Below are 72,089 nucleotides of genomic sequence, written 5' to 3'. Positions count from 1 at the left end.
ATAGTGTGATTTGGATTTTAGAAGATTTTTGGGTAATTTGTTGTTTAAGTATAATAAGTAGGTTTCATTTCCTCTCTTGTCACGTTTTAGCATTTGAATTTGATAAATCCCATCTTAAGCCATTAATTTTAGTATTTCATTTTTAAACTTTCAAAATCTTTAAATTATCTTAATTAGGTCTTCGTTTGCTTTAATTCCTTACACCTGAATGGTTTATTGATGTAAAATACCTTAAGTGATTCCCTTTTGTGTTTAATTTTCATTTTTCGTGTTTAATTGTCATTTTTGTGTTTAATTTTTTTTTGTTTTTTGTTTTTTTGTTTCATGTAATTAATTGTTAATTAAGGTGATGCCTTGACCTTTTTTTTTGTCCTTGGAGGGTAAATAAGTAATTCACTCCATTAGGGCTCCATCTCCAGGGAGGTACACTCTATCCCTTATTTCTTACTTTATTTGACCCTACGTGCTCTATGTGATTTTACGTGTTTACTTGCATGCCTCTTAAATGTTTTTATTATTATTTATTTATTTATTTCATTTATTTTCTTTGTTGGCTTTAGTTTGTATATTTATTTTTAGTTCAATTTTGATCATTTGGAAGGCACTTGAATGCCAAAGTTGTAATAGCTAGGTTATTATTTTATTTATTTTATTTTATTTCGTTTCCCCCTTTTTAGATTGTAGTAGGGCCTCCCCTTTTGTAATAGATAGGGCTTGTGTGCTATGTGTTTGTGTGTGCCTATATGCGTATGTGTTTAATCGCTTTCCCTAGGATTCTGCATTTAGACAAGCATGCTTATGTGTTACGTGCTATGTGAAACTATGTGTTTTGCATGCCTATTTGCTTTTAGTATTATATCTGATTATGTGGATGGAATGTACGTTGCCGTGGCTAGTCCAATGCTAGTCATGGTCTTCCCTTCGAGCTCTTACAAGTCCAATGCTTGTGAGAGAGCGTTAGTTAAGGGTTAGTCCAACGCTAGACCCTTAGGAACCATCCGCACGTTAGATCATGATTGTGTGATAAAACCATTTCATCTCATGCATATTTTCACTTTTGAGGGTCTTTTATCATTTTTTGCATGACATCCCTCCTTATATGTATATCCCTTATCCCATATTTTCCCTTATATGTATATTCCTTACCCCTATGTGCGATACATAACATTAGATTTGCATTTCATTTAAGAATTGGAATTAGGATAGTACATTTGCTTGATTAGATTAGGGATAACCCTTTGAACATAGGATATGGACGAGTTTGGCTTTCTAGCTTTAGCACGCTCGTATTCCCTCTATTAAAGGGAAAATTGAGTCACGAACATTAGTCCCACGTACCCGACATGATGCACTCCTTTAAGACATGTATATTTGCATAATTATTTTATTCCTTTTTCTTTTTTTAGAGTCTCATATGTTTGCATTATTCATGACTTCTTCGAAGAGTCTTCATTGGGCATCACAATTAATGTGATTGGTACCAAATAAGCTTTGAAGAAACATTTCGACCCCTCGACACTCTCCTAGGTCTAGGGTTTGCATTCATATAGTACATCCAAATGTGATAAATCTTTAGGTTAAAATAAGAAACTCTTTGACTAAATGACGCAACTAGCCTTGGCTAGGTTGAAAGGTTGCCTTGGACTTTTGTCCGTGCCTTCCCTTTCTTCAAATATGACTCCCGAATCTTTTTGTCTGATTTTCGTAGACTAGGAGTCGTTTAAAAAGGGTCTTCTATCTTTTATTTAAAAATTCATTTTTAGGTGACTTGGTACACCTTACTCAATACCAAGTGGCGACTCTGATTTTTATTTCAAAAACCCTTTTTAAACTATAATTTGGGCCCAAATCGTCGCACTTTCAAACCCCATTTAGGCCCTTTTCCTTTATTCATTTTCTAGAAACAAAACTTATTCTTTCCAAAAAATCAAAATCCATTTTCTAAACTCTTTATTTATTTTAAAAATGGGGCGCGACAAAATGTGTTTTTTTTACAAAATAAGTGAAAACGGGCCTAAAATCAGTGATATAATTCTTGACACGCCTAGATGAATCAAGAACGTGAACCACAAGTTGGACCTAAATTAAGGATCAACATTTGGGGATGGAATTCATAATCAATTGGTCAAGACACAATGTGACATCCCTAGCTTGATGCAAATGAACTTGATAAACTTTAAAACCAACTAGATTCTGTATCATTCCCCTCCTCTTGAAAGCGATGTGACCACAAATCGATGTACGAAGGGACACAAGAAGAGTTACATGCCTTCAAGACAACCTCATGATGATCACATTCAAGAATTACATCCAACACAAGGGCCACCACGTGCAGTACTGGAAATGACCGATTGCAACACCTTGAAGTTCACAAACTAGCTTCAATGCTTGTGTATCAATGAGATATGGATCCTCAAATTGGTGCATAGCACCTTCTATGAAACCGATCTCTTCAAGTTCAATGAAGCTCACAAATTGTAAAATTGATGTGGTGCTATTGATGCTTCACGGAGACTATCTATTTGTACCAGATCAGCCCTATTGTCTACAAAAATGAGACAACAAAGATTAGAAATCAACTCACAAAAATAAGGTAAAGGTATATAAGAAGCTGGAAAACGATATGAAGAAAGAAACGAAGGCAATAAGATGTGAAATTCTGGAATTGATTCATCTCTACCCTCACAAAAAAGGAATGGCAACAAGGGAAGTTGAATTTGGACAGCAATCTTGTACTTCCATGCCCGTTTGCTTATCCTGCCAAAAAGAGAGAAAAGTTGTAGCAAGCAAGTTAGTAAAGTTACAAGAAAGAATCTCACCACGGTTAACTCTTACTAACAAGCTATGTTTCCTATCTTTATACACCCCTGTGCCCAAACTCACTAAAGCCTTTCTCTCTTCACCACTCTTGACCTCACTCTTTTTCTTTCTCTCCAACTCACTCTAACTCATATTCCTCATGTAACCTCACTTGATCCTCTTGAACTTGTTTAGGGGTAAGGGGAACAAGAGTAATCTTCCTACTATAATGCATATAGGAATATTTGTTGGTGTGACCATCAAAGTAGACCACTTTGTCTTATTGCCAAGGATGACCTAAGATTAAGTGACTTGCTTGCATTAGTGCCATATCTGTGACGGCCCCACCTCTCCCTAGGGCGTACCCCAGGGTTCAGCGGGTCGCCTGCCCGGCTCTCGCCGGGACTCAGTCGTTCCTTAATTCAATCCAGAATAAAACACAAGAATAAATAGGGCAGCAATCCAAACTTAAAGCGGAACTTATATACATTGCTATCTCAAAAGGAAGTACAACCATCAAATGTACAAAGGTTCTCACTTCACCATATAACCAACCCGTGCCAAGCACTAGGGCGAGAACCATTACAAAAGAAACAAAAGACCTAGACTAGGCTAGTCTATGCTCTCATCCTGCTCGCCGTCCCCTGTTAAGGAAAACAAAACTAAAGGGGTGAGCTAAAAACTCAGTGAGGTTCCGAACAGATAATCAAACAATCAATTCAATACATTAAACATGGAGTATCAATAATTCAAGAAACATTTACAATGGAAAGCAATAGTAACATTCATTAAAAGGATACGGGCTCACATGGAGTTATTTGTTCTTTCGTTCGTTCCCCTGACATTTCCCCTTATTCCTCCAATTATTTGAAATTTCCTTTTTGAGAAATAAAACCCTCGTGCCTTCGTTCGTTCATTCATCCCTTTCCGGACATTGACCGGACTCCACCCATCCAGACGTAGCCGGACTACAAGGTAATACTCGAGTATACCAAATTCACCCAGGGTCACCATATCGCCCGACCGAGTCCGCTTCTGGCTCGAGTCGATCGGTAACGAAGGGCAGGGCCCAATTCAGCCAAACGGCTTACATTCATGCGCAACTAGCATTTAATCATTAATCATTGAAAATTTCACATTTATTTAGGTCGAGTGCGATAAAGTACACACTCGCCTAGAAAACTCGTTTTAACAATTATTGAAAGCACTTAACACATTATCAATCAATAATAACAAGCCAATAAGTCAAGGAATATAGCAAACAAGGAACACTCACCTAGTTATGCAAAATAACGTGCAAAATATCCTTCCGGATATTACCCTTAGTCACCAATGAAACCTAAGGTTGAACAAGAGAACATATTACAGTTTATCGAGCAAAACATTTAAGGGAAACAAAGAAACCCGACTAATTAGGAGTAAAACGTGTAAAGATGACTTTCAAGTAAGAAGAGGGTTGTTTGAACCCAAGGATGAAAATCAGGTTTTAAAATGGAAAGCCGGTCATGGTATTGGCCGAACAAAAGTATTCAAGTTCAAATAGAAACCTAGCCCTCGAGCGAAAATTTGGGCAGCACGCCCTTTGTGTTTACCTAATTTTCCAGCCATTTTGGCTTCATTATTTTTCTCAACAACCCAAAGGTATACACACATCAATTCAAGTTCGAAATCCGTTCAATAGGCTCAAGATCACACAAGGACAACAATAAAGCTAGGAATAAGTGCGGAAATGAAAGTAACAAAAGGCAGATTTGACCGAATTTTACGTAACGGGCACAACCGAAGTTACGTTTATCATATTAGTATGTAACTTATACCATTTCGAAGCTAGGACGAAGGCCTATAACTTTCATGAAGGTCACTTAGTCAGATTTCCAGGGTAACCTGGTCAAATTCCCAATTTACAGAACCAACTTCCAACTTGACGGCTAATTAACCGCACTGTACTAGAATGATCATATCTCCGGCTACCACGGTCCATTTAGGGTGTTCTTGTAGGCGTTGGAAAACTTAAACAGAGTAATAAAACTTTAATGTTTTGGGAAAAAGCTAAATCAGCATGGATCCTAGTGAACAAACATGATAAACTGGATGAACTGACGAAAACGGAACACTGGAAATTTCCTAAAACAGTGAGGGTATTTTGGTCTTTTCATGGGATACGTTGCTCCGATTGAGTTGAAATTTTGTAGGAACCTATAAAATACCATTATCTACAACTTTCATGTTTTATTCCAAGCCCAATTAGGCCTCAAACATAGGGCAATAAAAACGGGCAGAACCTAGTGACAATTTCCAGAAATCTGAAATCTTTTGGTTTCAATGATAACTTTCTTAATTTCTTACTCCACTTGCTACCAAAACCCCCTATATAACCTTGGATACAACATATATTCATCATACATCAAGTTTAGGCAGAAATTTATTAAACCCTAACTCATGTAACAAAAGGAAAAATTACCCAAAACATGATAACAACCGTAATTCATCACAATCTTGAGATGCTAAGCTAATTTAAACAAGATTAAGAGTAAAAATTGGGGAAATCATCATCCTTACCTTGCTTAGTGTCTACCAAGAGCAACCCTAGCCTTCCCCTTCAAAATTTCACCAATAGCTCACTCAATAAACACTCAAGGGTGCCTTTAATCGGTTTAGTTTCTTTGTTTCCTCACTTTGTGACTTGATTCAAGAAGAAATGGAGAAGCTTTTCTCTTGTTTTTGCTCTCTCTCTCTCTCGGCTCTTCAGCAGAAATAATGAGGAAGAATGGTGCAATTTTGGGGATAAGAAGGTTGGACAATGTCTTGGTCAATGGCCTCTAATGGTGTGACACTTGTCACAACCCTTACCAAGTAAAATTTCCTTTTCTTTTCTTGTATTTTCAGCCTCTAATTTCGGTCAAGCTTAGCTGGAATTTAGGAGATATTTTGCTCAAATATTAATGAGCTTGTATGGTAAGAAAATGGTGATCAAGTGGTGTGTTCCATCGGTAGTGCACGGTATACGTCGGTTTGCGCCGTTTTTCCTTAAATCGCACGTACTAGGGTTTTTTTCTTTCCATTCACTAACTTTTTATCATTGCTCCTAATCACATATTATCTCTCACTTAAAAGTCACTTTTAATCACCAAATTTAATCCTTACTCTGTACCGAAAATTCATCCGGCGAAAAATCGGGAAAACCCTAATTTTGCTCTAATCTTGAAATCAAAAGTGAAACCCTACTTTCTAGGTTTATTTGCACTTATTGTGGAATGATTGGGTAGTAGGGCTATAATAAATGAATAATTTCTAAATAAAAATGCATTTTTGAGAAAAATATAAGAAATTTGCGAGTCCTCACAATATCACATACCACTTCATCTTCATACTTATCAATGCAAAAGGGTACCTTCACTTGCCTATAAACTCGTTGACCACCACCATCATTATTTAGCCATTGGAGTCGATATGGCTTAGGGTGCTTGGTGGTTGGAAGAGACAATTTCATAACCATGAACAAGCTTGCCACATTCGTGCAACTTCCACCATCAATTATTAAACTAAACAACTTGTCCTTGATATGGCAACGAGTGTAGAATAAGTTCTCTCTTTGCACATTTTCCTCCTGTATAGCATGGGTGGCAAGCAATTTCTGGACAACTAAGAAACCAACTTTATCATCAATGGGCAATTCTTCCTCCGAGTTATGGCTTTCCTCCATTAAAGGTGGCATACCTTCACAGTCATCCTCATTATCCGACACAACTTCTCTATTAGGTAGGACGAGCATGGTTTTGAGATGCTATGTGTCCAAAACCTTGACATTTGAAGTATTTAGTCTCTCTATTTCACAGTTTTGGACTGCGTGTACCAATCCCAACCTCGGTTTTAGTTGTTGGTTTTACATCATGTGGCTTCAGTTTTAGTGATTGAGAAGGAACCAAGCTCTTTTCATCACTTCTTGAAGGAGAATTTCGTTAACTTCCAACTTGATAGTTGGAATTAGCGCAAATGTTGCCCCTTCTCTTGAGGCACCTTTCCACCTTCATGGCTTTGTCCAACAACTTATTCATATCTAGATAGTGTTGGAGCTCAACTATCTCAGCAATTTCAGGCCTCAAACCATTTAAAAATTTGGACATTGTAGCTTCTAAATTTTCTTGAACATCAGCCCTTTTCATCGCCATCTCTATCTCCTTGTAATAATCTTCCATGGACATGCTATCTTGGGCGAGTGTTTACAGCTTATGGTGCAAATCACGATGGTAGTAATTTGGTATAAACCTTTTCCTCATCAACCCTCGCAATTCATCCCGAGTCTCTACTGCACGTTCACTGTTTCTCCTCCTACTTGTTTGCAATTGATCCCACCAAATCATGGCGTAATCAGTAAATTCAATTGCTGCAAGTTTAACTTTTTTTTTCCTCTGTGTAGTTATTACACTCAAAAATCATCTCTATCTTTCTTTCCCATCCAAGTAAGCCTCGGGGTTGGATTTTCCTCGAAAAGAGGGAATTTTCAGCTTTATACCCTTGATTTGATCATCACCTCTATTATTGATGTTTCGGATAGCACTCGTTCAACCTTCATCCTCCTCATATTCATCATTAGAAGCTTCATTTTGTGCTTTATTACTCCTTCCTTGGCTTGTTCCACTTCGGTTTTGGGAATTTTCAAGATGATCCATCCGCTAATGTAATGAGTCAAATTCCAATCTCATCTTATGTTGGAATTCGCTCATCATAGCCTCCATGGTATGCTTAGAGTCAACAATGCATGAGTCCTCTCCATTTGACATGTTAAGATAACCTGCAAAAAGAGTAAGTAAGAAACAAGTGTATACTGCCTCACATACTCCCTTACGTGTGTACTCTCAATGCTCGTGTTCGCACTTAATCACTCCAATGAACTCACAATCAAGCTGTAATGAATGTTACTTGCTGGTCTTGACTAACTTAGAGCTATCCTTAAGATGAAACTCTACTTATCAAGTAATATTCACAAGATTGTAGCATGGTCAGAATTTTTCAAGCAAAAAAAAAAGAGTTGAACACAGACAAAAGGTGCTAGAAATTTTTCAAAAATTAAACCTTAAGCATGACGGCAAAACAGTACTAAAAAAATTGAAAATTTGCAGATTTTATTTGTGACGCCGCCACTTCTCCATAAGACGAACCAAAGGGTATCGGCGGGACGCTTGCCCAACTCTCGTCAGGACTCGATACAAATCCATTTCAAACTTAAGGGTAAATAACCAAATAATAAAAGTCGAAGTGAAGAAAAGTTGCTTCCTTAATGGAACATTCAAATCTTACGTCATAAGTCACCAAAAGTACATCAACTTTCCAAAATACAATTACTAGAAGTCGACTAATCAATTACAATCAAAAGTCCATCAAGTTGACTTCTCCAAAATTCTTTCCATTTCGGCTCCTGTTAAGGAAAACAAAACTAATGGGATGAGCTAATGCTCAGTGAAGCCAAGAAAACATGCAAACACATAGTTCAAGTAGCAATAGCACTTATACGAGAAATAAAGTTATAACGTTCAAGTAATTCACATTTTTAAATAAAACACACTCAATAAGGATACAGGAGATCTTAGGAGCTAGATTCTACTTGCTTTGCCGAATCTTGATCATATACCTCCGCGTGATGATATTCCGTCAACCGAGTAGGTATATTTAGTCCATAGAACACCGCTTTACTTCACAAATCCCGTTCACCGTTACACCCCTTGTTCCGGGCCTGCTCATCATTTTAAAAGGCGATACTACTCGAGTATGCCAGGCAAGATCTCCCAAATAGATTAAGCTTTATGAATTTCTCATGGTTCACCAAGCTTCTCGACCAAACCATGCCGACTCGAGTCACAAGGTTAGCCTATGAGTTTCGGCGTCCCCCGAATATACGTATAAGTCGACAAGACAACGATCCAATCGACGATCACAAATACGATGCACAACCACATCATTTCACACAAGTCGAATATCTATTCACGTAGCAAAATTCGATCATAATTTCACTTAAAAGAGAACGAGTGCAATAAAGTACACACTCGTCTCGACAATTCTAATTCACATGATTTACAAGAAGCAATTCACGTATTCCACAACAAATCATGTACTTGACACTCACCAAGTCAAAAAGTGAGTAATTGAGCAAATAATCTTTTAGGCGTCCGCTCCGAGATTCTTTTAAAGATCCTCTTGAGCGCCTGAAGAAATAACGATTAACTATCACTTACAACCATGCATCAATCAAGAAAGAATATACACTCGTTTAGAATCAAGATAAAGTCCTAAAAGAGAACTTTATTCTCTAAGAATAAATATTTAAAAGTGAGGATTTAAAGTCCCAAGAGAGACTTTCCTCTTCATGAAATCGAGTTTAAAACGGTCTATCGATACCGAGTGAGAGTAACAAGCTCTCAAAAACTCATTTCTTAAGAATTCAGAAAATTTCCGTCTTGCGCGATGATCTTTGAAAAATCAAATCTTGAGTTTGGCATGTCCCAAAATGGAAAACTTTAAACCGTTGGAATCTAGGTTCAGAGTACTAAAATTTCCTAGAAGATACTTTTCCAAGATTCTAAACGAAAAGCATTCATTTTTCAGCTCAAAGTTTTAGTTCCAAGAAGACAGGTTTGAACCAGTCTTGGTTTTCCAGCACTCTTTGGAAATTTGGCATAATTCACAGAAAGTGAATAAGCCCTTGAAATTTGTAAAACAATAAGCGTTCCAAACAAGGTTTTAAACACAACAAACGGAACTAAATTCGGAGTTTTGAGCATCAAGATATAACAGTTTAAAGTTAGCTGAATCTTGCAAACGGATCGGTAAATTTCCAGGTTTGAAGAGCAATCTTTGGGGTATCATTTGGATATTGAAATGATATTGTAATTACACAAAATTTAGTACACTTAAACTTCCATATGTGGACTACTTCTCTATCAATTTACAAGTAAAAAATCACATGGGAAGGCAGTTAATAAAATGACTAAAGTTCATGAAATTTTCAAAGCAAATCTGCCAACCCACTCTTTCTTTCTTTCCAAGGTTTTGGTCCAATGAAATCAATCCCAATTCACTCCATTTTTTAAACCAAGGTTCCAGAAACATTTAATAAGTAATTTATGGGTAATTGACATCAAAATTTTTGAAACAGAACATCCCAAAATAAACCTGACCATTTGGCTAGCAAGAAGGGAAAAACTTTCCAGTTTCTAGCTTTGTTGCACTTTCGAAATCAGACCACATCTCACTCAATACAAGTTCAAATTAAGAATGGTTTATGGCATTGTAAACTAGGTTCAAAATGCTACATTTCATCAGAAAGAGTCATTTCCAAAATCAGTTCACAAGTGAGAGAAAATCAAGCCACAAAATGCAGCTTCTCCATTCCTCTCGGACAGACAGTCACAACAGGACAGTCAACTATGCTGAATCACTACGATTCATTCAATTCGAACTAGCAGGTGATTTTTATACCGTTAGAAAGATAAGAATGTCTAGTTTTGAATGCCACAAATAGCACTCAATTTTGACTTTTGTACAGAGAGTTACGTTCAAACAAAGAAGCACAGTCCCAGACCTCTGGTATACGTTTTCCAGATTTGATTCTTGCCAAAACTCAAGTTTTATGCAACCATATGAAACGATTTTTGAAAGGCACATTCTACACACAATATACAACATATATCCATCAATTTCACAGCCAACCAAGTATCAAAATTTTGAATTAAAACAGAGCAACATGGACAGAATTTTCGGCCAGCTCTAATCTCACACATTTCTCAACTTTCTCTCCCCTTTCTAACCGTGATCCTCTTATATAACACATAAATACAATAATCAACCATTTAATCCCCAAGTCAACTACCTATAATCCACCTCAAGACTGCTAGCCTAGAGATTAAGGCGAGAAATGAAACTCCTCAAGTCCCCTAGCCTATTTCTTGCTTAGGGTTGTAAACCCATGAAAGTTAACCTTCATTCTTGAAGAAATTGGAAAGATCAAAGGAGATGAAAGGTTACCTACTAAACCCTTGATGAAATCAGATTTTTCCCACCAAAAACTCTCCAAGAAACACCACAAGATATTGCCTTTCTTCAAGCTAAGATGAATCTCCAAGAACTAGAAGGTTGGATGAAGATTTGGAACAAGATTGGAGCCAAAGAAATGGAGTTTTTTCTTCCTTCTTTTCCCTTGAGGTTCGGCCGAGCAAGGTGACTGAGAGAGGAGGGTTTTGTGTGTTTAGCCTGTGAGGGAAGATTGATGGAAAGTTGCTTTAAGTTATGTGCAAAAAGGTCAACTTTGAATAGTTGTTGAATAGTGTTTCGTAACACCACTTTTCTTTCTTGTTTGTTGCACTAGTGCACTAATCCTCTAATGTAATTCCTTTAACACTATAATTACTCACTCTTACAAGTCTAGTGTTGATTTCTCAAATATCCACTTAGTCGTTTTGACGCGAAATATGCGAACTTTCGACTCGCGCGCAATAAAGCGAAATTTAAAAGCAATTCATGTAACGATAATATGATTAACTAACTCTAGGGTAAATAATTATAAAAATAGCTATTCTACCTCCCAAGTTGCTTTCTCTAATCCGTGGTTCCTCCATAGAACTTTCACCAACGGAATTCGTTTTGTGAGAACCCGTAATTTTCTTAACTTCTAGGTTTTATTTTCTTTTAATTGCACGCTTTTCCACATTTTCTTTATTCGAAAAATTTTAACAATAATTTTATGAGTAAATATGGGTTTTAAATCATTTTTCTAGTACAAGTTAGTTTATAAGGTTTTAAGAGTGTATACCGGATGTGGGACCCACTAGTGTGGTAAGTTCAATAAAATTCGGCCAATTAGGTTAAGTTGTGTATAGCGGGTTTAATTTATCAGGTGTTAAGAGATAATTAGAAGTTACCTAGATAGATTATCATTGGAGAGACAAAAGGATAGAGTTGCATTAAATAAGGGTGACAAGTGTCACCTTGTGATTTAATCTTGACTTTGACTACTATTCATTTACTTTACCAATTGACCAACAATTCATCACTTTCTTCATCCTCTTGGCCGAACATCTTGGAGAGAAAAGAAAGAAAAACCTTCAACATATTCCTTCCAAAACTTGCTCCAATCTTCAAATCTAACCGATAAAACTTCAAATTACTCCATAAAAACCCTTAGCTAGGTGGTATTGAAGTAGTTGGTGAAGTGGGTTGGAAGAAAGTGATGCTAAGTAGCTTCCTTTCTTGAGGTTGCAAGGTGAGTAGCTAAGGAATTCCATCTTTGGTCTTGATAATGTTAAATTAATGACTTGTGTTGGTTAAAGATGTGATTTTGTGGAAGATTTCTTGACTTTTGGTAGAGATTGGTGAATTTTTATATTTATTCTTGATGTTTCTATTTTTATATGTTTAATATTGTGTGGCCATGGATGATGGCTTCGGATAGTCTAGAATGAAGCTATAGTGCGTAAATTGTAGCTAATTGCAGAAAATTTTCACTTTGTGCGGAAAATTCCAGATTAGGGTTTCAATTAACCCTGTTCTGCCCGGTACTGTTTGGATTGGAAGAAGGCCGAATTAGCCTTAGGTTAAAACATTAAAGTTGTAGGAAATAATGTTTTATAGTTGCCTGCAAAATTTCACCCCAATCTGAGCTCGGTAACTTGTGAAAAGAAGGAAATATCCAGACTGCCCTAGGTAGGAGTTCGGCGGTCAGGGCTGGTAGTTCACCCAAACTGACCGCGACCGTTCACCCGGATGCGTTCTGAGTTTGATTTTGGCCAAAACACGAAAGTTGTAGTGCTGTGTCTTAACTTTCTAACGGCCCTACAAACGTCCCAATTGGAGTTCGGTAGCCTGAGTTATGGTCGTTTAACCAGAATGCAATTAGCTAACCTGTTTGTACGATTCTGGTTTGGTACATTGAAATTTTGACCTAGCTACACCATGAACTGGACTGAGTAGTCTTCAGTAAAGTTGTAACCCTTTATCTTAGCTTCAAAACAGTATAAATTGTACCCTAATCCGATAATCGTAACTCCGGTTGTGTCCAATACGCTAAATAACATCAAATCTGCCTTTCGGGTTTAGGGCTTAAACTTCATTTCCGGACTCTCCCTAGTTTGATTTTGCACTTATACGTTCTATTTGATTTTACTCTAGTAGTATGTGGATTTGGTTTATGACTCGTATTCAATTCTCATTGTATTTATTTGAATGTTTTAGGGCGTGCCGGTGACCCAAGGCGCTCATTGGACGGAAATTTGTGAAATTCATTTTGTTTGATTGGTGAATGTATTACTCACATACTTGTTACTTCATGGCTTAGCTATACTTGAAATCTATGGCTTGAATGCTTGTGTGTACTGATGAGCTTGGTTAAGTTAAGGGTGTACTTTATCACTCTTACACTCAATGGCTTATGTGACTGGCTTATGTGACTATTACTGTATCAATTGAATGTCTTTGAATATACTTGAATTGGTGTCATTTGGACATGTATCCAACGACTCTTACTGTTTACTTTGAGCTCAACCCCATTGGCGGTCGATTGACTCGAGCCAGCAAGGGCATGGTCGAGGAGATTGATAAGCCGTGGGGACTATTTCTATGGAATCATTAGCGATGAGACCCTTGATTCCGGTATACTCGAGTATTACCATTGTAAACTGAATGGAGTTCAGGCCCGGTAGGGGTATGTGAGGTGGATGGAAATTGGAGAAAGTGGGGTCTACGGTATTGGTTACTTCTTTAAGCATTGACGGAGGGTCAACGGGGCGAGATCAAGTACGGCAAGCGAGGAAAAAGGCTCTTGAGAGCCGTTCGTATCCTTTTATTGAATTTAAATGTAATGTTTGTTCGGATTACTTGTTGAACGTTTGGACTGAGCAATTTTGTGCTTATGTGAACTTTACTGATCTGCATGAGTGTACCTCATTGGGCGAAAGCTCACTCCATTGCCTTTGTTTTCCTTACAGGGATGTGAATACCTTTTGGAAACTGTGAATTGGAAGTTGAGTTGAGCTAGTTTAATATACTTTTGCATAGCTCCTTGATGGTTGGAAAATCTAAATGTATTTTGTTTTAACACTATCTTTTGAGTTATAAGTTGGGAACCTTACATGTATAAATGTGGTTGGCACTGTTCATGTGCGGCTCCGATATTCTGTTTTCATTTCATGGTTTTGTTTCGTTTGAGGGCGCTATTACCATCCGGAACATTTTAGACTGTACATAATCGCGCTAGTAGTCCTGGCGAGAGTTTGGCAGGCAGTCTGCTAACCCCTTTGGTACGCCTTAGGGGAAGGTGGGGCAGTCACATGTGGTATCAGAGCCTAGGTTAGAAATGACCTAGGCAAGTTTGACTTTTGTTCCTTAGGACCTGTGTGAGGGAAGTGTTAAGATACAGTTAAGTGTGACTATGCTTACGTTGTCTAAGTTATGAATCTTTTTGCTATCCTTGTAGGCCATGGCTGGAGCAAGCGGAGAGGGTGGAGGTGAGCCTCCTCAGAGGCAGCCACGAGTCATTGATTACCAGGAGAGGTCGGGAGGCCCGATCCGACTTTGGTATACCGCTAGTCGGGCTCGCCGTTGTGACCGTTGCCGAAACCACTCCTACGTCGATCATGTGGTCGTGGCGGTGTTAGGCGAAAGGAGGAGATTTAGGTGTGCCACCACCAGGGATCACGCGGAGCTACTTAGGCTGAGGGGCATCACGAGAATGCAAGCCGACCGAATAGGGAAGCTCCGGGAGGACATAGCTATGGAGCAGGAACGCACTAACGCTCTTAGAGAGCAGTTGCAGGGGGTTAACCATCGTCTTACCAATGTCGTCCGGGAGGTTAGAGACCGCTCCGGCGGCATTATTAATGAGTGTGAGGCGCTGATCCAAGGTATGATTGGCGCCAATGCGCAGGTGGAGGCTCCTAGTGATGGAACCTCTGATGAGGGGAGCATTCCTAGTTCTAGCCATGGGGGAGAGTCGGTGGCCTTGTGACGCCCCGAAAAGTATGAGTGTGAGAACCCGAAAATTTTTTAATTTTCTAGGGTTTATTTAATTTAATCGCCCGTCTTTTCTACAGTTTCTTTATTAGAAAAATTCCCCAAATAAAGTTTATGAGCAAAAATAGTTTTAAAATGATTTTTCTAGTATCGGTTAGTTTTTGAGAAATTAAAAGCGTATTTTGGATGTGGGACCCACTAGTGCGAAAAATTCGGAAAAATTCGGCCAATAAGGTTAAGTTTCGGATACTGTGTAAAATTTATCGGGTGTTAAGAGATAAGTAGAGGAGGTGAAGTGATTGATGTGAGAGGTGACCAAAGGATAGAAATGCATTTAAAGAGGTGCCAAGTGTCACAATATCATTGGGTGGACTTTATGGAACACTATTCATGTTTTTGACTTTTGACCCATTGGTTAAATATCTCACAAATTAACCAAAAATTCATTCTTTTCTTACCTCCTTGTGGCCGACTCTCTCCCTAGCAAAGAAGGAAGAAAAACCTCTTCAAAGTTTGGCAATTCTCTAGCTCAAATCAACCAAACCACTTGCCTAAACTAGTTTCTACTCCATAAAAGCTTTCCATTAGGTGCTAGTGAGTTGTTTGGTGAAGTTTTTGGAGAAGCTAAGGTGTTCTACAACTTCCTCTCTCTTGTTTACTTGGTAAGTAGTGATTGACTATCCTCTTACACCTAATGATGTTTCATTTATGCCTAATGGTGGCTATAGTGTTGGAAATTGTGGTTTATTTCTTGGTTTGGAATGATTTGGTGAAGTTTTTATTTTTTTGAGGAATTTTCTGGTTTAATGTGATCATGGTCTTGTGGATGTTTATGATGGTTGGTAATAAGGGGTTATGCCTCTAGTGGATGTATATGATAGGAAATTGCAATCAATTTTGGGTTTGGATTGAATTGTGAAAAGTTAGGGTTTCATAACCCCCTTTTCTGTCCGGTTTTGGATCATGTGGTTAGAGGCCGAATTGGCCTTTGGTTAAAACATGAAATTTTTAGGTATTGATATTTTTGAGGTGTCTGTAAAATTTCAGGTCATTTGGAGTAGTGTAGAGTGAGATATGTCGATTTTACTGTTGCTGTTGTGGGTGATCAGAATGTGCGAACTGCGATTGTAATCATCTGTTTTGACTGGAATTTCTTTGGATTTGGATGTTAGTGTCTTCTGATGAAATGTAGCTTGATGTCTTAGCTACCGCATGCCTTTGGAATCACTGCATTTGGACCTGTATAGACTGAGTTGTACTGATTACAGTATAGTGTGATTTGTAAACCTGCAATTACGGTTCTGGTTTGGTATTCTGCATTTTTGACTTGGTTGTGCTGGGATTTGGAATGAGTGACCTTCTACATTGTTATAGCCCTGGTTCTTAGCTTCGAAATGGTGGGTCTTACACCCTAATCCGATAATCGTAGTGTAAGTTGTGCCATTACCGTAAAGTGACGTCCAAAACTGTTTTTCTGGTTTGAGCTAAACCTTCATTTTCGGACTTTTCCCTAGCTTGACTTGTACTAGTACTACTTGGAGCTTGCTGAATGGCTATGGGATGAACTTGTTGTTGTTGTGTGTGTACCTTTGGGACTGGCTGAGGATATAATGAAGCCGTGATGGCTGGAAAAGTAAGGAAATTCAGGGGAAGTGCTGTCCGAACTTTTGAAGGAAGTTATTTGCATTGAGTTTGTGATTTAGGACTTGGATTTGAGCAAGGCAATGATACATGATGGATAGTTTCGGAGCCGTGGAGGTGAGTGACCTCAAACTGTTTCCAAATTTACTTTTGAATCGCTTTACTGCATTATCTACTTTTGAACCGTTTTCAAAGTTACTTTTGGAACTGTTTCTTACATATCATGCGTGCTTGCATTAGTGTCTTGTTATTATTGATTTTGCTTTCAATGATTGTTAAAACGAGTTTTCTAGGCGAGTGTGTACTTTATCGCACTCGACCTAAATATATATGAAATTTTCAATGATTAGTGATTAAATGCTACTTGCGCATGAATGTAAGCCTCTTGGGCTGAACTGGCCATTGCCCCTTGTTACCGGTCGTCTCGAGCCAGAAGCGGACTCGGTCGGGCGACTAGGAACTTGGGTGAACGTTTCGGTATACTCGAGTATTACCTTGAAGGTTGGTGGAGCCTGGCCAAAAGCCAGGGACGGGGTGAATGAATGCACGAATGAAAATGATGAAATGCAATGAAATGACAGGAGAACGAATGTATCCTTTGCACGAATGTTACTATCGCTTTCCATTGTACATGTTCCTTGAAATATTGATACTCCATATTTAATGTTTTGTAAATGTTGAAATTGCTTCTGGACTTATCATTTGAATTGAATTGAACATCATTGAAATACACCATTGTTAAACAGATTTGATAACTGATTTTATTGGTTACTCGCTGAGCTTCTAGCTCACCCCAAAACTGTTTTATTCCCCTCCACAGGGCTCAAGGCGAAGGAAGGGCTTGTAGTGTTTATTCATGGATTCTCTCATGTATGGATTGAACTTGGATTTCCTTTTGTGTAATCATTCATATGGGGATTGTATTGATCGTTCAAGAACGTTTAGAATTGATTGGATGTGTAATAGTCTAGTTTTGGACTTCCTACTGTATACCAATTGTGATCAAGGATCAGAGTGGCGCTGCGGAAGCGTGGACGCTTCGCTTTTGATATGTAAAGTTTTGGAATATTTGATTTATATTTGAGATTTTATCTTGTATTCGTTTGAGGACTGTAGTGATCGACTGAGTCCCGGCGAGAGCCGGGCAGGCGGCCCGCCGAACCCTCTGGTTCGCCTTAGGGGGAGGTGGGGCCGTGACAGGCCTCGGTAGGGAATTAGGCTAGACCGCTTTTGAACCACTTTTGATTCCATGGGAACTGTAGCTCAGGGAAAGAACCCTTAGCTAGCCGTTTTTGTATGTTTGGACTAGTTTTGTATATATAACTTTTGGTGACGCCGTTTTCTCATGGACTTCCTTGTTTGTACTTGACTGATAGTTAATATGTGACTTGTTTCACACTGATGTGTGATATGTAAATATGTTTTGAATGTGCACACCTTTTTGGTTCCTTATTTAAATTTACCATTTCCTTTAATGTTATATCTACGTTTTACCCTAGATCGACTAGACTTTATGGAAGGCACTCATAGTGATCGAGGCCGTGGACGCGGGAGTAGGCAACCCACGTCTGAAAGGGGTGCTGGGGAAATCTCATCCGGACCAGACCCTAAACCTAGGATTGACCCTAATGTCCAAATAGCTGCTGCTATGCAGCAAATGACTAATTTACTAGCCCAAGTGGTGCAGCAACATGGTCAAAATTATAACCCCAATCCTGGGAACCCTGGCAATCACGTGGAGAGCGAGGACAGGACTCTCGAGAAATTTCAGAAGTTTGCCCCACCAAAGTTCATTGGGGGGCCCGATCCAGATGTAGCCGAAAGGTGGCTAGAAAAGATGATGGATATCTTTGCTGCCCTGCACTACACCGAGGAGAGGCAAGTGACCTTCGCCGTTTTTCAGTTAGAAGGGGCGACCCGTTCCTGGTGGAATGTTATTCGGAAAAAGTGGGAACGGGAGCAAACGCCCAAGACCTGGGTGAACTTTATGCGAGAATTCAATGCAAAATTCTTCCCTCCTCTAGTTCAGGAACGGAAGGAAGATGAATTTATTCGGCTTCGTCAGGGGGCCCAATCCGTAGCAGAGTACGAGAGTCAGTTCACCCGCCTATTCAAATTTACCCCCGAGCTAATCATGACCGAGCAACGGCGGATAAGGCGCTTTATCCAGGGCCTGAACGTGGAAATACAAAAGGACCTCATGGTAGCCCAGATTAACGCTTTTAGTGAGGCCGTACAGAAAGCTCAACGGGTGGAAAGCGCTAGGCTACAGGTAAGAAACTTCCAGGCAAAAAAGCGAGGCTTTCCTGGAAGCAATTCAGGGCAGGGAGATAAGAGTGCCCCTCCCAAGTTCGGACGGGGAGCCGGAGGAGGAAGGCAGTCGGGTGTAGGTAGAGGGGCCTAGTCAAGGGGTGGCTCAGCTGGGAGAAGCCAAGGAGGAGGCTTCCAAAGAGGTTCGGGTTCGGCATCACGTGGACCCTGTGAGTATTGCGGAAAGCCAAACCACTCGGAGGATAACTGCTGGAAGAAGGAAGGAAAGTGTCTGCGTTGCGGAAGCGCAGACCATTACCTTGCCACATGCCCAATTTTAAAACTAGATGGAAAGGGAAGTCAACAACCACCGAGGACCAACGCTGGACCAGCTAAGGGAGACGGGATGAAACCCAAGATCGCGGCTCGAGTGTACTCGTTAGAGCCACAGCAGGTCCCGGAATCTTCCGAGGTCGTAGAAGGTACGACCCCTGTATTCCACCGCTTTGCAAAGGTCTTCGTAGATCCCGGTGCCACCCATTCCTTCGTTAACCCTAATTTCATGTGTGGCATTGATATAAAACCTGCTAGTTTACCATACGACCTAGAAGTTAGTACGCCTACGGGGGATCATTGTTTGATTACTAGCCTGGTTTATAAAGACTGTGAGGTTTGGGTAGGAGAAAGGAGATTATTGGGGAATTTGATAAGCTTGTCCATTAAGGGGTATGACGTGATCTTGGGCATGGACTGGTTAGCTAGGTATAATGCCCAACTAGATTGTAAGAAGAAAGTGGTAGAGTTTCGCATTCCTGGTGAGGCAACCTTAAGGTTAGATATAAGGGGCAGGTTAGCCTCATCCATCTTGATCTCGGGCATCCGGGCTAGGAAACTGCTAAGTAGAGGGGCACAAGGGTTCTTAGCCTTTCTAATCAATACCCCCACCAATAAAGTAAAGGTAAAGGACATACTCATAGTAAAGGAATATCCGGACGTATTCCCTGATGAGTTAGTAGCTCTGCCTCCGGAAAGAGAGATCGAATTCAAAATCGACCTGTTACCGGGAACGTCGCCCATCTCGAAAACCCCATATCGGATGGCCCCTGCGGAACTTAAGGAGCTGAAATTGCAGTTACAAGACCTTTTGGAGCTGGGGTTCATCCAATAGAGTGGGTCTCCCCTGTACTGTTTATGAAGAAGATGGACGGGAGTCTGCGGATGTGTATAGACTATCGGGGGCTAAACAATGTAACGATTAAAAATAAGTATCCACTGCCCCATATTGATGAGTTGTTCGACCAGTTGCAAGGAGTAGTGGTCTTCTCGAAATTAGATCTTCGACAGGGGTATTACCAGTTGTTGATTAGGAAAAAGGATATTCCGAAAACTGCTTTCAATTCGAGATATGGGCACTACAAATTCGCAGTTATGCCCTTTGGACTGACCAATGCCTCTGCCGTCTTCATGGATCTAATGCATAGAGTTTTTAAGCCCTACTTGGATCGATTTTTTGTTGTTTTCATTGATGACATCTTGGTCTACTCCAAGACTCGCGAGGAGCATGAACAACACCTAAGAATTGTTCTGCAAACCCTAAGAAAGCATCGGTTATACGCCAAGTTTAGTAAGTGCAAGTTTTGGTTGGAGAAAATTTCTTTCTTAGGGCACGTAATTTCCCAAGAGGGGATCTCGGTTGACCCAGCAAAAGCAGAGGCCGTGACGGATTGGAAGAGGTCGAAAAATCCCACGGAGGTCCGTAGTTTCCTAGGATTGGCTGGGTACTATAGGCGTTTCATTAAAAAATTTTCCAGACTAGCCGGTCCATTAACCGATCTGACGAAGAAATATGGTCGTTTTATGTGGGATGCCAAGTGTGAAGCGAGCTTTCGAGAGCTAAAGAAAAGATTAACCATGGCACCGATTCTAGTTTTGCCAAACGGAACAGACGGTTTTACCGTTTATACCGACGCGTCGCAGGAAGGTCTGGGCTGTGTACTGATGCAAAATCGGAATGTGATATCTTTTGCCTCTAGAAAATTGAAACCCCACGAGCAGAACTACCCAACCCACGATCTTGAGTTAGCCGCAGTTGTTTTCGCTCTGAAAAAGTGGAGACACTACCTATACGGGGTGACCTTCGAGGTTTACTCAGACCATAAGAGCCTTAGGTACCTCTTTTCAGAAAAGGAATTGAATATGAGGCAGCGACGGTGGATGGAATTTCTGAAGGATTACGACTGCACTGTCAACTACCATCCGAGGAAGGTGAACGTGGTAGCTGATGCTTTAAGTCGGAAAGCTCAAGTAGCAGGGTTAATGATCAAAGAGTGGGATTTGTTAGAATCCGTTTGCGAGTGGAAACCCTGCCTTGGGAGTCATAAGGTGGTTTTTGGTAATATTAAGGTAACATCCACCCTACTGGAGCGAATTAAAGAAGCACAAAAGGAGGATTCGATGGTGCGAAAGTGGGGAGAGAAGGTGGAAAAAGAGGAATCAACCGACTTCAACTTTAGTCCCGAGGGTATTCTAAAATATCGAAATCGAGTGGTGGTGCCTAAAGATGAAGTGGTAAGGACGGAAATCTTAGAGGAAGCTCATCAGTCCAGATACACAATCCATCCGGGTAGTAGCAAGATGTATCAAGACCTAAAAGGAACATATTGGTGGGATAACATGAAGAAGGAAATCGCTCTGTATTTGCAGAAATGTCTCATTTGCCAGCAGATTAAGGCGGAGCATCAAAAACTATCGAGCTTGTTACAACCTCTTGAGATACCCAAATGGAAGTGGGACAACATCACAATGGATTTCGTTTCAGGTTTGCCGCGAACGCAACGAGGACACGATGCCGTTTGGGTGATCGTTGATCGATTAACCAAATCGGCCCATTTCTTGCCGGTAAACATGAAATACTCCATGGAGAAATTGGCTCAGGTGTACATGAACGAGATCGTAAGGCTACATGGTGTTCCTGTGAGCATCATTTCAGACAGAGATCCCCGCTTCGTATCTAGGTTTTGGCAGAAATTCTAAGAGACTCTGGGGACCAAACTCAACTTAAACACCACCTATCACCCTCAGACGGATGGACAATCGGAGTGAACAATTCAAACTCTGGAGGATATGTTAAGGACCTGCATTCTGGATTTTGGGGGTAACTGGGGTTAACATATAACCTTAGTAAAGTTTGCCTACAATAACAGCTACTATTCGTCAATTCAAATGGCTCCATACGAAGCACTTTATGGGAGGAGATGTCGGTCACCGATCTACTGGGATGAAGTCGGCGAGAGGAAAGCCCTAGATCCAACGATTATTCCATGGATGGAGAAGGCACGAGAAAAATTTAAGTTGATACGACAAAGGCTCCAAACAGCGTACGATTATTCCATGTTTGTTCGGATTACTTGTTGAACGTTTGGACTGAGCAACTTTTTGCTTATGTGAACTTTACTGATCTGCATGAGTGTACCTCATTGGGCGAAAGCTCACTCCATTGCCTTTGTTTTCCTTACAGGGATGTGAATACCTTTTGGAAACTGTGAATTGGAAGCCGAGTTGAGCTAGTTTAATATACTTTTGTATAGCTCCTTGATGGTTGGAAAACCTAAATGTATTTTGTTTTAACACTATCTTTTGAGTTGTAAGTTGGGAACCTTACATGTATAGATGTGATTGGCACTGTTCATGTGCGGCTCCGATATTCCGTTACCATCCGGAACGTTTTAGACTGTACATAATCGTGCTAGTAGTCCTGGCGAGAGTTGGACAGGTAGTCCGCTAACCCCTTTGGTACGCATTAGGGGAAGGTGGGGCTGTCACACGTTTATTCCTCAGTTCTTTCGCCTTACAATCTAGAAGCTTTATCGGTTTCTCCTCATAGGTCAATGCCTCATCAATCTCAATATTTTCGGTTGTAGTACATGATACGGATCTGGATGATATTTCTTGAGTATCGATACATGAATAACGTTATGGATTCGAGACAAACTTGGTGGCAGTTCCAACTTATAAGCCACATTTCCTACACGTTGAAGAATCTCGTATTAACTTCACATTTTCTCGCACCTCTTCAATCCAAGGCACTACAGTTGGGTCTAAATCTTTCTTTCACACTTCCAGCCATAAAGTGCTTTATACGGAGCCATTTGAATGGATGAATGGAAACTATTATTATAAGCAAATTTCACCAATGTCAAGTACTTACTCCAATTCTCTCCAAAATCCAAAATACAGGTTCTCAACATGTTCTTAAGAGTTTGAATCGTCCTCTCCGATTGTCCATCAGTCTGTGGGTGGTAAGTAGTGCTAAAATTCAATTTAGTCCCCAACACTTCTTGCATTTTCTGCCAGAACCGCGAAACAAACCTAGGGTCTTGATCGGACACAATACTTACAGGTATCCCATGTAGCCTTATAATCTCATCCAAGTACAACTTAGCTAACTTCTCCAACGGGTACTTCATACTAATCGGCAGAAAATGAGCAGATTTGGTCAACCTATCCACTATTACCCAAATAGCATCGTGATCTCTTTGTGTCCTAAGTAATCCAGATACAAAATCCATGGTAATATTTTTTCACTTCCATTCGGGTATCTCTAAAGGTTGCAAAAGACCAGATGGTTTCTGATACTTGGCTTTAACTTGCTGGCAAATCAAACAAGTCTGGACAAACTGAGCAATTTCCTTTTTTATGTTCTCCCACCAGTACAAACTCTTCAAATCCTGGTACATTTTATTCCCTCCAGAATGTATCGTATACTTAGAACGGTGCGTTTCTTCCAAGATTTTCTTCGTAAGCCCTTTGTCCTTTGGCACTACTAGATGATTTCGAAACCTTAGTACACCATTCACTCTCAAATTAAAATCTGACTTTTCTCCTTTATTAACTTTCTCCAACCATTTTTACACTTCAACGTCCTTCTCCTGAACTTCCTTGATATGTTCCGACAAAGTGGATTTCACGACAATATTTTCAAGAATCACTTTTCTCGGTTCAAGTCGAGGATTTCAACAATTAACCTCTTCCAACAAGTGCAATTCTTTAATCATCAATCCTGCCACTTGCACTTGACGACTTAAAACATCAGTCACTACATTGGCTTTTCCTGGGTGATAATTTATCGTGCTATCATAATGCTCCAAAAATTCCACCCATCTACGCTGTCTCAAATTCAACTCTTTTTGGGAAAACAAATACTTAAGATTCTTATGGTCCGTGAAAACCTCAAATGTCACTCTATATAGGTAATGCCTCCACTTCTTTAATACAAACACTACATCCGCTAACTCCAAATCATGAGTTGGGTAGTTTCTCTCGTGCGGCTTCAATTTCCTAGAGACATACGCAATCACCTTATCATTTTACATCAATACACACCCCAAACCTTCTTTGGAAGCATCTGTATATACTACAAAACTATCTTTTCCATTAAGTAAAGGTAATACAGTTGCCCTCGTCAATCGTCTCTTTAACTCCTGAAACTTTCTTCACACTTCGGACTCCATATAAATTTTTCACTTTTCTTAGTCAACTCAGTCATGGGTCCAGCAATTTTAGAAAAATCTTTGATAAACCTCCGATAATACTCTGCTAATCCTATAAAAATTCGAATTTCAGTAGGATTTTCTGGTTGCTTCCACTTAGAAACCGCTTCAATTTTGGCTGTATCCACCTTAATTCCATCCTTGAAAATTATATGACCTAAGAAAGTTACTTCCTTCAACCAAAACTCACATTTGCTAAATTTAGCATACAACCGATGTTCCCTCAAAATCTGTAAAATAACTCTCAAATGTTTCTCATGATCCTCCAGAGTTTTAGAATACACCAGTATATCATCAATGAATACCACTACAAACTGGTCCAGATAAGGCTTAAAGATTTTGTGCATTAAATTCATAAAAGCTGCAAGTGTATTAGTCAATCTGAACGGCATTACTGCAAAATTGAAATGTCCGTACCTTGAGTTAAAGGTAGTTTTAGGTATATTTTTTTTTCAAAATCCTCAACTGATAATAACCTTGCCTGAGGTCCAACTTTGAGAATACTACTGCCCCTTGCAATTGGTCAAATAACTCATCAATGTGGGGTAACGGGTACTTATTCTTAATAGTAACATTGTTCAAGTCTCAGTAGTCTATATACAGTCTTAAACTCCCATCTTTTTTTTTAACGAACAACACCGGGGCTTCCCATGGTGAATCACTTTCTTTTATAAAGTCTCACTCTAGCAAATCCTGCAACTGCAATTTCAACTCTTTCAATTCAACTGGAGCCATTCTATATGGTGTTTTAGAAATAGGTGCCACCCCCGGAGTCACATCAATCTGAAAAGCTATCTCTCTTTTCGGAGGCAAATACTCTAATTCTTCAGGAAAAACATCCAGATATTCCTTCCCTACAGGCATATCCTCCAACCTCACCTTATCACTAGGAATATTTATAAGAAAAGCCAAATATTCTTGAACTCCCTTATTCAACATCTTTCTAGCTCGAATTCCTGAAATAAGAGCAGAAGAGGCTAATCTACCCCTTACATCCAATTTTTGGGTTGCCTCTCCTGGAATGCACAACTCTACCGTTTTCGTCTTACAATTCAACTGAGCATGATAGCGAGTTAACCAATCCATTCCTAGGATGACATCATACCTCTTAATATCTAACCCCATCAAATCGGCTAGTAACTTCCGTTCTCCAACCCATATCTCACAATCTTTATACACCAAGTTAGCAAGTAAACTTTGTTCCCCAGTAGGTGTTCTAACTTCCAAGTCATAAGGTAACTTAATTGGCTTCACATCTATTCCACTCATAAAGTTAGGGTTTACAAAAGAATGCGTCGCACCCAGATCAATTAAAACCTTAGCTAAATGGTGGAAAATAGGGATCGTACCTTCAACCAGCTCAGTAGCATCGAAAATCTGCTGATAGTCTAATGCGTAAATCTTAGCAGGTACCTTGGGTCGACTCCTTCCAGCACCAGCTTGCTTAGAGGTTGACTTTTCAAGCCTTTGAGTACTACCTCCTTCTTTTGGTACGGTTGGGCATTTCGATATTTGGTGCTCGGTACTGCCACAATATAAGCATTTCCCTAATTTCCTCCAACAATCCTTCTCTGCATGGTTGGGCTTGCCACAGTAGTCACAACTAATTTGAGGAGTTATAGCCTAACCACTAGAAGGTATTTCTCTTGCTTGAACTTGCCCACTACGACCTCCTCTTGATAAAGCCCCTCTTGGAGCTCCAGTGGTCCTTACTCCTCCCGTTCCCCTTCCCATTTTGGAAGGTAGGGCACTTTTACTGGCTTGTCCAGAAGCGTAATTAAGAATGTTCCTTTTCTTAGTATGGAAGTCCCTAACTTGCAATCTTGCGCTTTCGACTCTTTGCACTTTCTCCAGGGTTTCAGTGAACGTAGAGATTTGAACTGCTACCAATCCCTCTTAGATCTCCACATTAAATCCTTGCACAAAGTGCCTTATCCTTTTCCGCTCATTAGTCACCAATTCTGGAGCGTATTTAGAAAGTTTAGTGAACTTCCCCTCATACTCGGCCACGCAAGAGGTTCCTTGTCTCAATTTTATGAATTCGTCCTCCCGCTTCTCTTGGATCAGAGGCAGAAGAAACTTCTCATTGAACTCCCTCGTGAATTTTTTCCAAGTCCAAGGGGTCTGTACTCTTTTTCCTTATCATGTCCCACCAAGCACATGCAATGCCCTCAAATTAGAAGGCAGCAAAGCTTACACGCCTCTCTTCGGTATAGGTAAGGCGGCAAAAATATAAGTCATTCGTTCTAGCCAGTTCTCCACTAACTCGGGATCAGGTCCCCCAATAAACTTAGGTGGGGTAAATTTCAAAAACCTTTCCAAGGCTCTATTCTCCCCTCTATCTTGGGTCCGAGGTTGGTTAATTGGCCCTGGACCCTGTTGCTCTGTTAATTGTTCTAGGATATCGGTTATCCGATTAATGGCAGTAGCCACTTGGTTACCGTCTATATTTTCTCGTCCCTGGGTCGGCCCAATTGCCGATCCTTGATCATTCCCTTGAGGTTGGGTTTGCCTAGTCCCACACCTACGACCTCTACCACTCTTTCGTCCGTCCATTATCCTAATTATGCCTAATACAAGAAGTAAAATAATTACGCGAGAAAATACTTAAAATAAGAGCTAACATGAAAATATTGGAAATAACAATAACTAACATATATTAACACTTTAAAGTTCATACAATTAGCAAGTCATGGGGCATTTACAAAAATATAGCACACAGGTGCCACAAAAGTAGGCCACACAATCAAGCAAAATACAATGACCTTTGAACTAGCACCACCCCAGCTAATCCTAACTACAAAGGTCAAAAGATTTATCACTCCTAGTCTAATCCTCAGCAGGACTATCAGGTGGGACCTCCTCCTCTGGGTCCTCCTCCGGATCTTCCTCGAAAGGTTCCTTACAAGAGTGCCCTCAGAAACCGGGCTCTCGACTATCTCCATCACCTCATCTATCAGCATAGTGGTGTCAGCCAATATCCCAGCAGCCCGATCCTTAACGTCCTCGACTACCCTGGCCAGTCGAGCTCTAGTCCTCTGTAGCTCATCACGAGCGGCCTCAGCCCTAGTCAGCTCGTCCACTACCGTCCCCTCTACCTCGGCAATCCTAGTACCCTGAGTGTTCACCATAATGCTCACCTTCTCGACCTCCTGGAGTAAAGCTCTGTTGGTATTCACCAGCTGACGACGCTCATCGTCAATGGACAATACGAGGTCATTAGGGTAAGTGTGTGTTGCCCTACAGGGACATCGAAAAAATCTAGTAGAATGCATGAATCGAATGCGAGCCCCTCCACCAAATGCTCGATAGTAGATAGGTCTAAGAAGTTCCACGTGGCCATTAGCACGACCATTACCATTAGCAGCATGTCCTCCATTACCATTCTCCATCCCTACAAAACAACCACAATTTCCAAGTTAGAAACTTAAAGTCATTATCTCGCTCAAACATTACTTAAGGTATAACTAAGTTATCTCATTCCTATTCTCGAGGGTAAAGTCTCTAATATATCTCCCAAATAGATCTCTAACCTAGTACTCTGATACCAACTGTGACGCCCTCACTTCTCTCTAAGGGAAACCAAAGGGTATCGGCGGGATGCCTGCCCAACTCTCGCCAGGACTTGATACAAATCCAATTCAAACTTAAGGGTAAATAACCAAATAATAAAAGTCGAAGTGAAGAAAAATCGCTTCCTTAATGGAACATTCAAATCTTATATCATAAGTCACCAAAAGTACATCAACTTTCCAAAATACAATCACTAGAAGTCGACTAATCAATTACATTCAAAATCCGAATCAAAAGTTCATCAAGTTGGCTTCTCCAAGTTTCTTTCCATTTCGACTCCTGTTAAGGAAAATAAAACTAATGGGATGAGTTAATACTTAGTGAGGCCAAGAAAACATGCAAACACATAGTTCAAATTGTGAGGACTCGTAAAAACTATTATTTTTTTAGCCTAATTTGTGGCTTAATAAATTATTTAATTGGATATTTGCCTCGAGGAATATTTTCTAGTCTTATTAGACCTAAATGCATGGTAATATAACTTCGTTATATTTTTAAAGTAACTCATTTCACGAATTAATTTCCTGGAGCGCGTTTAGTAAAAACAGTGAATAGTGCTTGAAGATTTTATCCGCTTGAGAGTACAATAAGTTTGGAATATTGGAGACATGTACAATGGACCTAAATTCGGTATTTTAATGTTTAAATACTCAAGTGATAGTTATTAGTACTATCGTTATAAGAATTTCCCGGAAGTTTCGCGTTATAGCGGTAAAATTGGCGGTACGCGTTTTCACACGCGCGACTTTATTTGAGGAACTTTAGACCCTTGTTTCGAGACAATTAAGAGTGAATAATGTTTATATAACATGAGTGCATTAGAGGTTTAGTGCACTAGTGAACCAAACGCGCGAGAAAATCGAGCCTAAAAACGTGCCAAACGAGCCTTACAAGAGTTGACTTTGGAGCAATTTTTCACCACACATTTAATCTTCTTTGAGAAGCCAACTTAGATCAAAATCACACTCTCTCTTCCCTCTCCTCATGGCCGGCCAAAACACTCCCTCTCTCTAACTCATTTGCAACAAAAATTCTGCACACTAATCTCAACCAAAACTACCCCAAATCACCTCCAAATCACACCAAACTTGGAGACCACTTAGCAAACCTCTTGGAGGTTGGATTTAGCTAACAAAAGGCTGCATCTTCACGGGTTCTTGGAGCTTCAAGAGGGCCGAAATTTCTGATCTTGCACACCCAAGGAATAGGTAATGATCAACCCTTGGATTCTTGTCTTTTGGAATTTATATAGCAAGATTAAGCTCATGCATGCACTTAGTTAGCTTGTTTATGGTGAAAATGAAATGAGTGGGCTCTTGGTATTCCCACACTTGGGTTGTTGTTGCTGATTTAAGGATTAATGTTGGATTTAATGGTAGTTTAGTGGTTATAATGATGAGTTTATGGAGTGTTATTGTTGGAAACTCAAAGTAGAGGTCTTGGCAAGAATTTCCGAAAAAGCCCCTGTTTTGTTCGGCCATAAGAAGGCCCATTTTTGGTGATCTATTGGCATGAACCTGATGTATATATGTTATATTATGTGTGTAAAAATTTTCGTTGGAAAACATTAACGTTTGGTGGGTCAAATGAATTTTTCTCCTAGAAGTGGCAATCTGGAAATCTGTTCCGTATTGCACTGTCCAGCGTTGGCATTTTGGCTATAACTCTGTCCTCGGATGTCGAAATCATGTTCCGTCGGTGGCGTTTGAAACTAGACATTCCTAGCTTTAATTTGGTATAAAATTCACGTTCTGATTCCTTGTGAACAAGCCGAACCAAATGTTTTAAGTTCGCTGTCCTGTTGCTCTGTTCGTCTGGAATGAAGTGTTCAGGCAGCAACTTGATGCCCGAATTTGAACCAGATGGGTGCCGAATTTGGGAATGACTTCTTCTGTGATGTTTTAGTACTATGAATGTATTTTCCAACGGCGTAAGCCATGCTCAATTTCGAGCTATATTGACTGAGTTGTGACTGAAACAAGTGGACTGCTCTGTTTTGGAAAACCCTAATGTTGGGACTGGTTTGGAACCAAATCTTGGAATGAACTTGTTAGTTGATGTTTTTGATATTAAACACTTACCAAAGATATTATGGGTGTATCTTAGACCCTTATTTCACAAATGAACCATGGTTGGATAACTTTCTTGGTTAGACGATTGGAAATTGGGAAATGCAAGTCAAAGGCAGTTTGCCTTAGGATTTTTCTTGAACCTTGGTTGGCTAATTAACTACCTTACCGAAAGTATTTTTCCCTGAAATTTGATAGAGTGGTACCTTTCATATGGGAGTAAAATACTGCCAATTTTGGTACCAATCCAAGTTCGTTTCGATACCGAATTAAATTTCTAGTGTTGGAGGTTCAAAACTGGAAATTCTTCTTCAGTCTTGAATCTTCCTCAACTTGGGGCTACTATATCTTGGTGCTCGAAACTCCATTTCTCAATCCGCTTGTATTGTTATACTCTTGGATTGTAACACTATTTGATTTCCAAATTTCAAAGGTTAGTTCAAAACAAGTGAATTTTACTGAATTTCCAAAATTGGCCAAAAACCAACCTTGAAACTGTCTTAGTATTCTACAGCTGTAACTTTGATCCAACTTTTGAATACCTTCCATTTGGAATCATGGGAAAGTGTCTTCTAGAAACTTGTAGTACTCGGAATGTAGTTTCCAATGGTATCAAGCTTTCCAATTTTGGACCTACGTAGTGCAAGATACGATTTTTCTAGAATTGACACCCAAAGCTAAAATTTGACAATTTCTTAGAAATGAGATTTTGGAAACTTGCCTTCTTTTCTCGATACCGATTGAACATTTTTAACTCGATTTCATGAAAAATGTTAGTCTCTTTCTTTAGACTTTAAAACTTTACTCTTGAGCCTCGATTATTAATAATTAAGGCCCAATTCATGAATTCCCTTTAGATTGTACAACCTTCTTTGATAAGTAGGAGTTCTAAGTGATAGTGTATAATAGTTAATGGTTGTTTACTCAGGCACTCGAGGGAATCTCCAAGGGGAACTCGGAGCGGACACCTAAAACGCTTGTTTGAAAACTACTCGCTTGTTTTGACTAGGTGAGTGTTCCATATAGGAATACGTAATTGAATAAGTCTAGGACACGCTTATTTCATGATTATTAAGTGCTATGTGTTAAGTATTTACCATACTCATGCCTATTTAAGGAATGTATACTTGCATTGTATATCTACATGAATTGGTTAAATCATTAACCATATCAAATGACCATATGAACTCGATACATGCTTAACTTGCTAGATTGTTTACTTAGTCTACTTGGTTTTGAAAAATGGAGTCGAGTGTGTACTTTATCGCACTCGTTCTCTTTTGAGATGAATAATTCATGCTTGAAAATACTCGAATAACATGACTTGGTATGCTAAGGTTGCATACGTCGTTGGAGTGAATCTCCTCGACTCTCACGTGGTAAAAATGGGATAACGGCCAATGATGGCCTATGCATATGACCAATGCTTGTCAATTAACCGTCAACCGTGAACAGTTAACCGTTAACCGTGAACCGTTTACCAACCCACATGACTACCTGATTACCTGACTATTTGCTCATATGATTTCTAATCTATATGATTATTCGATATCCGTGAATTATATGCTCCCATGAAATCAACTTGTATTGCTTACGTGCTTACGTGCTAAGTATCCACTTGATCACTTGATTATCATGAATCACATGTTATATGAAGTTGTCCATCATTGTTAGGCGAGTGTGTACTTTATCTCACTCGACCTACTCAAATGATGAATTTTACCTTTTGTCGAATTACTTGATTACTTGTGCATGTTGTAAGCTCTAAGCTGAACTTGGGCCCTGCCTCGGTTACTGACCTACTCGAGCCAGGACTGGGCTCGGTCGGGTAGGTTGGAACCCTGGACAACCGTTTCGGTATACTCGAGTATTACCACTGGAGGGATAAGGTGATGGCCAGTCAAACCGAGGGGATCCGGAAGTCATAAGGTGCAGATGACCGACAGAGTTCCACTGGAACACCGTATCCTACAGTATATGTTTACCTTGTATCATAATAATTGTTTCGTGCTAAAATGCCAACATGAAATCCTGAGCTATGCCTGTAATAAGCTCCAATCACTCGTGAACTATACATGCCAATGTCTCATACCATGATAAATGTCTCAAATTACCTGTACAATGATTATCACCTCATGATAACATGCCATTGTGTAACCTTGAACCATGCATATGATATGCCCAACTTATTTGATTTATTTGAACTGTTAGAGTGTCTTGGAACCTCACTGGGCTGTGTAGCTCATACCACGTTGTGGATTTCTTTTACAGGGTTCGAGACCAAGGGTGCTCGTGAGTAGTACTAGATTGTTTTCTTTTGAAGACTTTAAGTTATATTATAACGGATGGCTATAGTACCCCTTTTCCATTGGGTTGTATTTAAGCTTGAAAGCTGCATAATTGTAAGTGTGAGATATTCGAAGTACTTTAATTATGTATTGAGGTTACTTAAAGTATTTCGAGCTTTTGAATGATCGATTGTAGTGAGTCCCGGCGAGAGCTGGGCAGGCGTCCCGCGGATACCCTTTGGTTCGCCTTAGGGAGAAGTGGGGGCGTCACAGTTGGTATCAGAGCTTAGGCTTCAGATCTTTGTAGTGTATCCTAGGCTTAAATGTTTAGGATGCCGGACTGTGGGACTGGTTTGAAAGTTAAATGATTGCTTGTAGCAATGAAATTTAGAGCCAATTCACGTGGTCTCTACAAAGGAGCAAGATAGGACCAAGTGGTGTTATGGTCCTTACTATGTGATTGAGTAAAGGTTTAAGTGCCCTTCAAAAAAAAATGTAAGCTGTGAATCATGAATGTTATAGGTTGTAAAACCTTTATCTTGATAATTGGAGGGAATTTGATATGTATGTTGGGTAGGAATCTCGAATGTGGTGATTTAGTCTTGGGACCGGCCGGCTCGAGTTGTGAATTACCTTATTTCGGATTCTTGTACCCGAGTACTTGAGAGTTGAGGGCAACCATAAGGACTTTATATCTCCATTTTTGGGGAATAAGAATGAATCGATATTTCATGTGAATGGTTGCAGGAAACCAATAATTGTTTGGTTAAGATGGTACAATAATTAAGAGTGGAAGATGGAAAATATTGTAACTCAAAAGATCCTTGTGTTGGGATTGAAATCGAGCATGTTAGGGAATGAGAATCGTCTAGTTCCAATAATCTAGTGAATCCCTACTTGTGATCTTTTATAGTGAGACGATGGGAGTAGAACTTAGAGTCTGCGCCTTGAAGATGAATGTACTTGTGATGATCACTTGTTTATTTTGCTATTGACTTTGACTTGGCATGAACTTTACTTGGCCATAACTTGTTTTATAATTTAATGAACTCTAGTTTGTGTTTACTTGCATAGTGATAATGTTATTTGTGTAAGTGACTTCATTCTCTTTAAATGTTGCTACTGGTATATGAGTATAGTTCAATTTTAACTAAGTGTGAGGGTTATGCATGTGCGTATAGATTAGTTGTGAACATGGAAACTAGAGGACAACGAAAGGGACGTCAACCTAGACAACCCCGAAATGAAAGAGTAGCTAATGGGTCCGGTATTGATCAAAACGTTGAGTCAAGTGTTGGGAGAGGAAATGACCAAATGGGACAAGTTTTAACTCGCATGACGGATATCCTGGAGCTCTTGGTAGCTCAACAAGGTCAAGGTGTTGGACAAGGAAACCAACGTGGAAACCAAGAGATAGGGGAGGATCGAGCTTTAGAGCGGTTTCAAAAATTTTTCCCGCCCAAGTTTGCTGGAGGACCTGATCCAGAGGTGGCTGAGAATTGGTTAGAGAATATAAGAAATATATTCGATGCCTTGGATTACACAGAGGAGAGACAAGTCACCTTTGCTGTATTTCAACTTGAAGGAGCAGCCCGAGCCTGGTGGAATGTTATAAGAAACAAGTGGGAAAGAGATCAAACCCTAAGGACTTGGATAAACTTTGTACGTGAATTTAATGAGAAATTTCTTCCTCCACTTGTCCAAGAAAAGAGAGAAGATGATTTTATAAAGCTTCGTCAAGGAACTTTGAGCGTAGCTGAGTATGAAACACGCTTTACAAAGTTATCTACATATGCCCCAGAATTGGTGGCTACTGAACGGAAGAGAATAAGAAGGTTTATCCAAGGATTAGATTTGGAAATCCAAGATGCCCTTGCTGCAGCACAGGTTGAAACATTTAGTGACGCTCTCGAAAAAGCGCAAAGGGTAGAAAGCACAAAATCTCAACTGAGAGCTCTCCAAGCAAGGAAAAGAGATGCATCTGATAGTACACTAGGAGGAAATGGACCACCACCCAAAGTTAGAAAAGAAGTGGATGGAGTAGGACTGTTATTTCCTGCACCACTCATGATAAAGGAACCAAAAGGAACTATGTCGCGAGGGACTTCAGTAGAACAGACACGATCAAAGAAAACCTCGCAAGCCAGTCAGGTCACAACACCTCGTCCGACTTATGGATATTGTGGAAGGACGAATCACATTGAAGAAAACTGTTGGCTAAAGGGACGAAAGTGTATGGGGTGTGGGAGTACCAACCATAAAGTTCATGACTGTCCAAGGAGGTATCCACGAGAAACTACTGCTCCACAAGGAAATGGAACTGTCCCTCGACAAGTCAATGGAAGGAGAAACCGACCAATGGCATCAGAAAGAAAGCATAACATGAACACACCACATGGTTCAGAGTTGTCTGAGATTACAGAAGGTATGAATTTCGAGGACGAAATTCTTTTAAGGAGGGGAGGTTGTGAGGACTCGTAAAAACTATTATTTTTTTTAGCCTAATTTGTGGCTTAATAAATTATTTAATTGGATATTTGCCTCGAGGAATATTTTCTAGTCTTATTAGACCTAAATACATGGTAATATAACTTCGTTATATTTTTAAAGTAACTCATTTCACGAATTAATTTCCTGGAGCGCGTTTAGTAAAAACAGTGAATAGTGCTTGAAGATTTTATCCGCTTGAGAGTACAATAAGTTTGGAATATTGGAGACATGTACAATGGACCTAAATTCGGTATTTTAATGTTTAAATACTCAAGTGATAGTTATTAGTACTATCGTTATAAGAATTTCCCGGAAGTTTCGCGTTATAGCGGTAAAATTGGCGGTACGCGTTTTCACACGCGCGACTTTATTTGAGGAACTTTAGACCCTTGTTTCGAGACAATTAAGAGTGAATAATGTTTATATTAACATGAGTGCATTAGAGGTTTAGTGCACTAGTGAACCAAACGCGCGAGAAAATCGAGCCTAAAAACGTGCCAAACGAGCCTTACAAGAGTTGACTTTGGAGCAATTTTTCACCACACATTTAATCTTCTTTGAGAAGCCAACTTAGATCAAAATCACACTCTCTCTTCCCTCTCCTCATGGCCGGCCAAAACACTCCCTCTCTCTAACTCATTTGCAACAAAAATTCTGCACACTAATCTCAACCAAAACTACCCCAAATCACCTCCAAATCACACCAAACTTGGAGACCACTTAGCAAACCTCTTGGAGGTTGGATTTAGCTAACAAAAGGCTGCATCTTCACGGGTTCTTGGAGCTTCAAGAGGGCCGAAATTTCTGATCTTGCACACCCAAGGAATAGGTAATGATCAACCCTTGGATTCTTGTCTTTTGGAATTTATATAGCAAGATTAAGCTCATGCATGCACTTAGTTAGCTTGTTTATGGTGAAAATGAAATGAGTGGGCTCTTGGTATTCCCACACTTGGGTTGTTGTTGCTGATTTAAGGATTAATGTTGGATTTAATGGTAGTTTAGTGGTTATAATGATGAGTTTATGGAGTGTTATTGTTGGAAACTCAAAGTAGAGGTCTTGGCAAGAATTTCCGAAAATGCCCCTGTTTTGTTCGGCCATAAGAAGGCCCATTTTTGGTGATCTATTGGCATGAACCTGATGTATATATGTTATATTATGTGTGTAAAAATTTTCGTTGGAAAACATTAACGTTTGGTGGGTCAAATGAATTTTTCTCCTAGAAGTGGCAATCTGGAAATCTGTTCCGTATTGCACTGTCCAGCGTTGGCATTTTGGCTATAACTCTGTCCTCGGATGTCGAAATCATGTGCCGTCGGTGGCGTTTGAAACTAGACATTCCTAGCTTTAATTTGGTATAAAATTCACGTTCTGATTCCTTGTGAGCAAGCCGAACCAAATGTTTTAAGTTCGCTGTCCTGTTGCTCTGTTCGTCTGGAATGAAGTGTTCAGGCAGCAACTTGATGCCCGAATTTGAACCAGATGGGTGCCGAATTTGGGAATGACTTCTTCTGTGATGTTTTAGTACTATGAATGTATTTTCCAACGGCGTAAGCCATGCTCAATTTCGAGCTATATTGACTGAGTTGTGACTGAAACAAGTGGACTGCTCTGTTTTGGAAAACCCTAATGTTGGGACTGGTTTGGAACCAAATCTTGGAATGAACTTGTTAGTTGATGTTTTTGATATTAAACACTTACCAAAGATATTATGGGTGTATCTTAGACCCTTATTTCACAAATGAACCATGGTTGGATAACTTTCTTGGTTAGACGATTGGAAATTGGGAAATGCAAGTCAAAGGCAGTTTGCCTTAGGATTTTTCTTGAACCTTGGTTGGCTAATTAACTACCTTACCGAAAGTATTTTTCCCTGAAATTTGATAGAGTGGTACCTTTCATATGGGAGTAAAATACTGCCAATTTTGGTACCAATCCAAGTTCGTTTCGATACCGAATTAAATTTCTAGTGTTGGAGGTTCAAAACTGGAAATTCTTCTTCAGTCTTGAATCTTCCTCAACTTGGGGCTACTATATCTTGGTGCTCGAAACTCCATTTCTCAATCCGCTTGTATTGTTATACTCTTGGATTGTAACACTATTTGATTTCCAAATTTCAAAGGTTAGTTCAAAACAAGTGAATTTTACTGAATTTCCAAAATTGGCCAAAAACCAACCTTGAAACTGTCTTAGTATTCTACAGCTGTAACTTTGATCCAACTTTTGAATACCTTCCATTTGGAATCATGGGAAAGTGTCTTCTAGAAACTTGTAGTACTCGGAATGTAGTTTCCAATGGTATCAAGCTTTCCAATTTTGGACCTACGTAGTGCAAGATACGATTTTTCTAGAATTGACACCCAAAGCTAAAATTTGACAATTTCTTAGAAATGAGATTTTGGAAACTTGCCTTCTTTTCTCGATACCGATTGAACATTTTTAACTCGATTTCATGAAAAATGTTAGTCTCTTTCTTTAGACTTTAAAACTTTACTCTTGAGCCTCGATTATTAATAATTAAGGCCCAATTCATGAATTCCCTTTAGATTGTACAACCTTCTTTGATAAGTAGGAGTTCTAAGTGATAGTGTATAATAGTTAATGGTTGTTTACTCAGGCACTCGAGGGAATCTCCAAGGGGAACTCGGAGCGGACACCTAAAACGCTTGTTTGAAAACTACTCGCTTGTTTTGACTAGGTGAGTGTTCCATATAGGAATACGTAATTGAATAAGTCTAGGACACGCTTATTTCATGATTATTAAGTGCTATGTGTTAAGTATTTACCATACTCATGCCTATTTAAGGAATGTATACTTGCATTGTATATCTACATGAATTGGTTAAATCATTAACCATATCAAATGACCATATGAACTCGATACATGCTTAACTTGCTAGATTGTTTACTTAGTCTACTTGGTTTTGAAAAATGGAGTCGAGTGTGTACTTTATCGCACTCGTTCTCTTTTGAGATGAATAATTCATGCTTGAAAATACTCGAATAACATGACTTGGTATGCTAAGGTTGCATACGTCGTTGGAGTGAATCTCCTCGACTCTCACGTGGTAAAAATGGGATAACGGCCAATGATGGCCTATGCATATGACCAATGCTTGTCAATTAACCGTCAACCGTGAACAGTTAACCGTTAACCGTGAACCGTTTACCAACCCACATGACTACCTGATTACCTGACTATTTGCTCATATGATTTCTAATCTATATGATTATTCGATATCCGTGAATTATATGCTCCCATGAAATCAACTTGTATTGCTTACGTGCTTACGTGCTAAGTATCCACTTGATCACTTGATTATCATGAATCACATGTTATATGAAGTTGTCCATCATTGTTAGGCGAGTGTGTACTTTATCTCACTCGACCTACTCAAATGATGAATTTTACCTTTTGTCGAATTACTTGATTACTTGTGCATGTTGTAAGCTCTAAGCTGAACTTGGGCCCTGCCTCGGTTACTGACCTACTCGAGCCAGGACTGGGCTCGGTCGGGTAGGTTGGAACCCTGGACAACCGTTTCGGTATACTCGAGTATTACCACTGGAGGGATAAGGTGATGGCCAGTCAAACCGAGGGGATCCGGAAGTCATAAGGTGCAGATGACCGACAGAGTTCCACTGGAACACCGTATCCTACAGTATATGTTTACCTTGTATCATAATAATTGTTTCGTGCTAAAATGCCAACATGAAATCCTGAGCTATGCCTGTAATAAGCTCCAATCACTCGTGAACTATACATGCCAATGTCTCATACCATGATAAATGTCTCAAATTACCTGTACAATGATTATCACCTCATGATAACATGCCATTGTGTAACCTTGAACCATGCATATGATATGCCCAACTTATTTGATTTATTTGAACTGTTAGAGTGTCTTGGAACCTCACTGGGCTGTGTAGCTCATACCACGTTGTGGATTTCTTTTACAGGGTTCGAGACCAAGGGTGCTCGTGAGTAGTACTAGATTGTTTTCTTTTGAAGACTTTAAGTTATATTATAACGGATGGCTATAGTACCCCTTTTCCATTGGGTTGTATTTAAGCTTGAAAGCTGCATAATTGTAAGTGTGAGATATTCGAAGTACTTTAATTATGTATTGAGGTTACTTAAAGTATTTCGAGCTTTTGAATGATCGATTGTAGTGAGTCCCGGCGAGAGCTGGGCAGGCGTCCCGCGGATACCCTTTGGTTCGCCTTAGGGAGAAGTGGGGGCGTCACAGTTGGTATCAGAGCTTAGGCTTCAGATCTTTGTAGTGTATCCTAGGCTTAAATGTTTAGGATGCCGGACTGTGGGACTGGTTTGAAAGTTAAATGATTGCTTGTAGCAATGAAATTTAGAGCCAATTCACGTGGTCTCTACAAAGGAGCAAGATAGGACCAAGTGGTGTTATGGTCCTTACTATGTGATTGAGTAAAGGTTTAAGTGCCCTTCAAAAAAAAATGTAAGCTGTGAATCATGAATGTTATAGGTTGTAAAACCTTTATCTTGATAATTGGAGGGAATTTGATATGTATGTTGGGTAGGAATCTCGAATGTGGTGATTTAGTCTTGGGACCGGCCGGCTCGAGTTGTGAATTACCTTATTTCGGATTCTTGTACCCGAGTACTTGAGAGTTGAGGGCAACCATAAGGACTTTATATCTCCATTTTTGGGGAATAAGAATGAATCGATATTTCATGTGAATGGTTGCAGGAAACCAATAATTGTTTGGTTAAGATGGTACAATAATTAAGAGTGGAAGATGGAAAATATTGTAACTCAAAAGATCCTTGTGTTGGGATTGAAATCGAGCATGTTAGGGAATGAGAATCGTCTAGTTCCAATAATCTAGTGAATCCCTACTTGTGATCTTTTATAGTGAGACGATGGGAGTAGAACTTAGAGTCTGCGCCTTGAAGATGAATGTACTTGTGATGATCACTTGTTTATTTTGCTATTGACTTTGACTTGGCATGAACTTTACTTGGCCATAACTTGTTTTATAATTTAATGAACTCTAGTTTGTGTTTACTTGCATAGTGATAATGTTATTTGTGTAAGTGACTTCATTCTCTTTAAATGTTGCTACTGGTATATGAGTATAGTTCAATTTTAACTAAGTGTGAGGGTTATGCATGTGCGTATAGATTAGTTGTGAACATGGAAACTAGAGGACAACGAAAGGGACGTCAACCTAGACAACCCCGAAATGAAAGAGTAGCTAATGGGTCCGGTATTGATCAAAACGTTGAGTCAAGTGTTGGGAGAGGAAATGACCAAATGGGACAAGTTTTAACTCGCATGACGGATATCCTGGAGCTCTTGGTAGCTCAACAAGGTCAAGGTGTTGGACAAGGAAACCAACGTGGAAACCAAGAGATAGGGGAGGATCGAGCTTTAGAGCGGTTTCAAAAATTTTTCCCGCCCAAGTTTGCTGGAGGACCTGATCCAGAGGTGGCTGAGAATTGGTTAGAGAATATAAGAAATATATTCGATGCCTTGGATTACACAGAGGAGAGACAAGTCACCTTTGCTGTATTTCAACTTGAAGGAGCAGCCCGAGCCTGGTGGAATGTTATAAGAAACAAGTGGGAAAGAGATCAAACCCTAAGGACTTGGATAAACTTTGTACGTGAATTTAATGAGAAATTTCTTCCTCCACTTGTCCAAGAAAAGAGAGAAGATGATTTTATAAAGCTTCGTCAAGGAACTTTGAGCGTAGCTGAGTATGAAACACGCTTTACAAAGTTATCTACATATGCCCCAGAATTGGTGGCTACTGAACGGAAGAGAATAAGAAGGTTTATCCAAGGATTAGATTTGGAAATCCAAGATGCCCTTGCTGCAGCACAGGTTGAAACATTTAGTGACGCTCTCGAAAAAGCGCAAAGGGTAGAAAGCACAAAATCTCAACTGAGAGCTCTCCAAGCAAGGAAAAGAGATGCATCTGATAGTACACTAGGAGGAAATGGACCACCACCCAAAGTTAGAAAAGAAGTGGATGGAGTAGGACTGTTATTTCCTGCACCACTCATGATAAAGGAACCAAAAGGAACTATGTCGCGAGGGACTTCAGTAGAACAGACACGATCAAAGAAAACCTCGCAAGCCAGTCAGGTCACAACACCTCGTCCGACTTATGGATATTGTGGAAGGACGAATCACATTGAAGAAAACTGTTGGCTAAAGGGACGAAAGTGTATGGGGTGTGGGAGTACCAACCATAAAGTTCATGACTGTCCAAGGAGGTATCCACGAGAAACTACTGCTCCACAAGGAAATGGAACTGTCCCTCGACAAGTCAATGGAAGGAGAAACCGACCAATGGCATCAGAAAGAAAGCATAACATGAACACACCACATGGTTCAGAGTTGTCTGAGATTACAGAAGGTATGAATTTCGAGGACGAAATTCTTTTAAGGAGGGGAGGTTGTGAGGACTCGTAAAAACTATTATTTTTTTTAGCCTAATTTGTGGCTTAATAAATTATTTAATTGGATATTTGCCTCGAGGAATATTTTCTAGTCTTATTAGACCTAAATACATGGTAATATAACTTCGTTATATTTTTAAAGTAACTCATTTCACGAATTAATTTCCTGGAGCGCGTTTAGTAAAAACAGTGAATAGTGCTTGAAGATTTTATCCGCTTGAGAGTACAATAAGTTTGGAATATTGGAGACATGTACAATGGACCTAAATTCGGTATTTTAATGTTTAAATACTCAAGTGATAGTTATTAGTACTATCGTTATAAGAATTTCCCGGAAGTTTCGCGTTATAGCGGTAAAATTGGCGGTACGCGTTTTCACACGCGCGACTTTATTTGAGGAACTTTAGACCCTTGTTTCGAGACAATTAAGAGTGAATAATGTTTATATAACATGAGTGCATTAGAGGTTTAGTGCACTAGTGAACCAAACGCGCGAGAAAATCGAGCCTAAAAACGTGCCAAACGAGCCTTACAAGAGTTGACTTTGGAGCAATTTTTCACCACACATTTAATCTTCTTTGAGAAGCCAACTTAGATCAAAATCACACTCTCTCTTCCCTCTCCTCATGGCCGGCCAAAACACTCCCTCTCTCTAACTCATTTGCAACAAAAATTCTGCACACTAATCTCAACCAAAACTACCCCAAATCACCTCCAAATCACACCAAACTTGGAGACCACTTAGCAAACCTCTTGGAGGTTGGATTTAGCTAACAAAAGGCTGCATCTTCACGGGTTCTTGGAGCTTCAAGAGGGCCGAAATTTCTGATCTTGCACACCCAAGGAATAGGTAATGATCAACCCTTGGATTCTTGTCTTTTGGAATTTATATAGCAAGATTAAGCTCATGCATGCACTTAGTTAGCTTGTTTATGGTGAAAATGAAATGAGTGGGCTCTTGGTATTCCCACACTTGGGTTGTTGTTGCTGATTTAAGGATTAATGTTGGATTTAATGGTAGTTTAGTGGTTATAATGATGAGTTTATGGAGTGTTATTGTTGGAAACTCAAAGTAGAGGTCTTGGCAAGAATTTCCGAAAATGCCCCTGTTTTGTTCGGCCATAAGAAGGCCCATTTTTGGTGATCTATTGGCATGAACCTGATGTATATATGTTATATTATGTGTGTAAAAATTTTCGTTGGAAAACATTAACGTTTGGTGGGTCAAATGAATTTTTCTCCTAGAAGTGGCAATCTGGAAATCTGTTCCGTATTGCACTGTCCAGCGTTGGCATTTTGGCTATAACTCTGTCCTCGGATGTCGAAATCATGTGCCGTCGGTGGCGTTTGAAACTAGACATTCCTAGCTTTAATTTGGTATAAAATTCACGTTCTGATTCCTTGTGAGCAAGCCGAACCAAATGTTTTAAGTTCGCTGTCCTGTTGCTCTGTTCGTCTGGAATGAAGTGTTCAGGCAGCAACTTGATGCCCGAATTTGAACCAGATGGGTGCCGAATTTGGGAATGACTTCTTCTGTGATGTTTTAGTACTATGAATGTATTTTCCAACGGCGTAAGCCATGCTCAATTTCGAGCTATATTGACTGAGTTGTGACTGAAACAAGTGGACTGCTCTGTTTTGGAAAACCCTAATGTTGGGACTGGTTTGGAACCAAATCTTGGAATGAACTTGTTAGTTGATGTTTTTGATATTAAACACTTACCAAAGATATTATGGGTGTATCTTAGACCCTTATTTCACAAATGAACCATGGTTGGATAACTTTCTTGGTTAGACGATTGGAAATTGGGAAATGCAAGTCAAAGGCAGTTTGCCTTAGGATTTTTCTTGAACCTTGGTTGGCTAATTAACTACCTTACCGAAAGTATTTTTCCCTGAAATTTGATAGAGTGGTACCTTTCATATGGGAGTAAAATACTGCCAATTTTGGTACCAATCCAAGTTCGTTTCGATACCGAATTAAATTTCTAGTGTTGGAGGTTCAAAACTGGAAATTCTTCTTCAGTCTTGAATCTTCCTCAACTTGGGGCTACTATATCTTGGTGCTCGAAACTCCATTTCTCAATCCGCTTGTATTGTTATACTCTTGGATTGTAACACTATTTGATTTCCAAATTTCAAAGGTTAGTTCAAAACAAGTGAATTTTACTGAATTTCCAAAATTGGCCAAAAACCAACCTTGAAACTGTCTTAGTATTCTACAGCTGTAACTTTGATCCAACTTTTGAATACCTTCCATTTGGAATCATGGGAAAGTGTCTTCTAGAAACTTGTAGTACTCGGAATGTAGTTTCCAATGGTATCAAGCTTTCCAATTTTGGACCTACGTAGTGCAAGATACGATTTTTCTAGAATTGACACCCAAAGCTAAAATTTGACAATTTCTTAGAAATGAGATTTTGGAAACTTGCCTTCTTTTCTCGATACCGATTGAACATTTTTAACTCGATTTCATGAAAAATGTTAGTCTCTTTCTTTAGACTTTAAAACTTTACTCTTGAGCCTCGATTATTAATAATTAAGGCCCAATTCATGAATTCCCTTTAGATTGTACAACCTTCTTTGATAAGTAGGAGTTCTAAGTGATAGTGTATAATAGTTAATGGTTGTTTACTCAGGCACTCGAGGGAATCTCCAAGGGGAACTCGGAGCGGACACCTAAAACGCTTGTTTGAAAACTACTCGCTTGTTTTGACTAGGTGAGTGTTCCATATAGGAATACGTAATTGAATAAGTCTAGGACACGCTTATTTCATGATTATTAAGTGCTATGTGTTAAGTATTTACCATACTCATGCCTATTTAAGGAATGTATACTTGCATTGTATATCTACATGAATTGGTTAAATCATTAACCATATCAAATGACCATATGAACTCGATACATGCTTAACTTGCTAGATTGTTTACTTAGTCTACTTGGTTTTGAAAAATGGAGTCGAGTGTGTACTTTATCGCACTCGTTCTCTTTTGAGATGAATAATTCATGCTTGAAAATACTCGAATAACATGACTTGGTATGCTAAGGTTGCATACGTCGTTGGAGTGAATCTCCTCGACTCTCACGTGGTAAAAATGGGATAACGGCCAATGATGGCCTATGCATATGACCAATGCTTGTCAATTAACCGTCAACCGTGAACAGTTAACCGTTAACCGTGAACCGTTTACCAACCCACATGACTACCTGATTACCTGACTATTTGCTCATATGATTTCTAATCTATATGATTATTCGATATCCGTGAATTATATGCTCCCATGAAATCAACTTGTATTGCTTACGTGCTTACGTGCTAAGTATCCACTTGATCACTTGATTATCATGAATCACATGTTATATGAAGTTGTCCATCATTGTTAGGCGAGTGTGTACTTTATCTCACTCGACCTACTCAAATGATGAATTTTACCTTTTGTCGAATTACTTGATTACTTGTGCATGTTGTAAGCTCTAAGCTGAACTTGGGCCCTGCCTCGGTTACTGACCTACTCGAGCCAGGACTGGGCTCGGTCGGGTAGGTTGGAACCCTGGACAACCGTTTCGGTATACTCGAGTATTACCACTGGAGGGATAAGGTGATGGCCAGTCAAACCGAGGGGATCCGGAAGTCATAAGGTGCAGATGACCGACAGAGTTCCACTGGAACACCGTATCCTACAGTATATGTTTACCTTGTATCATAATAATTGTTTCGTGCTAAAATGCCAACATGAAATCCTGAGCTATGCCTGTAATAAGCTCCAATCACTCGTGAACTATACATGCCAATGTCTCATACCATGATAAATGTCTCAAATTACCTGTACAATGATTATCACCTCATGATAACATGCCATTGTGTAACCTTGAACCATGCATATGATATGCCCAACTTATTTGATTTATTTGAACTGTTAGAGTGTCTTGGAACCTCACTGGGCTGTGTAGCTCATACCACGTTGTGGATTTCTTTTACAGGGTTCGAGACCAAGGGTGCTCGTGAGTAGTACTAGATTGTTTTCTTTTGAAGACTTTAAGTTATATTATAACGGATGGCTATAGTACCCCTTTTCCATTGGGTTGTATTTAAGCTTGAAAGCTGCATAATTGTAAGTGTGAGATATTCGAAGTACTTTAATTATGTATTGAGGTTACTTAAAGTATTTCGAGCTTTTGAATGATCGATTGTAGTGAGTCCCGGCGAGAGCTGGGCAGGCGTCCCGCGGATTCCCTTTGGTTCGCCTTAGGGAGAAGTGGGGGCGTCACACAACAGAGAGTTACATTCAAACAAAGAAGCACTATCTGAGACCTCTGCTATACGTTTTCCAGATTTGATTCTTGCCAAAACTCAAGTTTTATGCAACCATATGAAACGATTTTTGAAAGGCACATTCTACACATAATATGCAACATTTATCCATCAATTTCACAGCCAACCAAGCATCAAAATTTTGAATTAAAACAAAGCAACATGGATAGAATTTTCGGCCAGCTCTAATCTCACACATTTCTCAACTTTCTCTCCCCTTTCTAACCGTGATCCTTTCATTTAACACATAAACACAATAATCAAGCATTTAATTCTCAAGTCAACTAGCTATAATCCACCTCAAGACTGCTAGCCTAGAGATTAAGGCGAGAAATGAAACTCCTCAAGTCCCCTAGTCTATTTCTTGCTTAGGGTTGTAAACCCATGAAAGTTAACCTTCATTCTTGAAGAAATTGGAAAGATCAAAGGAGATGAAAGGTTACCTCCTAAACCCTTGATGAAGTCAGATTAAACACCATAAGATGTTGCCTTTCTTCAAACTAAGATGAATCTCCAAGAACTAGAAGGTTGGATGAAGATTTCGAACAAGATTGGAGCCAAAAAAATGGAGTTTTTTCTTCTTCCTTCTTTTCCCTTGAGGTTCGGCCGAGCAAGTTGAGAGAGTGAGGAGGGTTTTGTGTGTTTAGCCTGTGAGGGAAGATTGATGGAAAGTTACTTTAAGTTAGGTGCAAAAAGGTCTACTTTGAATAGTTGTCGAATAGTGTTTCGTACCACCACTTTTCTTTTTTGTTTGTTACACTAGTGCACTTATCCTCCAATGTAATTCCTTTAACACTGTAATTACTCACTCTTATGAGTCTAGTATTGATTTCTCAAATCTCCACTTAGTCATTCTGATACGAAATACGCGAACTTTCAACTCACGTGCGATAAAGCAAAATTTAAAAGCAATTCATGCAATGATAATATAATTAACTAACTCTAGGGTAAATAATTATAAAAATGACTATTTTAAGAATAAAAACATGAGTCCTCACATTATTGAGTAAGATGAACTCTAATGGAACTCGATAAATCCCCTTGCAATTAGCCCAAAATTTGACCAGAATTTGGATGCTAATGGTGCGGATTTGGACCAAAAATTGGGACACACTTGACATGAGTTATATTGCTGGAAAATTACACTACAAAACCTGTTTACTTGGACAAAGCTAATGCAAAAATCTGGAAACTATTGGACTTGAACAAGGAATCTAGAATTAGGAAACTATGACTCTTTTTAATCCAAAACTATTTTGGACAACTCAATTAAAAGTGGAATTGAGAACTCAAGGATGGAGATAATTGGCTGGACAAACCAGATTTAAATGTTGGAACAAAGACTCAATGCGGCAAAATTTTGGAACTTAGAAAAGGTTCTACCCAAGTGTGATGGCTGGGACTTTGGGTGCTAATTCAAATGGATCTTGGCTTTAAATATAGCAAACGAGATGCTGTTTAGGTATGTTTCCAAAGTGTGTACCGTATTTTGCAACTGGACAGGTATGCCAATTCCAACAAGGAGTCTAACCTCTAGAATTTGGAAACAAAGTCCAACTCATTTTCGATTGTCAATTCTAATTTGGCTTCTTTTTTTAAACTCAATTCTAATGATCCGATTCTGTTTCTTCTTCTTGTTTTTTATTAGATTCTTTTTCTTCCTTTTCTTTTCACTTCGGATCACCTAACTTCAAGAAACAAGATCAAACAAAATTAGCCGCAAGCAAGGTTCAAGAAACGAATTCAGATTTTCAATAACTTCAAGATTTTGGAACTTTGGTTCAAGATTTTCGAAGAAATTGATCAAGAAGCTTCAAGAATTCAAGACATTTGTCCAAAAATTTCAAAAACTTCGAACACTTCCATGCAACAAGAACAACCAGCCACGGACTATGATCAAAACAAGGAAAAACAACCATGGATTCCATAAGAAAGAGGTTCGACCAGAATTTTTTTATTGTTTTCTTGACTCTAAGTGACATAAAACTTCAAGACATGCGACAACAAGACACAAAAACAAGACAAAACATTATTCGAACAAGTAAACAAAGCAAGGAACAAACGCAAACAGCCAAGAAAAAATTCAAAAATCCTAGCGTTTTTATCAAAAAAAATTCGCACAAATTAACAAGACACAATTGATGAAGGAAAACACCAAGAAAAGTCATGAATTGGACTGCACAAATTCTGACAGCAAGGTTGAGAGAAATATAATCCTAGAAACTAAACAAAAACAAAGGATATAATGATGATACCTTCAACCGTGGCTTTTGATATCAGCGTACCCACTTTTATCATAGTATGGAGCTTATTTGGTTGAGGATGAGAATCAAAGGAGTTTGCGTCAAACATCTAGCAAGTGCTCATCCTCAACCAAATAAGCTCCTTCATTTGGGAAATCTCATAACCCTAACCGAGCTATGGAGCTTCAAGGTTCTCGCAATAGGTCAAAACGTGCAGAACCAAGAGAGGAAAGATCACTCAAAAGGAAAAAAAAGCCTATCACATCAGCATCTTCCAAGTCAAAGTGTGCCAATATATCATCCATAGATGAGATATGTGGTAGTGTATGGGATACTTACCAACACCTTCTTCAAGAAATAGCGGAGTAAAAGAGTTGAACTTGAAGAAATTGTCATTGAAGTTGAAAAGTGGAAAGATGAAATTGAGTGTGGGGTAAAACTTGAGAATGTACTTGAGGTAAAAACCGAGGGTAATGAGTTACAAGAAGAGATGAACAATTCTAATAAGTTGAGTGCAAAATCAAGTGAGCTAATTTTGAGTGAGAATGTGAGACCTTATTGTTTTCCTAACGAACTTACCTTTGCTTTGTGTAGTGCTTCTTCTTTCATACTCCATACTATGTTCCATTTCAAAGTCACTTGTAAAATTCACTTGTTCCCTTGGAATTTATCTTCTAGGAGTTAAATCTATTCGGTGTTGATTCATGGAACAATTTCAATTCAAATCTGTTCGCACAAATGGAGAATTAATTCGAACTCATCATGAAGGGTGAATTCCATATTTTGATTCTCGTTTGCGAACTTTGGGTTATGCATCATATTTACCTTATTTTGAGGATAATTTCAGTCCTAACTCTTGTATTTCTTATGCAGATTTTGAAGGAAAGTGTAAAGAGCCAACAATGAATTCTCAAGTTGAATTGATTGGTAGAAGGAATAATGATGTGTCAAAGGGAGTTTTTGCATTTAACTCTTATTCTACATCTTCTTACCACTTAGCTAATGTTGTTCCATTGTTTCTTTATCCAATTTCTGGCTCGTTACAAGCTGAACTTATTTCATTTTTGTAGGTTGTAAAGCTGTCTGAAATTTTCCAGTATTGATTAAAGGAGTACAACCAAATTTTATGCTTGTTCCAGCTAAATGTTGCGGTCTTTCAAGTTTGTTCCAATGACTAAAAGCTGGTTACTAAGAGTTCGTTTTGTCAACTTCACCTTGTGCTAGTTCATGTGATTCTCATGAAGTGGATTCAAGTCTTTGCTACCTCATATGTTGGACGAAGTGAATATTGGTGTCGTGCAAGATGTACCATATCAACAACAACTTGTGATGAGTTGTACACCTTTGTACAACCAGATTGAAAGTTTTACTAGCCTATTTGAGCATCATTATGAAGATCACTATCTCGTAGATGCAAGTCAGATTGTTCGTGAAGATCTGAGAGCAAAATGGTACTACAATCAGCTTCATGTACAATGGTACATCCCGTGGTTGAAGTCTTTGTTCGTGAACATGGTATTTCCATATGAAGATGTTGCCCGAGCTGTTGTATTTTCTCCAATCTATCAATTTGTGAGCAAATTGCTTTCAAGAGGAGGGGAATGATGCGACTCTAGGATCCAATCAGATTCATGTCCAAGTAATATGTTCGGGTGATTCATTCGAGCTCATGGTAGTCCATCAAATCCATCCCTTCCTTAGTTTAGTCCTTAGTTTAGGTTAATTTTTTTACTTTATTTCCAGCAAATTATAGTTGGTTAATTAGTTAATTAAGTTGTTAGTTTGGTTGAATAAATGGCTAAAGGTCATGCTAACCATTATTGAGTCAATTCGAGTTAGTTAGTTTCCTATTCTAGTTGAGTTAGGGTTAGGAAAGTAGTTAAATTGTTTTCAAATTTGAGTAGATTTTTTTTTGAGTCTTGTAAATAAATAAGTCTGAAGTGTCAACGTTTTCGATAGATAAGACATGGCGAATTAAAGAAAATTTAACCAAAACACTTTGTGCTTAGCAAGTCTCTTATCTAAGAGATCTTTTTTTTTTAATATTTGAGAGGATTCTTGAATTTTCAATTGACTTCTCAATTCAAGATCATGTTGAATTATGGCGTCGTTCTACCTTTCTAATCAATCTCGAGTTGTCCTTGATTGGATTATAATCCGTCCAATTTGTTCATAACCTGATCAAGATAGATCCTTCTACTGCTTGATCAACTTGATTTTTCAAAATAGGTTCTTGTTAGGTTGATTTTCACATCAGTTCGTATCAAAACTTTGACTGTTGATCCAGGTTAATATCCTTATCTTTTCTTATTTTACTATTTATTCTTCTACCAAACCCTAGCCAATTAAAAAAATTGTTCATCATTCTAGAGTTTGAATTTCGTGTGATCACCTTTGTTATCATTTGTTCAATTCTTGTTTCTTGTTGAATCATCTGTGTTTGTGTTTTAATTGAGTAAAAAAAAATACTGTAGAGGCACTGTTCATTGCGTCGTTACTGTTCATCGTTACTATAGCGACACTATTTATCCAAAAAAAAATTCCATATCTTGTGTTTGTCTCTTGTTGTTCTTGAGTCTTGTAGTTGGTTTGGAATTTTCTTGAAGTCCTTGGATTGCATAGTTGGGTATCTTGAGAATCTTGAATAAAGGTTTCCAAAATCTTGAAATTTCGAAGACCCTAAATTCATCTTCTTGAACTTGAAGTTACGGCATTCTTGTTTCTTAAATCTTGGTGATCCGAAGTGAAAAAAAGAAAGAAAAGAAGAAAAAGAATCTGGTCTTGGTCCGTGAAAAAAGAAGAAGAGGACAAGACATATAGATCACAATCTTGAATTGGAAACAAGAAGACAATTTTGATTTGGAAACCAAAGTTGACTTGGATTGTTTCCAAAATCTGGTTACATAGTCCTTGCCCAATTTGGTTTAGCCATTGAACACCCCTAGGAAAGCTTCTTAAAATCATCATCTTGCTTTCCAAAGTCCATCCAAGAACCATCAAACCAAGTTTCCAAATTCTAGCCATCATCATCAAACAAAAACATTGGGTAGAAAGCATTCTAGGTTTCCAAAAATTTCAGCCAAGTCATTTGTTGGTCAAAATTTCATTTGCAATCTGTCCAGCCACACTTTGTCATGTTTTGAGTCAAAATTTTCAGTTTTACATCTGAGTTTAAATGTCCAAAAGGAGTCCAAATCAGTTTTGGATTACAAAGAGTCAATAGTTTTCTAATTTGAGTCATAGGTTTCCTAATTCGAGTCTTCCAAATTTTGTGTCGTTCTTGTCCAAGTCCAATCAGGTCTTGTAGTGTCGTTTTTCTAGCAATAAGTCAAGTGTCTTGTGTGTTAAATCTGGTCAAAAACCAAACCAAATTAGCACCCAAATCTGGTTGGATCTTGAACTACTCGCATAGGGATTCATCGAGTCACATGAGGTTCATTCTTCCGTTAGTAAATCTGTAAATTTCCAGCCTTGTTCGAGCACTTTTGAGTCATTCATATCAGTCCTTTTTGTGTTCAAATTCTCAGCAGAAGTGTACCAAATCTCATCTACGTCACTTTCTTGTGCACTATGGGATACGAGTTCATGACATTTGTGGTGAGTTCTTATCAGCTTGGTATTAGATTTTGGCTCTTTATTCAGGTTAATATCTCATTTTCTTTTCTTTTTTTACTCTTTGTTCTTCTACCAAACCCTACCTAATTAAAAAAAAATCTGTTCATCGTCTAGGGTTTGAATCTCTTTGTGATTACCTTGCTATCAGCATCTTGTCTTGTTTTGTTGAGTCTCAAATTGTGGCTTGTGTTGTGATTTCCATCATTGCATCGCATCTTGTTGGTTTATCAAATCTATCTGAGTTTAGTTTGTGTTGTGGTTGTTTCTTTGTCATTTGCATTTGTTCCTTTGTTGTTCGCATGTGTAGCTTGGTTGTCCGATGTTGTTTCCTTGTCTAAGTCGTGTCTTGGCCTTGATGTTTGTCTTGTAGTCTTGTTGTGGAGTCTTGTGATTGTCTAGAGTAATACATAATTTCTGGTCAGTTTTGTAAGGATTGAAGACAACCTAAAAGGGGGGTGAATTAGGTTGATTAGAAAACTAATCAAGTTATGGGTACTTTTTGCTCAATATGAAATTTACCCTCTTTTCTAAGTGGTCACATAATGAATTAATCAATCAATGAACAAAATCACTTGAGAGAAGTAGAAGATATAAGCAATTTAAAGATCACAAAATAACAATAAGTAAATAAGAAGGGAAGAATTGCAAACCAATTGACTACCAAGCTCCTCTTGAACTTGTAGATCAATTCAAACAACCTTCTTCAAATTGACGAAATTCAACCAATCTTGTGTACAAAGGAAGGTTCACTTCCTCCTTGCCCCAATCTCCACTTGGTCAAGTTAGGAAGTTTTACTATCCCTCAAGACAACCCTCACAGAGCTACACTATTGAAGTATTCACTCACAAATGAAAAGCTTACAATGAACTTCACACCACCGAGACTACAAATCTTCCTTGAAGAGTATTTTCTCACTAAAATCACTCTAGATCTTTTGTATCTTCAGTGTGCAAAAGTTATTTTAAGTTTCTGACCATGCTCTATTTATACAAGACCAAGAAAGTGCTTCATTAATGCTTCCAACGGATAGAAAGTAGCTGAACAGTCAACTAGCCATTAGGGTATCGGACGTCCGGTCCGTCTGAATTTTGCGTCCGATAGTAGGCAGTGAGTTTGAGAGAAATTCTTTAATTCTATCAGACGTCCCGTTCTTGCGTCCGAAAGAAGATAATGAGTTAGAAAGAATATCTCAATTCTATCGAACGTCCAGTAATGTCTTTGTGAGCGTCCGACAGCTTTCGTCGAGTTTGAAGAATCCTATCGGACGTCCGATACTTGCGTCCGTAGAGGTCAGTGAGTTAGGGAGAATGTCTTATTTCCTTCGGACGTCCGGTGATGGAGTTCTTCATGCATCCGAAGTTGTGCAATGATTATCGGACGTCCGATCCTATCTTGACAAGCGTCTGACAGCTTTCAGCAAACTTTGTTTCTTTCAATTGCACTTGATCTTTGAATTTGATTTGCTTCATAACAGAAAAGATCTTTGAGGAGATATTAGTATCATCCATTTGTTTTGTAAACATTAAAATGTGAGGACTCGCAAATTTCTTATATTTTTTTCAAAAATGCCTTTTATTTAGAAATTATTCATTTATTCTAGCCCTACTACCCAATCATTCCCCAATAAGCGCAAATGAACCTAGAAAGTAGGGTTTCACTTTTCGTTTTCAGTTGGAGCAAGTTAGGGTTTCGCGATTTTTCGAATGATGATTTTTCGGTACGGAGTAAGGATCAAATTTGGTGATTAAGAGTGACTTTTTAGGCGAGAAATAATATGTGATTAGGAGCAATGATAAAAAGTTAGTGATTGGGAAGAAAAAACCCTAGTACGTGTGATTTAAGGAAAAACGGTGCGAACCGACGTGTACCGCGCACCACCGATTGAACGCACCACTGGACCACCACTTTCTTACCAGATGAGCTCATTGATATTTGAGCAAAATATCCCCTCATTTCCAGCTGCCTTTGACCGAAATTTGTGGCCAAAAATGCAAGGGAGAGAGAGAAAAATTTGCATGGCTTTGGTGGTGCCAAGTGTCACCACCTCATGGCTCCTTGATTAATTTTTTTTCTTGCCTTTTTATCCTTCATTTCAGCCATCTTTCTTCTTCATTTTTTCTGGTCTTGGCCAAGAGAGAGAGAGAGAAAAACTCCAAGAGAGAGTTCACCATTTCTTCTTGAAATCTAGTCACCAAGTGAGGAAACAAAGAAAGTAAACCGATTAAAGTTATCTTTGAGTGTTGGTTTAGTGAGGTGTTGGTGAATTTTGGAAGGGGAAAGCTAGGGTTGCTCTTGGTAGACACTAAGCAAGGTAAGGATGATGATTTCCCCAATTCTTACTCTTAATCTTGTTTAAATTAGATTAGCATCTCAAATTTGTGGTGAATAATGGTTGTTATCATGTCTTGGGTGTTGTTTTTCCTTGTGGATACATGAATTAGGGTTTGATGAATTGCTGCCAAACTTGATGTATGGTTAATATATGTTGTATCCAAGATTGTATAGGGGGTTTTGGTAGCAAGTGAAGCAAGAAATGAAGAAAGTTATCATTGAAACCAAAAATTCCAGATATCTGGAAAAATTTCACCCTGTTCTGTCCCGTTCTAGTTCGTGTGGTTAGAGGCCGAATTTGGCTTGGCATAAAATATACAAGTTGTAGAGAATGATATTTTATAGTTTCCTACAAAATTTCAACTCAATCGGAGCAACGTAGCCTGTGAAAAGACCAAAATACCCTCACTGCCCTAGGTTGTATTCCAGTGTTCCGCGTAGACAGTTCAGGCTTTTTGGCTGTGTTTAGTCACCATAATCCGTACGAATTTAGCCATTTTCCAAAACATGAAAGTTTTAGTACGCTGTTTTAGCTTTTCAATGCCACCAAGAACACCTTAAACGGACCTTGATAGACTGAGATATGGCCATTTGAATGCAGTACGGTTATATAGCCGATTAGTTGGAATTAGGTTATGTGAATTGGGAATTTGATTAGGTTACACTGGAAATTGGACTAAGTGATCTTCACGAACATTGGAGCCCTTTGTCTTAGCTTCAAAAGGGTATAAGTTTCACCTCAATCTGATAAGCGTAGCCTTGGATGTGCCCATTCCGCAAGAACCCGTCAAAACTGTCTTTTGTAAACTTCATTTCCGCACTCGATATTAGCTTAATTTTTATTCTTGTATTGTTTTGAGCCTACGGAATGGCTATTGAAATGAAATTGTGTTATGGATAACCTTGGGTTTGATTGAGTAAAAGGATGAAGCCATAAATGGCTGGAAAATAGGAAAATACAAAAGGCATGCTGCCCAAATTTTCGCTCGAGAACTAAGTTTCTATTTGAACTGGTATACTTACGTTTGGTCTATGAAACTCTAGTTATTTTTGTCCACGGGTCCAAATGTTCTCGTTTCACTTTAAAGTCCTTTTGCACGTTCTACTCAATAATTGTCGAGTTTCTTTGATTGCACCTAATTGTTGTGCTAGATGATCTGTAATATTCTTTCTCGTTTAATTTAGGTTTTCTCGGTGATTGAGGATAATATCCGGAAGGATATTTTACCTGTTGTTTTGCGTACATAGGTGAGTGTTCCTTGTTTGTTATATTTCCTTGACTTATTGGCTTGTTATTATGGATTGAGAATGTGTTAAGTGCTTTCAATGATTGTTAAAACGAGTTTTCTAGGCGAGTGTGAACTTTATCGCACTCGACCTACATAAATGTGAAATTTTCAATGATTTAACGATTGAAACTTTAGTTGTGCATGATGTAAGCCTTTTGGTTGAATTGGGCCCTGCCCTTCGTTACCGATCGACTCGAGCCAGATGCGGATTCGGTCGGGCGATATGGTGACCCTGGGTGAATTTGGTATACTCGAGTATTACCTTGTAGTCCGGCTACGTCCGGATGGGTGGAGTCCGGCCAACGTCCGGATGGGTGGAGTCCAGCCAACGTCCGGAAAGGGATGAATGAACGAACGAAGACACGAGGCTTTTACTTCTCAAAAAGGAAATTTTCAAATAATTGGAGGAATGAGGGGAAATGTCAGGGGAACGAACGAACGAATGAATAGCACCATGTGAGCCCGTATCCTTTTAATGAATGTGTTATTATCGCTTTCCATTGTAAAAATTTCTTGAATTATTGATACTCCATGTTTAACGTATTGAATTGACTATCTGACTATGTGTTTGGAACCTCACTTAGCTTTTAGCTCACCCGTTTAGTTTTATTTTCCTTAACAGGGGACGGCGAGCAGGATTAGAGCATAGACTAGCCTAGTCTAGTGCTTTTGTTATTCTTTGTAATGGTTCTCGCCCTAGTGCTTGGCATGGGCTGGACGTATGAAGGATTGAGAACCTTTGTATATTCGATCTTTATACTCCCTTTTGGGATGGCAATGTATATAAGTTCCGCTTTAAGTTTGGATCGCTGCCCTATTTTTTCTTGTGATTTATTCCGATTTTAATTGAGGACTGTAGTGAACGACTGAGTCCCGGCGAGAGCTGGGCAGGCGACCCGCCGAACCCTGAGGTACGCCCTAGGGGGAGGTGGGGCCGTCACAGGTGGTATCAGAGCTTAGGCTTCAGATCTCTGTAGTGTATCCTAGGCTTGAAGTTTAGGATGCCGGACTGTGGGATTCGATTTTACTTGAAAGTTACACGATTGAGGGATAAAACCTATAGCTACTTCGCGTGGTCTCTGCGCGGAGTGACCCTGGACTAAGTGGTGAATAAGTATGAGGGACTAATTGAAGCTGTGAATTGCGAATGTTATAGGCCTTAAATCTTTCTCATGGTATCTGAGGACCATAGATAGGTATGTCAGGTAGGAATTCCGATTGTAGATAGTTTACTCTTGGGACTGCAGCTCGAGATGTGAATTATCTTATTTCGGATTCTCGTGCCTGAGTACTCTAGAGTTGCGGCGCTGCTAAGTACTTGAGACTTGCATTTTGGGAACATGAACAGGCTTTGTCTGACTAGAATGAGCACAAGAGGTCAGGGACATCTAGTTTGGATAGTAAGTGACGTGAGAGACCGGACGGGCTGATACTGGGACGACTTCACCTTTTCCTTTTGATTTACCTGTATATTGTTACTACATGACGTTAGTATACCTATGTGTACATGGTTATCTGTCCAACTTGATATGTATTTGTGTATTTGCTTATCCGTCTTCTTGATATGGCATGTTATGTGCGTATATATTTATTTGTGTATTTGGAATGCTAGAATTTGTTACTGTAGTCAATTTACTGTGTTTATTTACTAAATTACATTTTTGGGGAAAAAGAAAAGAAAAGAGAGAGGGAAAACATATATATGGACGGGAGACGTAGTCGTGGACGTGGAACTAGTCGTGGCCGTGGAGCTAGGCAAGCTCAAGAACCTAGAGAAGAAAGAGAAACAGTGGCCGAGCAAGAACAGGGACCGAGGGTTGAGGCTAGAGATCAAATGGCGACGGCGAGGCAACAAATGACAAATATCCTGGTACGACTGGTAGATCAACAGGGTCAAATGCCAGTGAATCAACCCCGGAATCCTGAGATCGGAGAGGATAAGGCTCTTGAGAGGTTCCAAAAGTTTCTACCTCCGAAATTTCAAGGAGGGCCTGATCCGAATATAGCTGAGCAGTGGTTGGAGGCAATGATTAATATCTTCGCGGCTTTGAATTACACGGAGCAAAGACAAGTAAATTTTGCTGTATTTCAATTCGAAGGACCAGCCCGCGCGTGGTAGAATGTAATTAAGGCCAAGTGGGAAAGAGAACAGACGGTATGGACATGGGCGAACTTTGTAAGGAATTTAACGAAAAGTATCTCCCACCTTTAGTCCAAGAAAGGAGAGAGGACGAATTTATTGGGTTGTGTCAGGGAACCCTAAGTGTGGCCGAATACGAGACCAAATTTACTAGACTGTCTAAATTCGCTTCCGAATTGGTGGTTACGGAGCGACGGAGAATAAGGCGATTTATACAAGGACTAAATTTGGAAATCCAGGAGGCATTAGCGGCAGTTCAAGTTAATACGTTTACAGAGGCTCTTGAGAAGGCCCAAAGAATTGAGGATGTGAAAGCCCAAGTAAAAGCCTTTCAAATGCGGAAAAGAGATACATCCAGCAGTATACCTGAGGAATCCGGAGAAAATATAATGCTCTCCAAAGTGCAAAAAGTGAACCATTCACCTCGCCCACCTTGGACATTAAGAGCATTAGATGAAAGGTCCATAAAAGGAAGTCAGATCGGATCAAAGGACAATTCTCGAGAAGATCCAACAGTAGCTCCTCGATTGGCCTGTGGATACTGTGGAAAGGCAAATCACACTGAGAATGATTGCTGGCGGAAAGGGGGAAAATGTTTGATTTGTGGGAGTAGCAATCATCAACTTAGCAATTGCCCGAAGAAACAGCCACGAGAGGGTAGTACTCAACAAGTGGAAGGAACCAAACTGAAACAAACTCATGAAAAAGGAAACCGAACAAAAGTATCAACACAAGTTTATGCCGTAGATCAGCACCAAGTTCTGGGGTCCTCTGAGGCGACGGAAGGTATAAATTTCGAGGTCGAAATTCTTTTAAGGGGGAGAGAGTGTTAGAACTCGCAAATTTCTTATACTTTTTTCAAAAATGCCTTTTATTTAGAAATTATTCATTTATTCTAGCCCTACTACCCAATCATTCCCCAATAAGTGCAAATGAACCTAGAAAGTAGGGTTTCACTTTTCGTTTTCAGTTGGAGCAAGTTAGGGTTTTCGCGATTTTTCGAATGATGATTTTTCGGTACGGAGCAAGGATCAAATTTGGTGATTAAGAGTGACTTTTTAGGTGAGAAATAATATGTGATTAGGAGCAATGATAAAAAGTTAGTGATTGGGAAGAAAAAACCCTAGTACGTGTGATTTAAGGAAAAACGGTGCGAACCGACGTGTACCGCGCACCACCGATTGAACGCACCACTGGACCACCACTTTCTTACCAGATGAGCTCATTGATATTTGAGCAAAATATCCCCTCATTTCCACCTGCCTTTGACCGAAATTTGTGGCCAAAAATGCAAGGGAGAGAGAGAAAAATTTGCATGGCTTTGGTGGTGCCAAGTGTCACCACCTCATGGCTCCTTGATTAATTTTTTTTCTTGCCTTTTTATCCTTCATTTCAGCCATATTTCTTCTTCATTTTTTCTGGTCTTGGCCAAGAGAGAGAGAGAGAGAAAAACCCCAAGAGAGAGTTCACCATTTCTTCTTGAAATCTAGTCACCAAGTGAGGAAACAAAGAAAGTAAACCGATTAAAGTTATCTTTGAGTGTTGGTTTAGTGAGGTGTTGGTGAATTTTTGAAGGGGAAAGCTAGGGTTGCTCTTGGTAGACACTAAGCAAGGTAAGGATGATGATTTCACCAATTATTACTCTTAATCTTGTTTAAATTAGCTTAGCATCTCAAATTTGTGGTGAATAATGGTTGTTATCATGTCTTGGGTGTTGTTTTTACTTGTGGATACATGAATTAGGGTTTGATGAATTGCTGCCAAACTTGATGTATGGTTAATATATGTTGTATCCAAGATTGTATAGGGGGTTTTGGTAGCAAGTGAAGCAAGAAATGAAGAAAGTTATCATTGAAACCAAAAATTCCAGATTTCTGGAAAAATTTCACCCTGTTCTGTCCGGTTCCAGTTCGTGTGGTTAGAGGCCGAATTAGGCTTAGTATAAAACATGAAAGTTGTATATAATGATATTTTTTAGTTTCCTACATAATTTCAGCTCAATCGGAGCAACGTAGCCTGTGAAAAGACCAAAATACCCTCACTGCCCTAGGTTGTATTCCAGTGTTCCGCGTAGACAGTTCAGTCTTTTTGGCTGTGTTTATTCACCATAATCCGTTCGAATTTAGCCATTTTCCAAAACATAAAAGTTTTAGTACTCTGTTTTATCTTTTCAACGCCGCCAAGAACACCTTAAACGGACCTTGATAGACTTAGATATGGCCATTTGAATGCAGTACGGTTATATAGCCGATTAGTTGGAATTAGGTTATGTGAATTGGGAATTTGATTAGGTTACACTGGAAATTGGACTAAGTGATCTTCACAAACATTGGAGCTCTGTGTCTTAGCTTCGAAAGGGTATAAGTTACACCTCAATCCGATAAGCGTAGCCTTGGATGTGCCCATTCCGCAAGAACCCGTCAAAACTGTCTTTTGTAAACTTCATTTCCGCACTCGATATTAGCTTAATTTTTATTCTTGTATTGTTTTGAGCCTACGGAATGGCTATTTGTAACATCCCGAATATTAGGAGGTTGTTTGTGAAGAAAATATTAAAGTATATTTCTTCGGGTTTGATTTAAAACCTTATTTTGTTTTAAACGACTAGAAACCCTAATGTTTAATCAAAAACCCTAGTTTACTTGTGACTAAACGGTTTCTTAAATCTTTCATATTTTACTAGAGATTCTAATGTTAATTATTGAAATTGTAAATTCCTCACGTTTTCTTAAAAATTTCCTTTTATTTGAAAATTATTATTTATTAAGGCCCTACTACCCAATTGTTCAACAATAAGTGCAGATGAACCTGGAAATAGGGTTTTACACTTCGGTTTCAAGATTTGAGCAAAATTAGGGTTTTCGCGATTTTTCGCCGGATGAATTTTCGGTACTGACCAAGGATCAATTTGGTGATTAAAAGTGACTTTTGAGTGAGAATTAATATGTGATTAGGAACAATAATATAAGGTTAGTAAATAGGAAGTAAAAATCCTAGTACGTGTGTTTTTAAGAAAAACGGCGCGAACCGGCGGGTCCCGCGCACTACCGATTGAACGCACCACTTGACTACCACTTTCTTGCCATACAAGTTTATCACTAATGGAGAAAAATATCTTCCCCCTCTTAGCTCTCCTATTGGCCGAAATTTAAGGCAAAGAAAAAACAAGGAAAGAGAAAATTTGAGTGGTTGAAATTGAGCCAAGTGTTAGGCCAACTTGTGGTCACAATTAGTCCTAATCCTCTTGTCTTATTAACACCATATTAGCAGCCTTTCTTCCTCATTTCTGCACCTTCACAGCCGAGCAAGAGAGAGAGAAAAGGGAGAGCAAGAAACAACCATTTTCTTCTTGATTTACACCATCCAAGTGAGAAACAAAAATTCTAAACCGATTGATCGTAAGTTTGGAAGCTTGGGAAGCTAAGAGAACCAAAAATTTCAAGAAATAGTGGAGGATCACTCTTGCAAGCCTTCTTTTTGAGGTATAAAATCTGATCTATGGCTTTGATTCTTTTATTCTTGTTTAAGATGTTAAATAGTCCATGTTTTGGGTTTGATTACAAGTGATGCAAGTTGTTGTGGTGATTGTTGGATGAAATATGTAAGTTAGAGTTTGATTAATTTCTGCCTAAACTTGTTGTATAGTTAGTATATGTTGTATATAAGATTATACAAGGGGCTTTGGTAGTGATTGGAACAAGGAATTGAAGAAAGTTCAATTGAAACCAAAAGATTTCAGATTTCTGGAAATTTTCATCCTATTCTGCCCGTTTTTGTTGCACCATGTTAGAGGCCGAATTTGGCTTGGCATAAAACATGAAAGTTGTATATAATGGTATTTTATAGTTACCTGAAAAATTTCAGCTCAATCGGAGCAACGCAGAACGTGAAAAGTCCAAAATACCCCTACTGTTTTAAGAATTTCCCAGCAGTCTGTTTCTTCAGTTCAGTCCAGTTTAACACGATTTTTGACCAGGATCCATTCTGATTTAGCTCTGGGCCAAAACATAAAAGTTGTAGTGTTCTGAAGTAGCTTTAAAATGCCTCAAAGAAAACCTGATTCGGACTTGTGTACACTGAGTTAGGTCCGTTACAGCATAATGCGTTTAAACTGCCGGTGAATTGGTTTCTGGTTTAGTAATCTGAGATTTTGACTAAGTTACATTAGGAAATGGACTAAGTGACCTTCATGAATGTTGTAGCTCTGTGTCTTAGCTTCGAAACGGCGTAGGTTTCGTTTTAATCCGATAAGCGTAGCATCAGGTATGGTATTACTGCATTTGTACGTCAAATCTGTCTTGAACTACATTGCGTTTCTGCACTTGTACTTGATGCGATTCTTGTTGTTATGATATTGTGAGCCTATGGAACGGCTCTTGACATAAATTGCTGATATGTATGTTGTTGGGCTGTTGTTGAAGAAAAATAATGAAGCCTAAATGGCTGGAAAATTAGGTAAACACAAAGGGCATGCTGCCCAAATTTACGCTCAAGGACTATATAAATACACTTGCGACTTGGGTCGAATTGATATGAATAGTACTTGAACCATCTAGGGTACTTGAGTCTTCTTGTTTCGAGGTATGTAAGTAAGGACTTGGCCGAACTTGTACCCTTGAGAAATGAAATAATGATTGCTCGAAGTATGTTTTCCTTGTACTTCAACTCGCAAGACAATTTCAAGTATAAATGTTACAAAGTTTTATCGTTTAAAAAGCGAGCAAGTGTTTCACGACTACTATCCGAGTGAATTTCAATCTCTTGATTTTTATTGAACGAAACGTCTAAGTTGTGAATCTTAGTCATGTTTCAAAGTTCTCAAACTGAGTTTTATCGCAGATTTGGACTCCGAACCGGAGTATAACCTGAAAGTGACCAGTAAAGGCACTATATCTTTTGGTGAGTGCTTTCAAATACCGAATTGAACTTGATACTTGAACTTGATACGTGACCAATCTGATTACATGTTATATACGTGAATTGTAAGGGCAAGAGTGTACTTTATCGCACTTGCCCTTACGTGATATACTTGTTTATTGTTGCAATTGACTTGATATACTTGATTATGATGCGCGCACTTCCTGGAATTCCAGAAACCCTGTGGCGAGTTACTCTAGTCGAGCCGGCAAGGGCTTGGTCGATTGGGTAACGAACCCTGGGTCTCTTGTATTGTCGAGTGGAGTGATATCTCCTCGACTAATCGGTATACTCGAGTATTACCACCCGTGTTTATTGAGGATTTTGGGCCCAGTAGGGGGTGTGAATGGTGGACGGAGAGTCGTGTAAGTGGTGTTCTACTGGATTAGTTACTCACTTGAAAGTTGACGGAGTGTCAACTACTACGTGATCAAGCTTCTGGTAATGCAAAGGGGAATTTGGCTCCTGAGAGCCATCCGTATCCTTATGCTTTGGAATACTTATTGTTTATTGGATTATTGTTTCTTTTGAAAAACTTCTACATTTGCTCATTTTAAGATTGCTACTTGACGTGTTACTGTTCACATTTATGAACACTTTATGAACTTTATGCTCGTTACTTTGCTATATCGAAAACTCGTACTTATAAATAATGGTCAATTTGCTATTTGGAACCTCACTGGGCTTTTAGCTCATTCCACTCCATTTGTTTTCCTTTCAGGGGTACGAGCGAGGTGCGAGATATGTAAAGTCTAGCATAGACTAGTTGTTTGATTTTTGACTTGTACTCGATAGAGATAGTGAGTGAGTCCTGGCGAGAGCTGGGCAGGCGGTCCGCCGAACCCTTTGGTACGCCTTAGGGGGAGGTGGGGTCGTCACAGATGGTATCAGAGCTCCTTTTGAGCTCGTGCCGGGAGAAGGTTCTCGGACTGTGGGAATTGACTTGTTAAGTGTGGAACGATTGTCTATTGTTGGAGACATTAGTTAGTTATGCCAGGTGGGAATCTCTAATATGGATGATTTGCTCTTGGGACCGGCCGGCTCGAGTTGTGAATTGTCTTATTGTGGATTCTTGTACTTGGGTATCATATAGTGAAGAGCGTTAGAATAAGGGTCTGTATCTTGATTGCACTTGAGGTGAGTTTTGATGGAAAGGTTAATGCGTGGATGATTCTAACATTTAACCTTGTTATTGGACTGATCAAAGGGGTTTGCAATACTTGAACTGTCTGAGACAGACTAAGATGAGCTCATTTGGGACTTGAACTTGTTTTGGTGAGTGTGCTCTTACGTACATGTAATGGACCTGATTTGATTTTTACACATGAGTAATATGACCTATATGAGGATTTGAATTCGGCGACTGTTTGAGAATGTCAATTGCTGGGTATAGGCTAGTCGAGTGAGTTCTTATTTGTACCCGTGCTTCTTGAACTTGAAGTAATTGAATCTACTTTTGAACTTATATGTTTGAACCCTGCTTTGACCTTGCTTTTGAACTTATTCGTATTTGTGTGGCTTTGCCTGTTGTGTTTCCAAGCACCGCCAGGGGTAAAATTTTCGACTTGAGGCTAAGCCATGTTTTAAATTTTTCGAATATCTGAGACTTTTGTTTCAACTTAGGGCTAGTTATGCGAATTGAGCCCTTTTTTTTGCATGTTCTATTTGGTTATCTCTTAGCTCTTTACTAAATGATAAGGTCATATATAAGGGATTGGAGTGATTTCTAGTACCTGACTGACTTTAAAGGACTCTTAGTACCCGTTGGAATTTCGAGGGCGAAATTCTTTTAAGGAGGGGAGATTGTAACATCCCGAATATTAGGAGGTTGTTTGTGAAGAAAATATTAAAGTATATTTCTTCGGGTTTGATTTAAAACCTTATTTTGTTTTAAACGACTAGAAACCCTAATGTTTAATCAAAAACCCTAGTTTACTTGTGACTAAACGGTTTCTTAAATCTTTCATATTTTACTAGAGATTCTAATGTTAATTATTGAAATTGTAAATTCCTCACGTTTTCTTAAAAATTTCCTTTTATTTGAAAATTATTATTTATTAAGGCCCTACTACCCAATTGTTCAACAATAAGTGCAGATGAACCTGGAAATAGGGTTTTACACTTCGGTTTCAAGATTTGAGCAAAATTAGGGTTTTCGCGATTTTTCGCCGGATGAATTTTCGGTACTGACCAAGGATCAATTTGGTGATTAAAAGTGACTTTTGAGTGAGAATTAATATGTGATTAGGAACAATAATATAAGGTTAGTAAATAGGAAGTAAAAATCCTAGTACGTGTGTTTTTAAGAAAAACGGCGCGAACCGGCGGGTCCCGCGCACTACCGATTGAACGCACCACTTGACTACCACTTTCTTGCCATACAAGTTTATCACTAATGGAGAAAAATATCTTCCCCCTCTTAGCTCTCCTATTGGCCGAAATTTAAGGCAAAGAAAAAACAAGGAAAGAGAAAATTTGAGTGGTTGAAATTGAGCCAAGTGTTAGGCCAACTTGTGGTCACAATTAGTCCTAATCCTCTTGTCTTATTAACACCATATTAGCAGCCTTTCTTCCTCATTTCTGCACCTTCACAGCCGAGCAAGAGAGAGAGAAAAGGGAGAGCAAGAAACAACCATTTTCTTCTTGATTTACACCATCCAAGTGAGAAACAAAAATTCTAAACCGATTGATCGTAAGTTTGGAAGCTTGGGAAGCTAAGAGAACCAAAAATTTCAAGAAATAGTGGAGGATCACTCTTGCAAGCCTTCTTTTTGAGGTATAAAATCTGATCTATGGCTTTGATTCTTTTATTCTTGTTTAAGATGTTAAATAGTCCATGTTTTGGGTTTGATTACAAGTGATGCAAGTTGTTGTGGTGATTGTTGGATGAAATATGTAAGTTAGAGTTTGATTAATTTCTGCCTAAACTTGTTGTATAGTTAGTATATGTTGTATATAAGATTATACAAGGGGCTTTGGTAGTGATTGGAACAAGGAATTGAAGAAAGTTCAATCGAAACCAAAAGATTTCAGATTTCTGGAAATTTTCATCCTATTCTGCCCGTTTTTGTTGCACCATGTTAGAGGCCGAATTTGGCTTGGCATAAAACATGAAAGTTGTATATAATGGTATTTTATAGTTACCTACAAAATTTCAGCTCAATCGGAGCAACGCAGAACGTGAAAAGTCCAAAATACCCCTACTGTTTTAAGAATTTCCCAGCAGTCTGTTTCTTCAGTTCAGTCCAGTTTAACACGATTTTTGACCAGGATCCATTCTGATTTAGCTCTGGGCCAAAACATAAAAGTTGTAGTGTTATGAAGTAGCTTTAAAATGCCTCAAAGAAAACCTGATTCGGACTTGTGTACACTGAGTTAGGTCCGTTACAGCATAATGCGTTTAAACTGCCGGTGAATTGGTTTCTGGTTTAGTAATCTGAGATTTTGACTAAGTTACATTAGGAAATGGACTAAGTGACCTTCATGAATGTTGTAGCTCTGTGTCTTAGCTTCGAAACGGCGTAGGTTTCGTTTTAATCCGATAAGCGTAGCCTCAGGTATGGTATTACCGCATTTGTACGTCAAATCTGTCTTGAACTACATTGCGTTTCTGCACTTGTACTTGATGCGATTCTTGTTGTTATGATATTGTGAGCCTATGGAACGGCTCTTGACATAAATTGCTGATATGTATGTTGTTGGGCTGTTGTTGAAGAAAAATAATGAAGCCTAAATGGCTGGAAAATTAGGTAAACACAAAGGGCATGCTGCCCAAATTTACGCTCGAGGACTATATAAATACACTTGCGACTTGGGTCGAATTGATATGAATAGTACTTGAACCATCTAGGGTACTTGAGTCTTCTTGTTTCGAGGTATGTAAGTAAGGACTTGGCCGAACTTGTACCCTTGAGAAATGAAATAATGATTGCTCGAAGTATGTTTTCCTTGTACTTCAACTCGCAAGACAATTTCAAGTATAAATGTTACAAAGTTTTATCGTTTAAAAAGCGAGCAAGTGTTTCACGACTACTATCCGAGTGAATTTCAATCTCTTGATTTTTATTGAACGAAACGTCTAAGTTGTGAATCTTAGTCATGTTTCAAAGTTCTCAAACTGAGTTTTATCGCAGATTTGGACTCCGAACCGGAGTATAACCTGAAAGTGACCAGTAAAGGCACTATATCTTTTGGTGAGTGCTTTCAAATACCGAATTGAACTTGATACTTGAACTTGATACGTGACCAATCTGATTACATGTTATATACGTGAATTGTAAGGGCAAGAGTGTACTTTATCGCACTTGCCCTTACGTGATATACTTGTTTATTGTTGCAATTGACTTGATATACTTGATTATGATGCGCGCACTTCCTGGAATTCCAGAAACCCTGTGGCGAGTTACTCTAGTCGAGCCGGCAAGGGCTTGGTCGATTGGGTAACGAACCCTGGGTCTCTTGTATTGTCGAGTGGAGTGATATCTCCTCGACTAATCGGTATACTCGAGTATTACCACCCGTGTTTATTGAGGATTTTGGGCCCAGTAGGGGGTGTGAATGGTGGACGGAGAGTCGTGTAAGTGGTGTTCTACTGGATTAGTTACTCACTTGAAAGTTGACGGAGTGTCAACTACTACGTGATCAAGCTTCTGGTAATGCAAAGGGGAATTTGGCTCCTGAGAGCCATCCGTATCCTTATGCTTTGGAATACTTATTGTTTATTGGATTATTGTTTCTTTTGAAAAACTTCTACATTTGCTCATTTTAAGATTGCTACTTGACGTGTTACTGTTCACATTTATGAACACTTTATGAACTTTATGCTCGTTACTTTGCTATATCGAAAACTCGTACTTATAAATAATGGTCAATTTGCTATTTGGAACCTCACTGGGCTTTTAGCTCATTCCACTCCATTTGTTTTCCTTTCAGGGGTACGAGCGAGGTGCGAGATATGTAAAGTCTAGCATAGACTAGTTGTTTGATTTTTGACTTGTACTCGATAGAGATAGTGAGTGAGTCCTGGCGAGAGCTGGGCAGGCGGTCCGCCGAACCCTTTGGTACGCCTTAGGGGGAGGTGGGGTCGTCACACTATTGAAATGAAATTGTGTTATGGATAACCCTGGGTTTGATTGAATAAAAGGATGAAGCCATAAATGGCTGGAAAATAGGAAAATACAAAGGGCATGCTGCCCAAATTTTTGCTCGAGAACTAAGTTTCTATTTGAACTGGTATACTTACGTTTGGTCTATGAAACCCTAGTTATTTTTGTCCACGGGTCCAAATGTCCTCGTTTCACTTTAAAGTCTTTTTGTACGTTCTACTCAATAATTGTCGAGTTTCTTTGATTGCACCTAATTGTTGTGCTAGATGATCTGTAATATTCTTTCTCGTTTAATTTAGGTTTTCTCGGTGACTGAGGATAATATCCAGAAGGATATTTTACCTGTTGTTTTGCGTACATAGGTGAGTGTTCCTTGTTTGTTATATTTCCTTGACTTATTGGCTTGTTATTATGGATTGAGAATGTGTTAAGTGCTTTCAATGATTGTTAAAATGAGTTTTCTAGGCGAGTGTGTACTTTATCGCACTCGACCTAAATAAATGTGAAATTTTCAATGATTTAACGATTGAAACTTTAGTTGTGCATGATGTAAGCCTTTTGACTGAATTGGGCCCTGCCCTTCGTTACCGATCGACTCGAGCCAGATGCGGATTCGGTCGGACGATATGGTGACTCTGGGTGAATTTGGTATACTCGAGTATTACCTTGTAGTCCTGCTACGTCTGGATGGGTGGAGTCCGGCCAACGTCCGAAAAGGGATGAATGAACGAATGAAGGCACGAGGGTTTTACTTCTCAAAAAGGAAATTTTCAAATAATTGGAGGAATAAGGGGAAATGTCAGGGGAACGAACGAACGAACGAATAGCTCAATGTGAGCCCGTATTCTTTTAATGAATGTGTTATTATCACTTTCAATTGTAAAAATTTCTTGAATTATTGATACTCCATGTTTAACGTATTGAATTGACTATCTGACTATGTGTTCGGAACCTCACTGAGCTTTTAGCTCACCCCTTTAGTTTAGTTTTCCTTAACAGGGGACGGCGAGCAAGATTAGAGCATAAACTAGCCTAGTCTAGTTCTTTTGTTATTCTTTGTAATGGTTCTCGCCCTAGTGTTTGGCACGGGCTGGACGTTTGAAGGATTGAGAACCTTTGTATATTCGATCTTTATACTCCCTTTTGGGATGGGAATGTATATAAGTTCCGCTTTAAGTTTGGATCGCTGCCCTATTTTTTCTTGTGATTTATTCCAATTTTAATTGAGGACTGTAGTGAACGACTGAGTCCCGGCGGGAGTTGGGCAGGCGACCCGCCGAACCCTGAGGTACGCCCTAGGGGGAGGTGGGGCCGTCACAGGTGGTATCAGAGCTTAGGTTTCAGATCTCTATAGTGTATCCTAGGCTTGAAGTTTAGGATGCCGGACTGTGGGATTCGATTTTACTTGAAAGTTACACGATTGAGGGATAAAACCTATAGCTGCTTCGCGTGGTCTCTGTACGGAGTGACCCTGGACTAAGTGGTGAATAAGTATGAGGGACTAAGTGAAGCTATGAATTGCGAATGTTATAGGCCTTAAATCTTTCTCATGGTATCTGAGGACCATAGATAGGTATGTCAGGTAGGAATTCCGATTGTAGATAGTTTACTCTTGGGACTGCAGCTCGAGATGTGAATTATCTTATTTCGGATTCTCGTGCCTGAGTACTCTAGAGTTGCGGCGCTGATAAGTACTTGAGACTTGCATTTTGGGAACATGAATAGGCTTTGTCTGACTAGAATGAGCACAAGAGGTCAGGGACATCTAGTTTGTATAGTAAGTGACGTGAGAGACCGGACGGGCTGATACTGGGACGACTTCACATTTTCCTTTTGATTTACCTGTATATTGTTACTACATGACGTTAGTATACCTGTGTGTACATGGTTATCTGTCCAACTTGATATGTATTTGTGTATTTACTTATCTGTCTTCTTGATATGGCGTGTTATGTGCGTATATATTTATTTGTGTATTTGGAATGCTAGAATTTGTTACTGTAGTCAATTTACTGTGTTTATTTACTAAATTACATTTTTGGGGAAAAAGAAAAGAAAAGAGAAAGGGAAAACATATATATGGACCGGAGACGTAGTCGTGGACGTGGAGCTAGGCAAGCTCAAGAACCAAGAGAAGAAAGAGAAACAGTGGCCGAGCAAGAACAGGGACCGAGGGTTGAGGCTGGAGATCAAATGGCGACGGCGATACAACAAATGCCAAATATGCTGGCACGACTGGTAGATCAACGGGTCAAATGCCAGTTAATCAATGCCGGAATCCTGAGATCGGAGAGGATAAGGCTCTTGAGAGGTTCCAAAAGTTTCTACCTCCGAAATTTCAAGGAGGGCCTGATCCGGATATAGCTGAGCAGTGGTTGGAGGCAATGATTAATATCTTCGCGGCTTTGAATTACACGGAGCAAAGATTAGTAAATTTTGTTGTATTTCAATTCGAAGGACCAGCCCGCGTGTGGTGGAATGTAATTAAGGCCAAGTGGGAAAGAGAACAGACGGTATGGACATGGGTGAACTTTGTAAGGGAATTTAACGAAAAGTATCTCCCACCTTTAGTCCAAGAAAGGAGAGAGGACGAATTTATTGGGTTGCCTCAGGGAAAACCCTAAATGTGGCCGAATATGAGACCAAATTTACTATACTGTCTAAATTCGCTTCCGAATTGGTGGTTACGGAGCGACGGAGAATAAGGCGATTTATACAAAGACTAAATTTGGAAATCCAGGAGGCATTAGCGGCAGTTCAAGTTAATACGTTTACAGAGGCTCTTGAGAAGGCCCAAAGAATTGAGGATGTGAAAGCCCAAGTAAAAGCCTTTCAAATGCGGAAAAGAGATACATCCAGCAGTATACCTGAGGAATCCGGAGAAAATATAATGCTCTCCAAAGTGCAAAAAGTGAACCATTCACCTCGCCCACCTTGGACATTAAGAGCATTAGATGAAAGGTCCATAAAAGGAAGTCAGATCGGATCAAAGGACATTTCTCGAGAAGATCCAACAGTAGCTCCTCGATTGGCCTGTGGATACTGTGGAAAGGCAAATCACACTGAGAATGATTGCTGGCGGAAAGGGGGAAAATGTTTGATTTGTGGGAGTAGCAATCATCAACTTAGCAATTGCCCGAAAAAACAGCCACGAGAGGGTTGTACTCAACAAGTGGAAGGAACCAAACTGAAACAAACTCATGAAAAAGGAAACCAAACAAAAGTATCAACACAAGTTTATGCCGTAGATCAGCACCAAGTTCTGGGGTCCTCCAAGGCGACGGAAGGTATGAATTTCGAGGTCGAAATTCTTTTAAGGGGGAGAGAGTGTGAGGACTCGCAAATTTCTTATATTTTTTTCAAAAATGCCTTTTATTTAGAAATTATTCATTTATTCTAGCCCTACTACCCAATCATTCCCCAATAAGTGCAAATGAACCTAGAAAGTAGGGTTTCACTTTTCGTTTTCAGTTGGAGCAAGTTAGGGTTTTCGCGATTTTTCGAATGATGATTTTTCGGTACGGAGCAAAGATCAAATTTGGTGATTAAGAGTGACTTTTTAGGTGGGAAATAATATGTGATTAGGAGTAATGATAAAAAGTTAGTGATTGGGAAGAAAAAACCCTAGTACGTGTGATTTAAGGAAAAACGGTGCGAACCGACGTGTACCGCGCACCACCGATTGAACGCACCACTAGACCACCACTTTCTTACCAGATGAGCTCATTGATATTTGAGCAAAATATCCCATCATTTCCAGCTGCCTTTGACCGAAATTTGTGGCCAAAAATGCAAGGGAGAGAGAGAAAAATTTGCATGGCTTTGGTGGTGCCAAGTGTCACCACCTCATGGCTCCTTGATTAATTTTTTTTCTTGCCCTTTTATCCTTCATTTCAGCCATCTTTCTTCTTCATTTTTTCTGGTCTTGGCCGAGAGAGAGAGAGAGAGAGAGAAAAACTCCAAGAGAGAGTTCACCATTTCTTCTTGAAATCTAGTCACCAAATGAGGAAACAAAGAAAGTAAACCGATTAAAGTTATCTTTGAGTGTTGGTTTAGTGAGGTGTTGGTGAATTTTGGAAGGGGAAAGCTAGGGTTGCTCTTGGTAGACACTAAGCAAGGTAAGGATGATGATTTCCCCAATTCTTACTCTTAATCTTGTTTAAATTAGCTTAGCATCTCAAATTTGTGGTGAATAATGGTTGTTATAATGTCTTGGGTGTTGTTTTTCCTTGTGGATACATGAATTAGGGTTTGATGAATTGCTGCCAAACTTGATGTATGGTTAATATATGTTGTATCCAAGATTGTATAGGGGGTTTTGGTAGCAAGTGAAGCAAGAAATGAAGAAAGTTATCATTGAAACCAAAAATTCCAGATTTCTGGAAAAATTTCACCCTGTTCTATCCGGTTCCAGTTCGTGTGGTTGGAGGCCGAATTAGGCTTGGCATAAAACATGCAAGTTGTATAGAATGATATTTTATAGTTTCCTACAAAATTTCAGCTCAATCGGAGTAACGTAGCCTGTGAAAAGACCAAAATACCCTCACTGCCCTAGGTTGTATTCCAGTGTTCCGCGTAGACAGTTCAGTCTTTTTGGCTGTGTTTATTCACCATAATCCGTACGAATTTAGCCATTTTCCATAACATAAAAGTTTTAGTACTCTGTTTTAGCTTTTCAACACCGCCAAGAACACCTTAAACGGACCTTGATAGACTGAGATATGGCCATTTGAATGCAGTACGGTTATATAGCCGATTAGTTGGAATTAGGTTATGTGAATTGGGAATTTGATTAGGTTACACTGGAAATTGGACTAAGTGATCTTCACAAACATTGGAGCTCTGTGTCTTAGCTTCGAAAGGGTATAAGTTACACCTCAATCCGATAAGCGTAGCCTCGGATGTGCCCATTCCGCAAGAACCCGTCAAAACTGTCTTTTGTAAACTTCATTTCCGCACTCGATATTAGCTTAATTTTTATTCTTGTATTGTTTTGAGCCTACGGAATGGCTATTGAAATGAAATTGTGTTAT

The 72,089-nt window shown here is 39.2% G+C and overlaps 2 protein-coding genes and 1 long non-coding RNA gene across 3 annotated transcripts; all 3 read left to right on the top strand.

Moving 5' to 3' along the window:
* Positions 1 to 28,634: 28,634 nt before the first annotated feature.
* Positions 28,635 to 34,597, top strand: LOC140015190 (uncharacterized). The gene is made up of 4 exons (XM_072067097.1): positions 28,635 to 29,017; positions 30,807 to 30,887; positions 32,150 to 34,317; positions 34,589 to 34,597. Exons 3-4 carry the CDS (start codon positions 33,280 to 33,282, stop codon positions 34,595 to 34,597), a joined length of 1,047 nt encoding a protein of 348 aa, XP_071923198.1. The 5' UTR covers positions 28,635 to 29,017; positions 30,807 to 30,887; positions 32,150 to 33,279.
* A 237-nt stretch (positions 34,598 to 34,834) lies between these two features.
* On the top strand, positions 34,835 to 41,065 carry LOC140015189 (uncharacterized). Its single transcript, XM_072067096.1, has 4 exons — positions 34,835 to 35,485; positions 37,275 to 37,355; positions 38,618 to 40,785; positions 41,057 to 41,065. The coding sequence occupies exons 3-4, from the start codon at positions 39,748 to 39,750 to the stop codon at positions 41,063 to 41,065; spliced, it is 1,047 nt and encodes a 348-aa protein (XP_071923197.1). The 5' UTR covers positions 34,835 to 35,485; positions 37,275 to 37,355; positions 38,618 to 39,747.
* A 503-nt stretch (positions 41,066 to 41,568) lies between these two features.
* LOC140015056 (uncharacterized) lies at positions 41,569 to 45,287 on the top strand. Its single transcript, XR_011821816.1, has 3 exons — positions 41,569 to 41,952; positions 43,742 to 43,822; positions 45,085 to 45,287. It is a non-coding gene; the product is annotated as an uncharacterized lncRNA (long non-coding RNA).
* Positions 45,288 to 72,089: the final 26,802 nt, after the last annotated feature.

Source organism: Coffea arabica, chromosome 10e (assembly GCF_036785885.1).
Source record: "Coffea arabica cultivar ET-39 chromosome 10e, Coffea Arabica ET-39 HiFi, whole genome shotgun sequence".
In the NCBI taxonomy this organism is placed as follows: Eukaryota; Viridiplantae; Streptophyta; class Magnoliopsida; order Gentianales; family Rubiaceae; genus Coffea; species Coffea arabica.
Note: the sequence above shows the minus strand (reverse complement) of the source record. Positions and strands in the feature narration are given on the sequence as shown.

Coding starts and splice junctions, on each gene's coding strand:
- LOC140015189 (XM_072067096.1), top strand. CDS start 39,748: ATGTTGCTACTGGTATATGAGTATAGTTCAATTTTAACTAAGTGTGAG.
- LOC140015190 (XM_072067097.1), top strand. CDS start 33,280: ATGTTGCTACTGGTATATGAGTATAGTTCAATTTTAACTAAGTGTGAG.